This window comes from Lissotriton vulgaris, chromosome 10, assembly GCF_964263255.1.
Source record: "Lissotriton vulgaris chromosome 10, aLisVul1.2, whole genome shotgun sequence".
Classification (NCBI taxonomy): domain Eukaryota; kingdom Metazoa; phylum Chordata; class Amphibia; order Caudata; family Salamandridae; genus Lissotriton; species Lissotriton vulgaris.
Window position 1 is genome coordinate 191,799,323 of NC_141698.1, and position 72,089 is coordinate 191,871,411.

Genomic DNA, 72,089 nt, shown 5'->3' on the forward strand with positions numbered 1-72,089 from the left:
AAGTGATTTTACCTCACTCGAGGAATGCCTGTGACAGGGAGCCCGCTTCGGCCTGTGCACTGCAGCCGAGTCCATGTGAGGAGAGAGGTGTGCGGGGCTGAGACCAGGCTTACCTGTCACAAGGACAGACCTTCCTGGTACTGTGTGCGCTTCTCGTTGACGGGAGTGCTGTTTCTCCTACTCCTAAGTCTTCTCCCGGCCCTTCGCCACTTCATGGCACATCAGACTCCTCCTGGACTCCTTATCTTATCCTGGCCGCTGTCGTCACCTCCAAGTACCCCGAGATCTTCCCTTTCTATGGACTGCATCGATCCCAAAAGTTCTTTTGAAAAAAATATCCATTCTCTATGGAATTTGATGTCCCGGTGATGACGGGAGATATGGTTTCGAGCAGGAGAATTGAGGTCTGCCTTTTAAGACATAGGTCACTCTATGTGACCTTGGTGGGAAGCTCTCTACATTCAGGGCTTTGGGACCCTCCCAAATGACAGCATTGCTGGAGTGGTTGTTGCCCACTTCTCAGTGCAAGCACAAGACCTCTCCGGTTCTTCTCAGAACCAGGTGCTGACTCAACCCTCTGAGCACTGTATGATCTGAAGAAGTGACTCAGTTGATGCAGGCCCTGCAATGAAGCATCCCGCCAACTGACTGCACCTGAACGTAACAACTGAAGGTTCATCAACCCTGCTCTGCAGTCCAGCAGTATGTGCCTTGGCACTACAGACCTGGCTGCCAGGCGCCTAGAAGCAGACGATTTGAGCCATCAGAGTGCCCTCCCTCTACAGTTGATATTAGGGGTAAAAAGAGATTTTTCTTAAAACAATAATTCTATTTCCTTTGCTCCATGCACAAGAAGTTAGCAGTTGCCATCTTATCATAGTAGAAACAAAAGAGGACTAATGGGCAGGTCCTGTATGAAGGGGAACTGCATACGATGTGAAGACCGTGAGCTATGAGTCTACGCCACGAGAGTACTGCTTCTCCTCCCCCCAGGTTCTCTCCCGACCCTATGCCACCTCCAGGCACATAGGCCTCCTGCCGGGCTCCTCATCTTACCCCGGCTCTTGTCACCATCTCAAAGGATTTTTATCAGTGCCTGTCAGTCGCCTTTCCAGTTTCATTTACCACTGCCCGCCACTGTTAAATTCTTTACTGGTATGTGTTAAAATAAAGCAAGTAGAACAGGCAGAAAATGGTACACCTGACCTACACTCATGTACATTATAAAGGAGAACAACAAGAATGCACATTTATGTATTGACACCCACAAAATGTAGTCTAATATTCATCACATTTTACATGTCTCCTATGATCTAAAAAAGTGGCACACAAAATTCTTATTTTATCCACTTAGCAGGACTGAGCTGATAAAGCACCTTTATGAAGACCTTACATGTATTCATATAAAATACTTTATTTTGTATGATTCTTGTCTAAGGCAAAACCTGAGTCTTTCTAAGTTGACAATACTAAGACTGAGACACATTTTTTGCCTGTTGTTCTGGAGAGCCCATATTTATGTAGAAGGTATGTTATTAAGGGCCGCAAGTAAAGATGTTGCGCTGCATTGTGTGAACAGATGAGAGCTGCAGTGTACTGGCTTATAGGGCAATAAGATATCCCCCGATGGGCTAGTCTGACACAGCGTGGGGGCCTGTTTTTTAGGTCTTGCCTAGCGACGCAGCGCATGCGCTGCTCACCTTGGTGAGATCTATTGTTGTCGGTTTGGTGGGTGAAGAGGGACAGGACATGTGCACGCGTGTTAAAGACAGGACATGTGCACGCGTACGTCTAACAGCTTAGCTAAGGACACAGCAGATGTGCGCGTACGGGTGACAGGAGATGTGCAAGCGTACGGCTCTGCTCGGTTGCTCCCTCTTTCCTTGCGTGTCTGCAGGACAAAACATATGCACGCGCTCTGCTTCCGTTATTAAGGACAAAACATATGCATGTGCTCTGCTTTCGTTGTTATGGACAAAACATATGCATGAACTCTTTCTGTAGCTTGTTTTTACAGTCACTGTTACTTTTAATGACGGAGTGCCTGTTTGTAGGCCCAACTTGGCCCTAAATAAAAGCTTTGCAAATAACAGCCTGTGCGCCGCCACTGTGCGCCCTGTCCACGGTCCCCAGCGTGCGATGGCAGCCTTCAGATTAGCAAGGCTCCCCTTGACGCAGGCGAGGCATAACATCCTCCAGTTTGAGACACTTTAGTCTTTTTCAGTGAGCGGTCAAAATGCACGCATCCCCCCTCCGAAGCCCCTTGCTCAGCTGACCAAATGGCCCGGACAACACACTTAAAAGCCTCACTTGTTGCTCGTGTTCAGCTTGACCCCTCGGGACGTCCATATTGATGAGGTGTTTCCCTGCGCGGGCAGGCCATTAAACCCCGCTGAGGTGTCAGGATGGCTCACTGTCATGAGTCCCTCTCGTCCCCCTTGTTTTTAGTGGCGTCCAACACTGCAGCATGACGACATCGGGGCCTGGTACATAAGTGGTATTACACAAGTCAGCCTCCACCTTTGAAAAATGAAAAGCGGACTCGAGCCCTTTGGGAGTTTAACTTAAGTACTGAAAGTTACAGAGAGTGCACTAACTCACCATGCTATTGCACCACAAATATATGAACGTTTAGTCTGTAAGTCACCAAAATCTGCAGTATATGTATTAGCTCACTAAGCGATACCTCACGTATTTTAACATTTAACCTGCAGGTTATATTCTGATGTTTCCAATGTGCTCTTTAACTGACTAACCTATGTCACCAGTATGTTAACAGGGTGTGGATTAACGGCTAGGGCAGCCGACTTTGAAGCTGGGGAACCAGGTTTGAGTCCGGGAGGCTCAAGCATCCTGTGCTTTTGTGCAAATCACTTGATCTCCCCGTGCCTAGAAATCAATGTGTCCCTCTGTATAACACCTGGTGCAGTTCTCTCATACCTCCGGGTCGAGCTCGCAATATAAAACTACCAAAAAACATAACCTTTGGGTTATACACTTGTCGCTCCAGCAGGTGCACTAACCCACGGCGCAGATTTGTAGCGCGGCGCACAGGCATTCCGAGGGCGCCTGTTCCCAGCATATCCCCCTCCTCTCCCACTTGTTTCGGCTTTGCGTACCTAAGACTACTCAAACCTACAAACTCCTGATGCTGTCACATAAGAGATCTGTTTATTCTCTAAAATGGGTGCTGTCTGGATGTCCCAGTTACTGAGAGGACATTTTAGAGCCAAGGGTCACACGGCAGCTATCAACGCAATGATTTACGCCACGCCACAGGGAAGACAAACGGGTTATTTGACTTGAGGGGGGAAGGAAAACAGCTCAGAAGATGTGTAACGCATATTTCATGGCGGAGTCTTGATGTCTCTACGACCAATTGTTTGTATATGTAGATTTTATGTACTGTTCATTTTCTCTTTACTTACCTCTACCCTCCCTTTCTTTAAGTAGGCGAATGAGGGAACACCTCTTTTCTACACTTGCCTCCACAAAATGGGACAGTCAGTGTAAGAACGAACAAGTCAGCTTTTGGGTCGTTCATCTCCAAATGGGGGCAGTTGGGAGGGGTGCCCTATTTGATGGAAAACTGTCAAATCCGTCCCAGTGATCTTTAGTTTGCCTCTTATTATTCAGTGCGTCAGACAGTCACCATTTTAATTCAAGCGATGGGCGTTTTTGTGTTTCCATAAAAATGCTTGTTTTCCATGTGTCAATGCTCGACGCAGCCCACAGGGTCCATAGTTCCGGAGCTGGCCACTAACCCACATCTCTCTTTCTATTCCTAGCACTCTCTCCATTGCTTTTTGCTGCACTCCACAGCACCTGGCACTCTGTCCATCTCTCCCGTCTCCTTTACATCCGTCCTCCCCTCCCTGTCTCCTCGATCCCAGTGTCTTTGTTCCCTTTGGAGTCTTATTGCCTCAGTGCTATTCCCCCCCTCTCTATCTTCCTCTCTGTCCCCCATTCCCTCCTCCCACTTGCTCTCTCTTCTTCCTTCATCTCTCCCTACTTCTCGGTCTCTTTCCCCACTGGTTCTCTCTCTCTTACGTCTCTCTCTCCCCCCTCTTTCTTCACTCTCACTTCCCACTGTATCTGTCTACCCGCCCCCCACCAAATCTTCCTCTGTCTCTTCTCTCTCTTCTTCCTCCTCCTCATCCTGGGGCTGTAATAGGGAGCCCGAGGCCCTCTCTGAAAATGCGAGCTGGAGGTGACGTTAAGTGTGAAAGCACCAATGTGTGAACCGAGAGAAGAGGCGGGGCGGGCAGCAGGTAGAGGGTCAAAGGGGGCACTGGCTCTCAGAGAGGTGAGAAGGGGCGGGTAGCAGTCTGAGCACAAAAACAACCCCAGAGCAACAGGCAGGCACTCTGCGGGGAGCCTGGTGTAAAGAGAAGAAACATACTCTTAGCACTAAAAAGCAGCCGAAGTTCGCCTTTCACTAGAGCCAACAAGCGGCTGCCATTGCCGGCTTAACAGTCGGGGATTCAAGAAATAAATCATTGTCACTTTAATTTGTTCGCTAGATCTGAAGGCTTTCCTTCCTCTTCTGTTTGTCCCGAATCTGGAGCATGTGTGCATTGCTATGTCCTTACAATGCTCACTTTTTCATGTGTTCTTTTTCCCCATTCTCTTTGTGTTGCCTTCTCGCTCATGTGCTTTCTCACTACCAGCTCTACTTTCCTCTCTTTAGCACCTTTCATCCCCACGCCCGACGTTCCTTCCACCCCTCGTCCCCAAGTTGTTTCCCCCACCCAGCCCCTTGTAACTTCCCTGCCACCCTCTATAAAGATAAAAGAGAGCTTTCAAGCTTTTTTCCCCAACTCGGATTGGTAACTAAAAAGAACAAGCATTTGCAATGCAATAGGTCTCGCATTTACATGAGTTTGAGCTACCGACATTGCAAATAACAATGCCTTTTACATTTGTTTTCATTTTAAAAACATAAATAAAAGGCATTGTCATTTACAATTCCAATAGCTTTAACTTGTGTAACTGCAAGACCTATTGCATTGCAAATGCTTGTTGACTGTGTGCCCCTTTTATGGTCTGCTGGGCTAGCTTTTACTGATGATTTCCCTGATATTAAAACAAACATTCCCTGCATAAAGCTCAAATTCATACCATCTCCCTTACCTTGTGAAACACTTTTATACACTATTGCCCACATGCATCAAAGTTAATTGCATTCGCAAACGGTGCGAATCCCAATTTTCGTCCGTTTGCGAATGCAATTGACTAATTTGGAATGCATCATGCATTTAGCAATTTTAGGAATCGCAACCATGTTGCGATTTCTAAAATTGCGATTGCATTTAAGAAATCGCAATTTCAAGATTTCTTAAATGCAATGCATGATCATTTTTTAATTGCTAATTCACAATTTGGAAGTGGTAAATTAGCATGAAGTTCAACTTCATGCTAATTTACCGAAAACTTTCAAATATGCACAAATTGCATTTTTTAAAGTTTTAATTTACACTGTGTGTGAGTAAATTGCATTTAAAGTTACATTTCAGGGGTGCAGGGAGGGGTTCTTTGGACCCCACCCTGCATCCTTGAAATTGCATTCACATTTTGCGATTCGCAATTTGAAATTTGCAAAATGTGAATGCCTTCCCATTCATTTCTATGGGCCTTTTGGCCCATAGGAATCAATGGGAAGGGTTTTCCTTAATTGCGATTCGCAAATTGTGAATCGCAATTAAGGAAAAATACCGAATCGCAAAAATAAATGCGAATTGTTCATGCATTGCAGTTTGCGATTTCTAAATTGCAATTCCTTAATTTTCGCAATTTAGGAATTGCAAACGGGTGCAATGATGCATGTGGCCGTAAAGGCCCAATTCACAAAGGTAAACTGAGACGAAAGTCTAACTTTATGAATTTCGGTATTCACAAAGGGCATTTACGAGTAGTAAAGATAGATTTTTCTCTCAGTTAAACTTTAGTTTTGGTTTTAAGTTTAACTAAGACCAAAACTGAGACAAAAGTCTAACTTTACTACTAAATGCACTTTGTGAATACCGAATGTGGTAAAGTTAGACTTTCGTCTCAATTTACCTTTGTGAATCATGCCAGTGTCTTTACAAGTTCAAAACTGCCCTAATTTGCAAACATGGGCCACTTTTTTAGCTATCTGATTTGCTAATTTGGGCACTTTTGTTTTGATCCCCGGGCGCATTTTCTGCCCCATTCTGACCCTGGATTGTAGAACAGCACCATACCTGGTAGCTCTGTTCAGCTCCCTCCCTGCGCAGGCTCACTTTTGGCTGTCATGTGCCAACGCACACTGCCATGAACCATAGTGCAAGTGTGTCTGCATTGTAGGAGGAATAGGTTTGGTATTGCAGGGGTCCCATAACAGTACAAAAACTATGATTTAAGGCACTTCCCACTTTGTATGTGTGCTGTACAATGCAGCACAGATGCAAAGTGGGAACATTTTGAGAAATTAAAACATTTCTCAACATTATGCCTGCTTCGAGGGCGTGTATGATTGTGCCGCAAATCCTTGTCTACAATTCCTTGCAGATAGTGATTTGTGTCAAAATCCATGGGTGGTTGTGTGGGAGCGTCCATGTACCACCAATGAAACGCCCCGTCACACAAGGTAACGCATTGCAGCACACTGGGTTAATGTGGGTTAAAATCCAACGCAAATTGTCATTTTCGTTGGATTGTAAAACGCAGCACGACACTTTGCGTGAAAAAAGTAACACAAACCCAACGCAAAGTGCTTGTAAATCTGGGTCTAGATATGCGAGGCAAATGTAGACAAGACGGAATTCGTCCTCATACCGCATCAAATGTGAATATGATAGCTATGGGCATGCTATTTATTTGACTGTATAATACAACCTCTCCTTTCTACCCTCATTGGACCAGGGCACCACAGCGCTTTGCATGGGGAAACATTTCCATACGAGCTGAAGGAAATTCAGGCAGAATTAGAAACAATAAAAGCTGAAAGAGCAGGGAGACGGCTTAACTGGCTGAACAGCCTGCCACGCAGACACCTTCTGCTGAGGAGCAGTTCTGACCGACGTTCTGCACACTCTTTCTTGCTCGTGAGCTGACAGAAGGTACAGCAGGTTGCTAGCTGAGCTGGTAATTTAATTCATGTTTTTTTCAGCTAAACCGAGAATTATCGCCTGAGGAGTCTCTGCTTTTTTAAACAGATACTTAACTAACAAGTGGCAGTTTTGACAGTTAATGAGGTGTTCAGGACGTGGTAGATTCGGTGTTCTGGCTTTGTAAACAAGCTTTTACCCCGTGGCCTCATGAATAAACGAACATGAGCTAAAAGGACTTTATTTGGGTGACGGGTCTCTAGTAGCATAGCTAAAGAGCCGTTGGTGTGCTACGTCACATGTGTGAGCCGCAAGATGGCGCCTGCACTTGATACTGCAATTCAATTCAATTTCAATTTACATTTCTCAATTTCAAAATGCTTTATTCGGTATATATATATATATAACCATATGGCAGCAAAAATAACTACACATAAAACATATTACATGTACAATAATATTTGGCCCAACAGTCCCTGCATGGACATTAAGTTAGATAGATTCTAGTCACCCTGCCAAAAAGAATTGTCCATAGATACATTTGTGCTGGATCAATTCCCTGATAATTGTGCCACTATCACCATGAATAGTAATAGAATGTAGCAGCGGCGTAGCGAAACTTGGTGGGGCCCCTTGCAAATTACATGTAGGGGGCCCCCACGCTTTGGACCATGTTCGGCGCTCACAGATCAGGGACCTGCCAGTGCCGGGGCGGGCCACCGGAGCTCGGGCCCCTCACCCCTGGGGCTTTTGTTACGCCATTAGTATGTAGGGCCCACTCCGTACCCCCAGAAAAGAAGCCCGTACGTAAATAGTTTGACTAACCCATCTGCACCTTTGTGTAGTGGGTGGATCAATGCTCAGTTAAAATAAACACTGTTCTTCTTAAGTGTCTGCCTTCTGTTACAAGGATTTGTTTAGCCGTGGGTATTTACACATCTCTTCATTAACCCCTTAAGTGCTGAAGACGGAACCGCTCCGTCATCAGCTGCGGGTGCGCTGTGCTGATGACGGAGCGGTTCCGTCATGGCCCGCTCGCTGCTCATGCGCGGCGCGAATTCCGCGCCTGCGCTGAGCGTTCTATTGAGCGGGGCGGGCCATGACAGAACCGCTCCGTCATAAGCACAGCGCCACCGACGCTGGTGACGGAGCGGTTCCGTCACCAGCATGCGGCCGCCCCGCCCCCTTAGCACTGCGGCGGAATAGCCGCCGCAGTGAAGGGGTTAAGGTATCAAGTGGACAGCTAAATTGAAGTTTATGGATACAAAATTAAACTTCCAGAAATATTGTTGCAATATCGTTTTTATTGTAGCTCTTGTAGTTTGTTGTTTGTTTACGTCACAATTGCTTCTAGACACTTGAAGAAGGCATCTTCCAGGGCAACAGTCTTGGTTACTACTAGGCCTATTGTGGCGAGTGGAACAGCAGTTACAGTTGTCATTGGTTACACAAACAACATGAAATGGGTGGGCTGATTTGCAGCAACGCAGCAGTTACAGGCATGGACAGAGTTAGAAGTTCCACAGTTTCAGCTATGTCAGAGGACACATTGCTACTGTGTAGGACACATGTGGGCTTGTGGAGGTTGGATGCCTGTCCATTAAGAGACTGGTTGTGGTAGAGAAGGGAAGCCTGCTAGGGCTAGAATAGGTGTGTTTCATTGCAGATGTCTGAGGGAAGGCTGTTCCAGAGGCAGGTTGCCACCACTGTGAATTTCTTGTCATCTCTGCTGTGGTTTTAGGTTCTTGGTAGTGTTAATAGGTTGTCTCATGTGGAGAAAAGATTTAGGGGGATGGATAGTATTTTCTTTTTTTACAAGGTAATTGAGGGCTGAGCTTCTCAGCCTATTGTAGTTCAGGCAGAGGACTCTGAGGGGCTTATTTTCAAGCCCCTTGCGTCACCGGTACGTGACTTTTTCTCATTTTAAAAGTAACGCACCAGCGGCACACAGAGCTTTTAACTAAGCCCCTGAATGTGAATCTGCCCTGAATCGTGAGCTGGTGGTGACTTTGAAGTCTGCCACAGATGTTTATATTTCTGCCCAAAGATATGGCAGCCAGTTACATTCTGGGATTTTTGCAATCTGTTATTTTGGTATTGGGGATGCCAGCACATAAGGCATTGCTATAATCGAGACAGGAGTTGACTTCGTGGCAGTCTGCATGGGTGACTTCAGTAAAGAATGATATGGTTTTTTTAATAGTTTGATTTGGGGAAACATGTACCTTTATTCCAACACCCCTCTCAGAGTTAAGACTCAAGTCAGTATTCCATATTCCCAGGTTTCTTATGTCAGATTTAATGGCTGAAGTCAGGTGGGGGTAACAACAAAGGAGGGCATAGTGAGTTAAACTGTGTGGGTGGGTGATCCATTACATTTTAGGTTATTGTGGGACATCCATAATTCAATGGCCTTCAATCCATTCAATATGGTTGTAAATTCGTCCTGCTGATCTGAAACACTTAGATAGATTTTAGTGTTGTCTGCATAGCAGTGGAAGGAAGGGGTTTGGGAATGTCTACTAGTGGCTATGTAGATCTTTCATATTAACCCCTTCCACGCTGATGACGAGCTGGGCTCGTCATGGCGTAGCCTCCTCGCACGCTGATGACGAGCCCAGCTCGTCACGTAACATGCGCTTTTAAAAATCTCAGCATACGAGCGGAATTCCGCTAGCGCGCATGAGGTTAAAGGAGGCAGTGGGAGCACCATGGTTGTCTGAGCTAGTTGGAAAGAAGATGTTTCTGAGTCTTACATTATGGTCCAAGTTGCATAGAAAATACATTATGTATTTGGATCATTCTCAGAGATATTGGCTACCCATAGTAGTCTATTGCCTTCATTCACAGAAGCCCAGTAATTACATGGGGGGGGGGGGGGCAGTTACTGAAGTTACAACCCCAGTGGGATTACAGATTCTCAAATTTCACCCACAAACTAAAAGAAGTCAAAATCTGAGGTTGAAAATCTAGAGAATATTTTTTTTTTTGCAGCCTGCCAGGGCTGTTCTGGCCATAGCGGGCATCGGGTGTTTCCCTGGGTGGCTGGAAGGGTGGGATCCGGTTCTGCAGCTTTAGGAGCTGGTTATGCAGCAGTGCTGCCATATGAGCCTCCAGTAATAAAAGCAGCAAAAGAAGCTTGTCCAGCCTCCCGGGCCAGGCAGTGCTACACTAGGGGCTAGTCCGAGAAAATTTCCAGGGCAGCTTTGGGTTCCCAGTCTGGCCCTGCAGCCCGCAGACCTTCCTCTGGAAACATGGCAAGTTGCAGCTGAGAAATAAAGTGGCTCGAGTTCTGATTTTTATTCTGTTGCTTCTAACCATGCAACATTGTTTTGTGAATCTGGGCTTGTTCTATGTAGTCAGTCGAGCTTGTTTTACGAGCAGGACTTCCCTACTTCTAGAACAAGCTGAAGTGAGTATAGAAACGAAGGCCATAATTAGAAATCTAAGAAAAAGATGTAACAAGGTTATATTTTTTGTTATCATCATCTACAGGATATGGACTTTGTTTCTACATCTAGTTCAGCTTGTACTATCAGCAAGGCAAACCTGCTCCTAGGTGACAGCTTAGCTGAGCAGACTTGAAGTGCATAGGTAAAGTATGTCAACTGCAAAAGGTGTAGAATAGGGCAAGGTTAGTGAGTGTGAGGAGTTGGCCAACGGGTAGCTAAAAAGAACAAACTGTTATGTTAACATTTTCCTGTTCTTTAACCTATAGGTAACTGCATATAAATTGTAATGCACACACTTTAAATGCAAAATTAACACAAGTTAAACTAATATCTGGAAATAATTTGTTTTGGGAGGAAAGGGAAGTTTGATCACTACAGAGTTCAGTGTAAATGGAGGGTCATTGACTTGAATCCTGGTTAGTGCCCTGGGGAAAAGCAATGGTGTGTTTTTAGTGCTGTTGGGTACCTCCTATGATAGTAAACACTGTGAATATACAAGTAATTTCAATAAAAATATATTACATACAATATAACATAGACTACAAAACCGAGAAAATGTATAGAATTCATACAGTACGAGACAGACTGCTGCAATATGTGCAATAAGACTTCAAAAAAACCTTTTTCTATTAATCTATTGAAAAGCAGCCCCTCCCCCGTCCCCACCGCTCTTACCTGCACAGGCTGCATCTCGCTCCTCCCGTTTCCAGCCAAAGTCATCGAGAAGACCGTCAACAAGCAGCTGGCCGCCTTCCTCGAGACGAATGGATCCCTCGACCCCTCACAGTCTGGCTTCCGAGCCAACCACAGCACAGAGACCGCCCTCATCGCTGCCACCGATGACATCCGAGCCCTGATGGACAACGGAGAAACAGCGGCCCTCATCCTCCTAGACCTCTCCGCGGCATTCGACACTGTCTGCCACCGCACCCTAGTGCAGCGCCTCAGCAACGTCGGAATCCAGGAGAGGGCACTGGAGTGGATCATCTCCTTCCTCGACGGAAGAACACAGAGAGTCCGACTACCACCGTACAAGTCAGAGGCCACCGAAGTCATCTGCGGCGTCCCTCAACGATCCTCGCTGAGCCCCACCCTCTTCAACGTCTACATGAGCCCCCTCGCGGCCATCGCACGCCAGCACAACCTCAACATCATCTCCTACGCTGACGACACCCAGCTGATCCTCTCCCTGACCAACGACCCCGCCGCCGCCAGAGCCGACCTTCACGAAGGGATGAAAGACGTAGCCGAGTGGATGACGACCAGCCGCCTGAAACTGAACTCAGACAAGACGGAAGTCCTCATCCTGGGCTCCTCGCCCTCCGCCTGGGACGACTCCTGGTGGCCCCCCACCCTGGGCACCGCACCCAAACCGACAGACCACGCACGCAACCTGGGCGTCATCCTGGACTCCTCCCTCTCCATGACCAGACAAGTCAACGCCGTCTCCTCGTCGTGCTTCAACATCCTGCGCATGCTACGGAAGATCTTCCGGTGGATCCCCACCGAGACCAGGAAGACGGTCACCCAGGCCCTCGTCACCAGCCGACTGGACTACGGCAACGCCCTCTACGCCGGAACCACCGCCAAGCTCCAGAAGAGACTCCAGCGGATCCAGAACACCTCAGCCAGACTCATCCTCGACATCCCACGACACAGCCACATCTCCGGACATCTGAGAGACCTGCATTGGCTCCCCGTCAACAAAAGAATCACCTTCCGTCTCCTCACCCACGCACACAAAGCCCTACACGATCAAGGCCCGAGCTACCTCAACAACCGCATCAACTTCTACGCTCCCAAACGCCATCTCCGATCAGCCAGTCACGCCCTCGCCGCCGTCCCCCGCATCCGAAGAACGACAACAGGAGGAAGGTCCTTCTCCTACCTGGCCGCCAAGACCTGGAACTCCCTCCCTCCCGACCTGCGCCTGACCCAAGACCACCTCTCCTTCAGGAAGAAGCTCAAGACCTGGCTGTTCGAGCAGTAGCAGCACCCCCCCCCCCCCCCCCCCAAGCGCCTTGAGACCCTCCGGGTAAGTAGTGCGCTCTACAAATGTCTTTTATTGATTGATTGATTGAAAAGGTGTGTGTTTCTTTTCTGTCCCCACAAACCCCCACCTCAGCCTGTCTCACTGAGCTTTCACCATCATGAATGTGAACGTTGGGCACACTCCTAACTGTACTTTTAGGCCCCCCTGAAAATGTTTGTGAGTACCCATGCTCTAAACAGTGAAGAAAATAAATCACATAGTGAAGTATACAAGAAAGGTATACAAAGATCAGACAACTGGTAATGCATTTGTGGCTTCTGATAGCCAGCAAGGATGTTACATAGCTAACATTGCACAGTAGTTATGCACTAGCACAAGTAACTAGTATACACAGTTGTACCCTCTGAGTCTATCCAGGGCAAATGCTTAATTGAATCATGCAGAAAAGGACTTGCACTTAATAATTTCACTAACGCGTGTAAAGAGCATACCTCAACCCACCATGGCTGACACTCTACGAGAAAAACTTCAGCAGATCCTTCTCTCTAATACAGATTATATGATTTTCATGAAGGCATGAGCACACTAACGCTGGCCTAGCGGCTAGAGCGGTTGAACTCGAAGCTGGGTAACCAGGTTCGGGTCTGGTCAAGGATACTCAACATCCTTTGATTCTGGGCAAATCACGTAACCTCCCCGTGCCTAACAAAATGAATGGCCTGTATGTAACGCAACTGGTGTCCATGTAAAGCACTCTGATACCTTGGGGTCCAGTTTCCGTTCTACAAAACTCTCCCCCGAAAAGCTATGGCCACAACAGGTGTCTACCCAGCCTGCAAGCAGCTGTTAACGCTATTTTCTACATAAATATATGTCCATGAGTTACCGACCTACAATTCTTCTCATATCCAGGCATAACCGGTGTTTTGCTGTTTACCCTTAACACCTCGAAAAGTGGCATTCTATCATGGGTATTCCAGACTATTGTCCCGATAACTGGCTCCTCTCATTTCCATCACTAAGTTATACTTGAACATTCTATATAATCTCTCCAACACTCCTTCTTTGATCTCTGGGAGGTATAATGGAGATAGTTTGTGTACTAACACACTGCTCATCATATATTCTTCTGTTTCCTTTCAGACCATTTGTACTCCCATTGTCGGTCAGTAATGCATTTGGATACCTTTCACTCTTAAACACTTCTTCCAGAACCTTGATCACTGTAGTCTTCAGTATTTCTCTCACAAGATCGATATCAATGCCTGACCACCAATGATCCCCTATGAACCTCTGTTCAATTGTAGTAATCCCTATTTGCCCACTTTTTGCTTCACCTGTCAATCTTCCAACAAGTGTCTTCTGGAGAACAACCCTAAACCCTTTCATCCAACTCTCGCCTTTGTCCATAGTACATCCTTTACAACCAGAATGAGTTGTTCTTAGCCTTCCCTAAAAGGTGAGACATATTCTTATAGGTTTGATTGAAGCCATTGAAATGGAGCTATGCAGTTTGCAAGAAGAAGGTATCATAGAGCAAATAGAAGCCAGTCACCGGTTTAAGCGTACTCTTGTCACCAATCTTGCAAACAAAGAAGTCTGCAATGGCAGGAGAAAGCAGGTAATGATATAGTGATAAAAATACCTGTAAATCCAGCTACCGCTTGTGGTGGCCTATCTACAGAGATTTCCAAAGTTTGCAGATAAAAATCCCACTGTAAGCATTGTATGTTCCACAACCTAACCACTATATACAGAGGGCTGCAGAAGGAGATGCCATAATCTCCCAATCTTATTTTGGTGAATAAATATATTTCAGATGTTTGTGCATCCCTGCTGACCCATTCTTTTGCTGTCGGAAGGGGCTTTTAAGACAGAATAATTCCAATGTGACCGTTAGAATATAACTCGAGAACACACTCTTGGTTGGTGAAGAAGAAGCTTTGTCAAAGCACTTTGCAGGCCCTATGATCAACACAGATATGCAGAATTATTATTACGGATCATCTAACTTTTGAGGCGATTCATCGGATCTGCTCAATATGTTTTTTTAAATCACAAAATTCTGTATGATCTAACCGTATCTGTAAAAGTTCAAACTCCACAGAGTAGAAAAAGAACATCTACATTACTTTCATATGTGTGCAACGTTTTTTCAATTAAAGAAATACATATGAAGGCTTGGGTTTTACACTTGCCAGGATTTGGCAGACGCAGCATACCTGGAGGTGAAATTCTAACTTGGTAAAGAGTGAAAGTATTAAGACAAACTCACCGCAGCTAAGGACAGAAAATCGACCCAAGGAATGACCGGGTCCATCCAGTGACAATGGCAACCAAGCACCATCTCATGTCATAAGTGGCATTGGCTATGAGAAGACGGCAAACTAATCTCAGCAACAAAAAAGTAAGCAAACTTCTTTAGATGTTGGCGGGGAAGTCGCCTGGCTACCAGTTGTAAGGCAGCATTCCAGGCAGGGATAGTGCCAAGCAGGATGGGATTCTCCTCGTCTTTGTCAATAACTTGCTAAACCAGGTAAAGATCAGGGGTGGCATTTATATCTTAATTCATATATGGCCTGGCAAAGATAAAGGATGAGGGTAGGGTTATTCTGCAGCCCACAATTTAATGATGGCAACAACCCATAAACTCCTTCTTAGGGCTCAGGAAATGCCAGTGGATTTCCCCACTGGCTTGCCCCATGTGTGGTAGGAATGTCAGTCAATTCCTTTAGCCAAGTGTTTGGTAGACAGCTCCTGTTACCTCAGGAAATTAGATAGCTTCTATTATTTTAGGAAATCAAAGCATATTGCAATTTCAAAGATTACCTCTGAAGCAGTGCATCTATCCCCCCTTTCAAGAGGGGGATCCGAGTGACTCCCTTACTGACACTGAGTGCATGCGAAGTAAACAAAAGAGGGCATACCTCGTATATGTGTAATTTGACCCCCAGGCACAAGGGAATGCAGAGATTCCTTTGCTAATACTGCATGCATATGTTTTTCTAGCGAGGGAATTCCTCAGGAATCCCAAGGCCCGGGTGGCTGTTCAAGGTGCCATTCCCGTCAGGCGGCCCTGAAGGGCTGCATAGGGAAGAGGGACAAGAGCATGGTGGTGAAGAAATCAATTAACCTTCTTAGGGGTCCCACTGATACTTGGTCCTTTTAAACCAACAAAGAAGAAATTGGCACAGAAGCTGAAATATAAAAGAGCATCTTTATTAACCTCAAATGAGTGAGACTACGTCACACAGAAGCTTTAGCAACTGAATGAGGAGGCAGTCTGAGGAGCGCAGAAAACAGAGGCCTTATATATGCTTAGGGTTGCATACTCAGCATAAGACCAAGGGGCAGTCCTGGCTCATGTAAACATGCAAAAATGACTAAGATGGACATACAAGATCTGCTTGCTCAACATAGTGGGAGGAGAGTTACTTCTCCATACAGCAGTAAAAATAGCCTGACAGGTATACTAGAGAAGCAGGTGCATTCTACTAGCTAGGTCCTTCTGGGCATGTGCGAAGGTGGAAGATGCTGAATATAGTTAGTCTCTAGGCAGATTTCAAGAGCAGTAGGACAGAGCACTTGGCAAACAAAATGGCTGCCAGAAATACAAAATGGCTTTCACAAAGCGGATACGATAACTTCTAAATACTAGATTGACAGACGTAATGCAAATTACAGTGAAGAGCTAAGGAGGACTCACATTCGGTGGTGTATGAGTTCAACTGGTTAGAAATGGAAGAGATAAAAGCATAGGGTGATGGTCCAAACTTCTGTGAAGTAAAAAGTTGCAGGATGAGATCAACTAATACCTTCTCATCTGTGCTTCAGCTCTATAAGAGGTCATGCATCCTCAAACTTCCTTGGGCCATACCCTCATCACCCTTTTATCCCTTCAGTGTTTTTTTGTAATGCATGCGTAATATTGTAGGAATGTTCACACCAGGATTGTTCTGTGGAATCCTGGCATTGTAAGTGGTTCTAGCTTCGACAGTTACCCGGTGGCTGGCGAAGGGAAGATCAGGCTTATTCTGGTGGTCATTAAATAAAGGTTTCTGCCTTACATCATGGTGTGGGTGTCACCTTTAACATTATGGTGACGATTGCCAGCTACATTTTGTGACATTGACCCCAGAATACGGCGTAAGGACGATCCGAGGCAGGGTCCGTGTCTTGTCGTGCCTGTGGGCCACAAGCGCCGCTCGTGTGCATGTCACACGCACAAAGTCTCTACAAGAGGTGGCTGTGTCTGGACGGCAAAGTGGGGGAAGCACAACCACTTTGTAAGTTGAGGCGCCACCATTTCAAGAGGCGAGGGGCCTACCCAGCATTGTTAAAGCCGGTCAGCACAAGCACCAACTGCGGCCTACTGAGCGTATTCGGCTTGCGTGCTGAATGCACACCTTCCAGTTGAACCTTACCAGTTGCCCCCACCATACTGCTAGTACTGAGCGTGGCTTGTGGGAACCCTTAAAGCACCCTATGAAATCCTCTGGATCTCCTTCTTCACTTGGCAGGGATGAGGAGCTTGACACAGCCCATGTGACTGTAAAATGAAAGGACCTTGGCAACAACCAGCTTTTCTTGCTGTTCATTTTGGATGTGATTACATGAAAGTACCTCTGTGACTACCAGTTAGGCGCCTTTCCCTGGGTGGCACCATGGCAGCCTCTTCTACTGTAATCCCTCCACCATTTTCAGTCCAGCACGGCCAATCATTTATCCAGTGGGAGGAGTGGATGGATATATATTTTTTTAAATTTTTTTATTTTTGGTGCAAAACAGAGATAGCATCGACATCATCATCAGTCACCTATTCATATACATTCGTAGGGTCTTTTGAAACTACATAGTAAACGTAAAAGGATATAAGATGTAACAGCCCTCTGAGGTCCTGGCGTGAGTCCAGCCATCTTGGTGACATGATGAAAAGGAATATACATGTATCGTAAAAATACAGTTTGCATTTTTTTTTTCTCCTTTTGTCTGTGTTTTGCCTTTAAGAAACTTAAACAGTAAAAAGAGCACACATAGTTCGGCACGTACATGAGGTAGTTTCATCAATATCTCGCATCACAGTCCATCTACAAAGGGACCAATCAGTTGTTCCTAAACCCCCTGCCCTTTTCCACCCCCCATACCATCTTCTTAATCGAGGTCCCGCCCACATCCGTGTATATCACCCAGCAATCATTCACACACCCAATCAGAGGTCCTCGTCACTCTCAGATCCCTCGAGATCGTCCTCTTCCAGTGGTTCACATATATCCCCCCTATAGGAGTTCCAGGGCCGCCATACCCCGTTCCATTTGCGTGGATTATCCCTCAGTTTGTACACCGCCCTCTCAGTCAGCATGAGCATGTCCATGTTGCGGATCCATTGGGCTAGTGTGGGGAGATCAGCCGACCCCCACTTCTGGGCTATATCTCGTTTCGCTGTCACCATCCCCACCGTAACCCAAGTTCTTGCATAAAAGGTGAGGTCGGTCGGCCCCCAGATATTCAGCAGGCACAGTCGTGAGTCTAGAGTGAGGGAGGTGTGTAGTGCTTGGGCCATGGTGCGTAATACCCGTTGCCAGTAACTCACAATCAGTGGACATTCCCAAACCGTGTGTAGGAAAGAGCCTTCTGCTCCGCAACCTCTAAGACAGTACGGATGATCAGCCCTGTGCAGTTTGTGTAGCGTCGTGCGAGTGTAGTAAATCCTGTGCAGAATTTTTAACTGCACCAGGCGGAATTTGGAAGATATGCCTGCTTCACGTGGGGACGCCATGGCTGCGTTCCACTCGGTTTCGTCTAGATCACCCACCTCCAGCATCCATTTGTCTTTCAGTTTCCCCAGTGGATCAGGCATATTGTTAACCAATTTGCGGTATGTCATCGATGTCGCCCCTTCCTGCAAGTAGTCAGTGAGTAGACGGTCCTCCAGCGGGGAGGATTCGGGTGGGGATGTGTCGGGCGGGATCGCAGCTTGTAGTGCATGTCTGACCTGGATGTACCTGTACAGCTCTGTGTCCCCCAGCTCATATTGCTCCTGCAGAGTCGCAAAGGAGATTACTCCCTCCCTCGTCCACATGTCCCCCACTGTGGAGATGCCGATGTTGTCCCACTGCGTGAAGCCCTTGGAGCGCCGCAGGTGGCCCAACGCCTTCGCGTCCCACAGAGGTGTGAGTTTCGTGACGATCCCATCCCATTTCAACTTTGCCTGTGCCTTGTACCATACTCGAACTGTGTGTTTCGTAGGCCCAGTAAGTTTTGCCGCCACACCACGGTGGTACAGTGGGGCCAGTAAACTGTTCGTACCCAGTTGCGCCCTGTCTGCCTTGAACGCTGGATCCTCTTGCGGGGCGTGTATCCACTGATTAAGGATTTTGAGCTGAGCCGCCCAGTAGTACAGCTGTATGTTGGGTAGCGCAATGCCCCCGTCATACCACCCCCTGTTCAATTTTGCGTGTGAGATTCGGGCTGGTTGGTTGCCCCATAGCAGGCCTGAGATCTGTGCCGTTATTTTCTGGAGGAAGCTATCCGGCACCAAATGCGGAGCGTTTTCAAGGACGTACAGGAAGCGTGGCAGAGCCATCATTTTAAAGAGCGCTGCCCGTCCTAGTAGCGTTAGGGGGAGTTCTTTCCAATGTTGTACATCACCACGGAGACGGACTAAGGGAGGCTGCAAGTTCAGTCGTGCGAACTCTGCCTCGTCCCGGGTGATATGAATCCCCAGATATTTGAAGGACGTGCGTGCTAGTTCTAACGGACAGGAGTCCGGGAGTGGCGGAAGTGGTCCCCGTAGCTCAAAAATTATGGACTTAGCCCAATTAATGGTGTAGCCCGAGATTCGCCCATGTGCCTTACAGAGAGCCAGGAGGTTAGGGAGGCTCTCTCCCAGGTCTGTAAGATAAATCAGCATGTCGTCCGCGTAGAGGGACACTCTGTCCTCCCATTGCGGGGTCCATTGAATTCCTTTCAGGAGTTGCGTGGTGCGAATCGTAACCGCCAGCGGTTCCAAAACCAAAGCGAAGAGAAGGGGTGAAAGCGGGCACCCCTGTCGCGTGCCTCGGCCTAAGGATATGGTTCTAGAAATGTGGCCATTGGCCACCACTTTGGCTACGGGGTCTCTGTATAGCATGCGTATCCATGAAATGAACACCGGGCCAAAACCCATACGTGCGAGCACTGCAAAGAGATAGTTCCATTCCACCATGTCGAACGCCATCTTGGCGTCCAGTGAAAGGATCGCGGCCGGTTCCCGCAGCAGTGGGACTCGCGCCACTACACCATGCACCCTGCGGAGATTTAAAGCAGTGCTACGATGTGGCATGAAGCCGGATTGGTCCGGGTGGATCAATTGGGGTAAACACGGCAGGAGCCTGCTCGCCAACACCTTAGCGATAATCTTGGCCTCTGGGTTCAGCAGGGAAATGGGTCTATAAGACGAGCATTCGCTGGGGGGTTTACCAGGTTTCGGTATTGCTACAATAGTTGCCATCCGTTGATCCGGCGGCAGCGTACCCTTCACTCTAGATTCTTCGTACATGTTAAGTAGGGGTGTGCTCAGGGACTCCGACATAATTTTAAGCCATTCAATGGGGATCCCGTTGGGGCCCATAGCCTTGCCCGGATGAAGGGCGCCGATAGCCAACTGAATCTCCTCCGCCGTCAGGGGCGCATCTATGTCTTTTGACGCCTCTGCCGTCAATTCCGGCAGGGGGACGTGCTCAAGGGCAATCTGGACCTCATCTTCTCCCACCACCGTCTCTGGGGTATACACTTCGGTAAAATAATCCGCGAGGACTTCCACTATCTCGTCGGGACGGGTGTGGTTGTTGCCCTGTGGGTCAGTAAGTTGTAGGATGTTCTTCCCTCCCCCCTGCCTCTTGTCCAACCATGCCAACAGTTTACTGGCCTTGTCCCCAATGTCATAGACCCTATGTTGCGTTGCCGCAATGTCCGACACCGTGATCCTTCGCAGGTGGTCAGTGAGGCGACGCTGATGGACTTGGAGATCATGGAGAGTGTCATCCGAGGGATTTGCCATATGGGCTGTGTTGGCCCTCTCGAGGCCCAATTCTATGTCCAAGGCCTCTCGTCTGTGTGCCTTTTTATGATTCGCAATTACGGCTATGGCCTGACCCCTGAACACTGTCTTGTACGCTTCCCATAATGTAGAGGGGGAGTCCACCGATGACCGGTTTTCCTCAAAGTAGAGCCGCGTTGCCTTCTTCAGGTCTTTATTGATCTGGGGAACTTTTAGATAGCCAGGGAAGATCGGAAATAACCTTTGTCGTTTCGTGGACGTGGTGGTGATCGTCAAAGTGAGTGGTGAGTGATCTGAGACACCCCGTGGCTGTATACTTGTTTCGGCTACAGTAAGATGTCCGTTAATCAAAGCGAAAAAATAATCTATCCTAGAGAGGCTGTTGTATGTGGCCGAGTAGTACGTGTATTGCTGCTGGTTAGGGTGTAGTGTACGCCATATGTCCACCAACCCCTGTGCATTCAGAAATGTCTGGAGCCTGTTGGGCCCTTCTATGTGTGTGCGTGGGGGAAAACGGTCTAAAGTGGTCGTGAGTGCCATGTTAAAATCCCCACCTATGAGCAGGTCTCCATCAGGGAGGGTCAGCAAGAATTTGCCAAGATCTGGCAAAGCCTCAGAATGTAGTGCTGGTGGTATGTAGACAGAAACTACGTTTAGAAGTTTCCCTTCCCACTGGCCATGAACTGCCGCAAATCGGCCATGAGCATCGGTTGCCGTAGACTTTACAATAAATTGGGACGATTTCTTCTGCAGGATACCCGTGCCACGGGACCCCGAAGTAAACTCAGCGTGTACTATCATGTGATAGCCTCTCCTATCTAGGGCCTTCGTGGCCGCCCCCGTCAAGTGTGTCTCCTGTAGGAGAACGAGAGCCGGCCCCCGTCTCCTTATCCCCTGCAGCACCAGCCCCCGCTTAATCTTATCCCCTAGACCTCTGACGTTCCAGGACATGACAAGCAGTGGGTTCGCTGTGGTGTGACTATCCGTTGCAGCCATAAGAGAAACAGTGATCCGCCATGAAGCCCCCTCGCCGTTGGCGAGGTGGCAAGTAGAGGCAGATGTAGGGCAGGCGTGACTGTATCTCACAGTCCATTCCCCCAGTGCCCCGAATAGACCAGATGCTCTCAGTTACGTAAAACATGTGCTTAGAACATGAACCTGCAGGACCAAAAAGTCCCGTAGTGCAAACTTACCCAACTCCTGTTCCCCCCCCCCTCCCTGTCCCCCTGCTGCACGGACTCAAAACTGCCCGCCCCCCCAACTGAGCAGAGTGCATACCCCATCCCCCAAACAGTGTACTTGCGCGTTGGGGTGAGGGACTCTCCGCAGCCGGCAGTCTCTCATTCACACCCTCGGAGGCCCTTCACCCAGTGTCCAATGGCGGGAAGCGCGTATGCAGCATTAAAGTCTCATTACCAACACAAATATGAAAGTTGTCCAGATGGTCATTGTTCCTCGGACTCTTCCCTGCCACCTTCTGCTCCCAAAGAGTCACTGTTGTCCGGTCCCCCTCCCGAAGCCTGGGAGTCCTGGCGTTGGCCTCCAGTTCGATCTTTCTTGGAACGATTTGTCCGTCTGTGGTTCTGACCCGGTCTCCATCCCTCGAGCCAATCCTGTACGTTTTCAGGGTTGTCGAAGAACCACGTTTTGTTCTCCGCCACCACCCGCAGTCTCGCTGGAAAGAGCATTGAATATGGCAGTTCTCTGGACCTCAGTTCTTTTTTCACCTCAAAGAACGTTCGCCGCCGACGGGCGACTTCCGCTGTGTAGTCGGGGAAAATGGCAACGGTAGCGTTTTGGATCTTGACAGGAGGGGAGGTTCTGGCTGCCTGCAAGACTGCGTCCCGGTCACGGAAATTAAACAAGCGTGCCACTATGGGTCGTGGGGTAGCCCCCGGTTTCGGTTGACCTCCCGGGACTCGGTGGGCCCTTTCCACTGAAAAAAAGTTGGACAGTCCTTTCGGCTTTAGTTCATTCGTTATCAGGCTCTCTACGAAGAGATCCATAGCTTTTATGCCTTCTGATTCCGGCACCCCTATAATGCGGATGTTGTTTCGCCTAGAATGCCCCTCTTGCTCATCCAGCTTCTCCCGGAGCATTCTATTGTCCTGCGCCATCTTCCCCATTTCTCGTTGAAGTTCTGAAACGTCCTCTACAAGGGATTTTGTGACCACCTCCATGCTCTTAACTTTCTCCGACATTTTGTGGAGGTCCGCTCTAAGTAGGGTGACATCCGTGGAGATTCCGCCGACGGTCGTTTGCAGTTGTGCCAGTGCGAGCATGACGTCGTCTAGTGTCGCTTTCTTTCCTCCCGGAGAGTCGGCCGCCCTGCCACCTTGCTCCTTCCCCGCTGGGGAGACGGTCGGCTTGTCGGAGGTAAATCGGTCAATACGGGTCTGTGTGACGCCGCCCTTGGGGCCTTTCCCCGCCATGCCGCTAAATGTCGTGCTCCTCGTGCCCCCACGCTCCAGGATGTGAGAAGCGGTGTGGACCCCCTGTCCAGTCCGGTTTGGCAAAGATTAGGTCTCAGCGGTGTCCTCCGGGAGGCGAGAAGCATCGATTGTCGCCAGATGCGTAGCGACGACTCCGATCAAGAAGATGGCGGACTCCCACTTCGATCCCGTCTCCTGGACTCTCGGTGCTGCTGGTGACGACCGCAGAGTCGGTCGGGGCGCCAGAGACCACTTCGCTAATCGCCACTCCCTTGGTCCGCGCGGATCTCTGCATCCAACTCTCCAGGACGTACTCGGTCTATCGGCTCCTCCGCCTCATGGGCACTTCCGGTCTAGATCTCCCGGTCAGCATGCACTTCCTGCTGGGTCGACAGCCAGGGGAGGTCCCGGCTCAGGAGGTTGGGGCAGGCCGATCCGAGGCTTCGATGTATCTCGGGCAGCGGACGTCGGATCTTGTCGCCGCTTGTCGCTGCTCCCTCCACCCGGTCCTGGGTTCTGGTACCTGCCTGTAGGGCTTGTAGAAGTGACGGATTTTGTGTCGGATCGACGAAGAGGCCGCTTCAGCCGCGGAGCTCGTCCCTTATGCTGCCGCCATGATCGGCTGCTAGCCACGCCCCGTGGATGGATATTTTCGATAATTACCTCATTGCATTAGATGGGCTACCTTTTACACCTGAAAAGCAAAAAAGCAGTGTTGTTAGGCACCATTGGCAAAGAAGCTCAGCTCATTTTTAAATACTTACCTCAAGAGTTAGGTAGTGACAATCAGCCTGTGGACAAAGTTTTCAAAGAGGTTAAGTTGCAGTTGGAGAAAAGATTCGCTAAAGAAGGGAACATTGTAATGTCCCGTTACAAGTTTAATACTAGGCCACAAAAAACTGTTGAATCATTGGAAGACTTCGTATCAGGGTTACATGAGTTATCCAATAGGTTTAAGTTTGGTCATATGGTGGAGAGTTAACAGGGACCAAGTTATTGTTCAGTAGCACAGTAAAAAAACACAAGAAAGCCTCCGGGCGACAAAAAACACTTCCTTGAAGGATGCTATCTCTATTGCCATGGTAGGGGGAGAGTCAGTGCATTGCATGAGGGAAATGGGTAAAAAACAGAGTCTGCGAGCCCGGAAGGAGAAGTTGCGGCTGTCAGTAAGAAAGGGGAGGCCATTAAAGGAGCAACCAACAAGTACAATGGTAAGGCACAGCGAGGTGCTGAGCCAAAAGGCTGCTGGAGGTGTGGTAACATGTATCATTCCAGTGATTCCAAGTGGTGCTTTGCATCTAACAAAGAGTGCAGGAGGTGTGGGTGCAAAGACATTTAGCCTGATTCATCATTCTCCCGTTTTGCGAGCCCCTAATAGCGATTCATAGCGAATCGCTATTAAGGACTCGCAAAACGGGATTCATGTAGAAATTGCATTAAGAAATGCGATTCCTACAAATTCGTTATTTGCGATTAGCAAATTGCTAATCGCAAATAAGGAATAACTCGCCATTCATTCCCATGGGCCAAAAGGCCCATAGGAATGAATGGGGAGTATTCCTTATTTGTGATTAGCAATTTGCTAATCGCAAATAAGATAGCGATTTGAAGGGTGCCAGGGGTGTCCAAAGGACACCCTGTAGCACCCCTCAAATTAAATTTTACACAGGTGTTGCACACACACATGTCCAAAGGACATGTGTGTGTGTAACATGCAACTCAGAAAAATGCATTTAAATGCATTTTTCTGAGTTTTCGCAATTTACCACGAGGTCTGACCTCACGGTAAATTGCGGGCAGAAATTGCGAATTCGCAAATAAAAATTGCATGATGAATTGCATTTAAGGAATCTCAAATAGAGATTCCTTAAATGTAAATCCTCGCAAAATTGCGAGATCGCAATTAGCGATTTTTGCATTTGGGATGATGAATCCCAAATGCAAAAATCGCACTCGCAAAGGGCCAGATTCTCAGAATCTGGCCCTTTGCGAGCGCAATTTTGGTTGATGAATCGGGCGGATAATGCTTGCATGTACAAAAAACTTTGACAAATCCTGAGTGGCGGTTATGGAGGGCATGATGTGGGAAGATGAAAATGAGGATTGCGTCGAACCTCCAGGCTAATGGCCTGGTGGAGCTTGCCAATAGGTTGGCGATGGGGTAGATATCCATGGCCCCTCAGAGCGGAAGAGATGTTGAGGTGTTGGTGAGTGACATGTTGTGGCTCATTGCACCACAGCACATTGTGTGACCCATGTTTCTCCATTTGAGAAAATGTGTGGGAGGAAACCGGGTACAATGTTGGCCCCTGTGCAGCTAAACTATACATGCTACAAGGAGGATGTAGTTGAGGACCTTGTGGTGGGTGATAAAGGATTGAGAGCAGGTGACGGGGTCAAAATGAGGCATGGGAGAGTGCGCAAAGGTAAGTGAAAGTCGCTCCGCTAGACACCATAGACCGCCCCATTATTTGGAAGATTATCTACAAACTGGGCGAGGGTGTTTGACTATCCTCATTTGCCTTTATTTTCCCCTGATGCTTACGTGCTCATCGTTTATATTGTCATCAAAGCTTTATTTCTATATACAAAATATCATAAAAGCACATAGAAGTATAAAACCACAGTTCATTGACATTACATTTTCTAAAAAAGATTGTGATAAAAACCATTCATATTTCAATAAATATTTTAAAATACATATTAAACTTTTACCAGCATCGTTTATATTATAATGCACTACCTGTTTGTTTTCATATTTTGTGCTGTCTTCTTTCTGTTCGTTGCATTTCTTTTGTTTAACAAGTTTTATTCAGTTGGGTAAAAGGGTGGAGGATGTGTAGTAATGCGTGCTTTAGATGTCCTGGTGTTGTAAGGGGTTCTAGCTTCGACAGTTACCCGGTGGCTGGCGAAGGGAGGATAAAGCTTATTCTGGTGTTTGGTAAATAAAGGTTTCTGCCTTTCATCACAGTGTGGGTGTCACCTTTAACATGTTGCAACATGGTTAATACTGAGAAATATAGGACATGGGCTGGGTCAAGTTGTAAACTGATGGAGCTAGAAGTAAATAATCAATGAAAAATGCTCGAAATGCATAGTGAGTTAATGTGGCAAAACGTGTCATTGGGTCACATCTCTCATAAAGTCCAGCATAATTAGGAAATTGAACAAGACATAACTTACAGCACAGCATAACTTATGTCCATCCATCATTTGCTGCCTTGATGGTACTTTAGGAGAGTCGGGAATGGGAGCATGGGGGATTTCTGCAACTGACGTATGACCATTGTGTGGAGAGTCTAGAGGCGGCTTTGAAATTGCTGCAGTAGAAGATCCCTGGGACCAGAGTAGCCTTTGGGTGGATTGGCAGAGCTGTTATCGGTCGCCTGCAACTTCGGCTGCTGATTTATTGAGCAGACTGACAGGCATAATTAATATTCCGGCAATTCGAGCTATGTTGACACAATATTGAATATTTGGGCTCTCAGTCATTGGAGTGCTCCAAACTTGCAATTTCTAAAGGTTGAAATCTCGTCCACTTGCAAATTTCATTTCGATTGGTTGGCTGTTTAAAAAGACACTGTACGCTCATAATTCTTGTCCTGAAGATGACCGCGTAGTTTTCATGCGGTTGAAACGTCGTCGACGCAATTTGTGGCTGTAATTGTTCTTGTAACAATAATGTTTGTCTGTTAGCCACTAGTTTAGCATGTGATTTGTATGTTTTTGTTCTGTCAACTTCTTCTTGAGCGTTATTGTCCCTTATGAACTTTTTTATGACAAATATGTATATAATAAATTATAATGATTTGTGAAAACTTCTTAATGTGTGTATATATAGGCTTCTTCTTTTTCATCTTCATTTTGTGTATAACTCTAATATTTAGTGTATAAATGTTAATTGTGATTTTTTTTTCACCTGAACCTTTTGTTAGGGGTAATAACTTACAGCATAACTTATGTCCATCCATCATTTGCTGCCTTGATGGTACTTTAGGAGACAGTCGGGAATGGGAGCATGGAGGGATTTCTGCAACTGACGTATGACCATTGTGTGGAGAGTCTAGAGGCGGCTTTGAAATTGCTGCAGTAGAAGATCCCTGGGACCTAGTGGTCGGTGAACAAAACAGTCTTACAATTCACACACACATAGATCTCTTTTGTTGACACTGCAAGCACCAGCAGGATACAGCCGTCCTTTGGAATCCAGTGGATGTTTAAACAACAGAAAAGAAAAGAAAGGCGTGGGTGGAGAGGGTTGGAGTCATTTCTAATTCAGTCATCGTCATCAGGCTCTCAAGGGTGGATTGTACTTATATCCTTAGTATACAGTCCAGGGCTACAAGCACACAGCCGTCATTGATAGCAGCACTGACTAATTAAAGGTCTCAACAGGAGTTATGAACTATTAGCTGATATAGTTGAGCACGGTTGATCACTGCTAGAGATTTTATAATGTGAGTGAAATCGTTCCACTACAATCAAGCAAAAGCATAATTTCGCCCAATCCACGGGGGTAACAGAAGTGACATCACTTGTCCCCGATGTTGTTACAGAAAGTGACATCTAAGGATTAAAGATTCTGAAAACGACCTTTTTTTAAATCTCATTTTAACTAATTACTCCGAAAGTCAGTGTTGTAGTAAATCTTGCTTGAGGACAGGCACAAACACATCTACTAAGCTAACTAAAGCTAAAGGCACGTTCTTTTAAAACATCAATAGTGAGGCTGGGAAAATAATGCAAGTGACAAAGCAGTTCACAAGAAGTACAAGGGGCAACATGGCTGGAGCACTTACCGCCCCTTAGGGCAAAGCCTTTAAATACCCCTCATTCATGATGAGGGCAGTTTAACCTAAACTGAGCTTACCTTGCTGATGAGGACAGTTTAACCTAAACTGAGCTTACCTTGCTGATGAGGACAGTTTAGCCTAAACTGAGCTTATCTTCCTGATGAGGACAGTTTAGCCTAAACTGAGCTTACTTGCTGATGAGGACAGTTTAGCCTAAACTGAGCTTACCTTGCTGATGAGGACAGTTTAACCTAAACTGAGCTTACTTGCTGATGAGGACAGTTTAGCCTAAACTGAGCTTACCTTGCTGACGAGGGCAATTTAGCCTACATTGATCTTACTTGCTGACGAGGACAGTTTAGCCTAAACTGAGCTTACCTTGCTGATGATGAGGACAGTTTAGCCTAAACTGAGCTTACCTTGCTGATGAGGACAGTTTAACCTAAACTTAGCTTACTTGCTGATGAGGACAGTTTAACCTAAACTGAGCTTACTTGCTGATGAGGACAGTTTAGCCTAAACTGAGCTTACCTTGATGATGAGGACAGTTTAACCTAAACTGAGCTTACTTGCTGATGAGGACAGTTTAACCTAAACTTAGCTTACTTGCTGATGAGGACAGTTTAACCTAAACTGAGCTTACTTGCTGATGAGGACAGTTTAGCCTAAACTGAGCTTACCTTGATGATGAGGACAGTTTAGCCTAAACTGAGCTTACCTTGCTGATGAGGACAGTTTAACCTAAACTGAGCTTACTTGCTGATGAGGACAGTTTAGCCTAAACTGAGCTTACCTTGCTGATGATGAGGACAGTTCAACCTAAACTGAGCTTACTTGCTGATGAGGACAGTTTAACCTAAACTTAGCTTACTTGCTGATGAGGACAGTTTAACCTAAACTGAGCTTACTTGCTGATGAGGACAGTTTAGCCTAAACTGAGCTTACCTTGATGATGAGGACAGTTTAGCCTAAACTGAGCTTACCTTGCTGATGAGGACAGTTTAACCTAAACTGAGCTTATCTTGCTGATGAGGACAGTTTAACCTAAACTGAGCTTACCTTGCTGATAAGGACAGTTTAACCTAAACTGAGCTTACTTGCTGATGAGGACAGTTTAGCCTAAACTGAGCTTACCTTGATGATGAGGACAGTTAAGCCTAAACTGAGCTTACCTTGCTGACGAGGGCAATTTAGCCTAAATTGATCTTACTTTACTGCGCTACAATGAGTCACGTTAGGAACAGGTGTATTTCTTGGTGATTGTAGCAAAAGGGGGGTGGTCCACGAAAGGGAGAGCGCGGGAAACGACGGGAGAGACGAGCTGTTTAGAGAGACACGCCGGGGATTCGATCCCTTAATACGTTAACAAACCGGAATTTATGGTGAAACTTAACATGCACAGATTGCGGCAATATGCAAAATTGTAAATAGCCTTGAGAAAGCCCTGGCGCAATTCGCCACAGGGGCGAAACACGTGTCGGCTGTCCACGTTTGTATCATCATTAATAAAGAACTATTTTTCTACAAAGAATTGGCCACTTTGATCTTCTTCATTTAAAAAAGGATTGAGCCTAAGGATTTTAAAATGTAACACTGCACACACTCATCATCCCCTCTAAAGTATTTCTTGGTGATACTCATTTAAGAATATTCTTTCTCCGATTCTAAAGCCTTTGTTATCTGCCATCCATCGCCATGACCGATTTGCTTGTAAAACAGGCCTACGTGAAATGGTTGTGAACTTTGGGAATTTTCACAATGTGAAATGTCCACGTTTATCACCGCTTTGCATAACATTCGTTTTTGCAAGCTTTTTGCCTGCTGTAAACTAATTTGAAAATAAAATGTCTCACTGAGGGGCAATAAAGTAGAGATTATCACATCGAGACAGTTTTCTGGTATCTTGCATGATTTTTTGTGCAAGGTGTTTCTTTGTAGGGAAAACATACTCAAGACACCTGTAAAATATACTTTGCGTGATACACATCATTTTGCAAAAATTACACATTTTTTTGCATCACAAAGACAGCAAAATTCATACACCTGCAAAGGTTCTCCATACATTTTCCTTCTTGTATCACCAGTTGTCCCCATCGTCTGTTAAAAAGAATACTCATTTGTTCACTTTATACATTTGAATTAATATTTCTTTTGTTTATTGTATTTGACTTTTATTTTGGAGATTTGTGAGACGCAACAGGTAACTGAAGCCTTAATGCTGCTTCGTAAAGATAAAAAATATATTTAAAATAACATAGCATTGCCATTCAGGACATGCACATAATATTTTAGGAACGGAGCGCATGATGCACTTGTAATTAAAAAAATAAATTACGAATAAATATTCGTATAGTGATTCTCTTTTCTAAGTTGAAATGAGGCAGAGTGCAGCACGCGCTAAAGCCTTCTATAATTGTAAAAGACCTCTTTGTATGTAGCTGAACTTCGCCTGTGCCCAAGGGCGGGTATGGTATTGACTAATACGTTTGCTTGTTCATCAGTGTTTGCTGTAGAGCAATTTAGAATCTGATGATGAAATAGCAAACATGCAACCTATTGATCGATTTGTATCACCAAAACCATAACATTTAATACGAAACTGCAACTGACACGGTTCATCTTGTTTTATCTCGGTCTTTCCTTTAGTAGAATTTAAGGGCATCTTCTAAATTTGTTATAGCACAAACGTTTTTCACTCGTATTCCACATTGCATGGAACAGTATACAGTTTTAAAAATTAGGTATTTAAAAATAAGGAATGTGGCTAGATTTTCAGCAAAGGAACTGCAGAATCTTAGTGGCTAATTGGATTTTTCTTTACTCAATGCGCACCCGTATTTCGGATCGAGTATAGCTCACAAGGCTACGACAGCAGGCTTGATATGGCCTTTGCGACTTCATAGCATCTTTTTCTATGGTGTGCGTCCCTTGCTCACTTTGCCACTGGAATTAAGTTAGCCTTGCTGATGAGTGGTGTTACCCCGAAACCGGTCCCAGGATGCTTGTTTCCGGTCCAGGGAAGACCTGGCTTGGCAGTTCGGGCTGGACTGTTCCCATGGGGAGAAGGGTCAGGACTGATTTGCATAAGGCTAGGTCTGAACTGGGGTGACAAAGTGAGCTAAAGAATGAAGATGGATTTAACCCAAATCTGTGATTGGGGTGAGTGTCTGAAAAGTGTCATCTCCTTGTGTGTGCATCAAACAAGATCTTATGATTTTTCTAAATATATATGTAACATACTTATGGGGATTTTCGGTCAGCCCTCTTCCTCCATTGGTCTGTTTTTGTGTTATTTATATTTTTCTTCCACCTAGTACAGCACACAGATTGGGACATGGAGCATGACCACTTTAGCCTTTGGCTACCTTTACTGAAAGTGTTGGTATCATGCTTGTCACAAAGGGTACGTCCACTCACAAAGTAGTTGTCTTGAGAAATTGGGCCTCGTAGGGCAATTTGTGCTTTTAGAGATCAAAACCATTTTGCTTTTAGAATTTATTTATACATTGACATGGGTCTGGCAGCTCTCCAACAATAAAGTTTTAGAAAAAAACATGAAAACAAAACAAGCATCAACAAACCCAAAAGACTGGCAACCAACGCCACACCTATTGGCTTTGCCAGCACTTGTTTAACTTTCAGCCCAGTGGTTCTTACTGAGGAATGTAAATATCTGTGTGTAAGATTCCACACCTGGAAATGGTCAACATTCCTTCATTTTATGACTCATCATGCACCAGTATAACATGTTAACAGTCCTGCACACATCATGGGCAGTATGTTGGGCCTGGTAATTAGTGTTTAGTTCCCATGTGATACTGTGATCATGTAACCTTGAAAAATCTCATTGGTGTTGTTAGACCTGTCTGCTCTTTGGGTGGTCCCTCCTACTTATTTATTTATTTTCGTCCCCTTTTCGACCTCCAATTCCTTCATTTTTATTTTTATGTCCACTGGAAATTTTTGACATTGTCTTGGGGGATAGGTGCTCCTTTGGCCCTCTAATTTTCCTAATCAAGCTGCCCCCATAAAATGGTGAAAAACAGAGTCACAAAATGGTGTCCTGCCAACTGCCAAGTGCTACCTCAGGGCTTGGGCCATTGGGTAAACAGAGGGGTTCCAGAACTTTCTGGTCCACTCTAGACCCACTGGTCCTGGGCTATAAATACTGGAATGTTGTGCGGCCATTTTGGTGAGAAGAGTGAGTTGAGGGACGTGGTCTGGAGGTCAAGGGCGAGCTGGAGTCCAGGCTGAGGAGCGAGGAGGAGGGTGCGCGGTAGAGGATCTGACAGCCTCTGGGGGTTGCTACCTCTCTACTGACTGATATCCCCTCTCATCCATAGATCTGACCCGTCGGACCTGTCTCCTCACGAGATTCTGGAGGAGAGTGACCACTTTGCCCCCAGTAAAATTCGTTAGAAAAGATCCACGGAGAACTCACAAGTAAGCGTGGCTAGGACTGAATTATAGTGGGGATTACGAAAATAAGAACCCCCCCGTGGAGTCAACGTACTCTTTGACGCTTTTTAGCGTCAGGCAAAGAAATCCCACATAGCGACTGCAAGAGGGGAGATGGTGCAGGCAGATGGGGAGATGGTGCAGGCAGATAGAGAGATGGTGCAGGCAGAGGGGGAGATGGTGCAGGCAGAGGGGAGATGGTGCAGGCAGAGGGAGGGATGGTGCAGGCAGAGGGGGAGATGGTGCAGGCAGAGGGGGAGATGATGCAGGCAGAGGGGAGATGGTGCAGGCAGGGGGGAGATGGCGGAGGCAGAGGTAGAGATGGCGCAGGCAGAGGGAGAGATGGTGCAGGCGCAGGGAGAGATGGCGGAGGCAGAGGGAGAGATGGTGCAGGTGGAGGGGAGATGGTGCAGGCGGAGGGAGAGATGGTGCAAGCGGAGGGAGAGATGGTGCAGGCGGAGGGGAGATGGTGCGGACAAAGGGAGAGATGATGCAGGCAGAGGGGAGATGGTGCAGGCAGAGGGGAGATGTTGCAGGCAGAGGGTGAGATGGTGCAGGCTAAGGAGAGATGGTGCAGGCAGGGGGTGAGATGGTGTAGGTATAGGGGAGATGGTGCAGGCAGAGGGGACATGGTGCAGGCAGAGAGTGAGATGGTCCATCCGGTAAGTCGTGAGGGGGTGACACCATTAGTTACCCGCACCGGGTGACACCAGCCCTAGTGACGCCACTGAGCCAGATAGACACCAGGGTGGCTGAAGAGAGAGACTAACACAGTCTCAGCAAGACAGGCATTACAAGAGCTTACGGCAAAGGCAGGTCTGGGGAAGGGAAGCTTCCGGAGAGCTAAGACGAGAGAGAAGCCGAAGAGAGCTTTTGCGAGACAATCACACTCTAGGCAGTGAAGAAAGAGGTGAAATAGAAACAAAGTATTTTGAATGTGTTTTCTGTTCTCTGATTGTGGTAAGGCCAGTGTGCTGATCTTCTCTGTTCTGAGGATGACCTGTTTCTCTCGCCAACTTCTGTTTATACACCTGTACTCTGCACTTTTTCTTGCCTTTACATCTATTAAGACCAACTTGGCACTATCTTAAAATGTGTCTGTTATGTCAGCTCAAATAAATGGTTGATCAATGTTTATGGCTTGTTCTTTCGCACCGTTCAGGCACTCCGAAGCCAGGCTGGGTGGCGTTAGCGCTATAGAACACAACAAATAAATACATACATTGACCGGTCTCTGTCTTACCTGAGCAGAGCCCCAGCATTGGCAGAAGACACTGACTGCAGCAGGCACGAGTCACGAGGTTTACTACACATTGTACACTCTCCGACTCCTTGTGACTCTGACTCGCGTTGTTGTGGCACTGGTGCGCCAGGCGCGGTGACATGCTGACGATTGTATGGCATTACAACGCGGGCTTTTACCACGCGTGCCATTACAATGCTGTTTTTACAACGCAAGTCGTTACAACGACTTGCGCTGTAAGCGCTGGATAGTGGAATAGTTAAATTTTCTATTCCAACTCCAGCCCACGTTACAGTAGGGAAGGTGTTGGAATAGAAAATTAAACTATTCCCTATCCAACAGCGCCCTCCAGCGCAAGTCGTTGTAACGACTTGCGTTGTAATAGCAGCATTGTAATGGTAGCGCATGGTAATACCCGCGTTGTAAAGGCTGTTCTCCCATGCTGACAGCGTAGGGAAATGGCCAATCACCACTGCATGGCTTGACATAAGACACAGTGTGATTGGCCATACAGTGCGGCACTCAGCACAGGCACCACCCACGCGCGGCACCATACTGCTGCAGTCTGCGCGTTGCCTACTCAGCCAATCCTGGAGCAGCATTAACAGCGCCACTGCGCCAGAATTGGCTAAGAGCAGGATTAATACTGCCCGTAATGAGGCCCGGGTCTCTGCCTGTCTGAGTGCTATAGGAGGGAGGAGGAGGGAGGGTACTACTGTGTGTGCGCATACGCAAGCCAGTCCTAAAAATGACTAGTCCAAAATTTGACATGCGCACACACTGCTACTGCCTGCTGAGCTATTTCTGCTGGCTGAACTGTCACTCACTGCCGCAGCCCTGCCCCCACACCCTTCCGCGATGTCCAATTCTGTCGGGCTTGTCCCGGTAGAGCTCAGTCTGAGCTACAGTATTGCCGAAGACTGTGCGCTCAGAATAATTTAGTTCCTACTATTCTGCCTAATTGAATGCGTGAGGTGACGGGCGTCCATGGCTAGTGGGGCAACGCCCCAGCGCCCCTAATGAATTCACCGCCACTGATTCAGATGCAGGTGACAACTCTTGCCAGCACTCTAAATGCAGACCAGGCCTATTCAGCCCAACTATGAGTCACCCAGGAAAGGCAGTGCCCACCTCAACCTCCCTTCCATTGCTGCTTGTATCAGTACATCGCTGGCCTGTGCTCTTTAAGGAGACCTCCTTGCTCTGGGGAAAGCACAGACTTTTTATTCACTTCCCAGATGTTTTTAACCACATTGCTGCTGCACATATTCCCCTCCGGTGCTGAGGGACAATGATAATGGGTGTGGTCATGACGGAACGGTTCCGTCATCAGCACAGCTCCACTGTTCCTCATGACGGAACCGTTCCGTCATGAGCATCGAAGGGGTTAAACCCCAAAAAAGAATCAAATGCATCGCTGCCCCAGTTACAGCGTGTGCACCAACAGAGATGTGCCCTGCAGGGTAGAACGCAAGTTACAGAAAACAACAACAAGCAATTCTGCCATAGAAATAAAACAAAACGGGTGTTGCTTCACCTCCCCCACCAGATGCTGTTTTGTCATCCCCCTGTTGCTTCGCCTAACACTCACCCTCCTTCATGTTGCTCCTGTCCCAACCGTTGCTTGCCATCCCCCATCCTTGTTTCCAAACCAGCCCACCCCAATTAAATAGGATCGGTAACGAAAAATAAAAGGCACCAGCGCACCTGAGGTGAATGTCTGCTTCTCTCATCACATCAGGTCAATATAGCAGTTGTTTGTACATAAAAGAAACACACACACATTACAGAGTTCTTTATGTTATTAAGGTGGTGGGGGGCATAGCTATTGCATAGGCAAAAACCATTGGCATTTACAATGCCAATAGCTCCAACTCCCAGACCTATTGCAATTATGCTGGATTGGACCTCTCCTCTCTTTGTTTGTGTGTTCTACCTAGCTCTTCAAATTATGCTTACAAATAGGTGGTTTTCTAAGACATGTGGCTCTTAAGCAGTACTTGGGCTTTTGGTGGTTGCTCCCCAATTGTCTTTCACAGTTGTCATCCCATCAGTCGTTTGACACTGGCACTGAGTAGCTCTCCTTTATGATCTTTTAGAGCGACCAAAGTGTTGTCAACTTTGCAGTCAGTTTGACACTAAGCCGTCTGTAGTGGTGTCTCTAAGATCTGGGATACATAGAAGCCATCTTTAAGTGATGTGGAACACATTTCTTTAATGGTTCCAGGCATTAAAGGAATCTGGCAGGGTGACAGATGAAGGTAAAGTTCTGGGTGTATTGAACCTCTTTTATATGACCCCCTTCTCTGCTCCTGACTATCCACCTTAGTTATTTTTACAGAATTATGTGGAACCTCAGGAAAATTATGCTAAATTATGCAAAAAGGAAAGCCTGGCATATAATGCTCTATTTTAGTGTGCTATGTGTATGGGCACAAGAACGCATGTTGCACTAAGCAAATGGCGCAACTAGCACAAGTGCCATGAACAAAAGCCACTCTTTGTTCTGGATGTTCACGTTCCCTCTCTTTCATTTTGCCACGAGTGTGGCGTAATTACGCAACATGGCATCATTTCGGGTATTTTGTGTAATAAGGTCAATGGAAAATTCCAGAAATTACACCAGCATAATTTAAATTTCAGCCAGGCCTACTTGTGACCAGCCTGACTGCTTTCACACCACTGAGTCCCTCGCTGTCTCAATGATGCTCACAGTCATATCCTCTGCCCTACTTAGTCCAACCTTCGTTCCTCCCACTCACTATGTCCTGGAGTTGGCTTTTTTGTTAATTTCAATGTTTGCTTCTTATTTCATGTCCTTGATTGCTCTTCTCCTTGTATTTGTCCCTCACCTGGGGCGGAATATGCAAACACAACAGGTGATGGACCGAATGTGGATCAATGTCACACACTCAACCCAGTCCAAAGATCTGGGCCCAAATCCATCGTTATTTTGCACTCCACACCACCCTGGGTTAGACAATGGCGATATGCAAATCATCTCTGACCCTGTGCCCCATGGGAACAGTCCAGTCCGAACTACAAAAGCCATGTCCTTCCCAGAACGGAATCAAGCATCCGAGGACCAGACCGGTTTCGAGGTAACACCTCTCATCAGCCCGGCTAGCTTGACTCCAGTGGTGTGGAGTGCCCGGGACCCACGTCTGGGCATCCCCAGGGCACTTAGGGCGGAATATGCAAACACAACAGGTGATGGACCGAATGTTGATCAATGTCACACACTCAACCCAGTCCAAAGATCTGGGCCCAAATCCATCGTTATTTTGCACTCCACACCACCCTGGGTTAGACAATGGCGATATGCAAATCAGCTCTGACCCTGTGCCCCATGGGAACAGTCCAGTCCGAACTACAAAAGCCATGTCCTTCCCAGAACGGAATCAAGCATCCGAGGACCGGACCGGTTTCGAGGTAACACCTCTCATCAGCCCGGCTAGCTTGACTCCAGTGGTGTGGAGTGCCCGGGACCCACGTCTGGGCATCCCCAGGGCACTTAGGGCGGAATATGCAAACACAACAGGTGATGGACCGAATGTGGATCAATGTCACACACTCAACCCAGTCCAAAGATCTGGGCCCAAATCATTCGTTATTTTGCACTCCACACCACCCTGGGTTAGACAATGGCGATATGCAAATCAGCTCTGACCCTGTGCCCCATGGGAACAGTCCAGTCCGAACTACAAAAGCCATGTCCTTTCCAGAACGGAATCAAGCATCCGAGGACCGGACCGGTTTCGAGGTAACACCTCCCATCAGCCCGGCTAGCTTGACTCCAGTGGTGTGGAGTGCCCGGGACCCACGTCTGGGCATCCCCAGGGCACTTAGGGCGGAATATGCAAACACAACAGGTGATGGACCGAATGTGGATCAATGTCACACACTCAACCCAGTCCAAAGATCTGGGCCCAAATCCATCGTTATTTTGCACTCCACACCACCCTGGGTTAGACAATGGCGATATGCAAATCAGCTCTGACCCTGTGCCCCATGGCAACAGTCCAGTCCGAACTACAAAAGCCATGTCCTTCCCAGAACGGAATCAAGCATCCGAGGACCGGACCGGTTTCGAGGTAACACCTCTCATCAGCCCGGCTAGCTTGACTCCAGTGGTGTGGAGTGCCCGGGACCCACGTCTGGGCATCCCCAGGGCACTTAGGGCGGAATATGCAAACACAACAGGTGATGGACCAAATGTGGATCAATGTCACACACTCAACCCAGTCCAAAGATCTGGGCCCAAATCCATCGTTATTTTGCACTCCACACCACCCTGGGTTAGACAATGGCGATATGCAAATCAGCTCTGACCCTGTGCCCCATGGGAACAGTCCAGTCCGAATGGGGCACAGGGTCAGAGCTGATTTGCATATCGCCATTGTCTAACCCAGGGTGGTGTGGAGTGCAAAAAAACGATGGATATGGGCCCAGATCTTTGGACTAGGGCAAATGTGTGACATTGATCCACATTCTGTCCATCACCTGTTTTGTTTGCAAATTCCGCCATAAGTGCGCTGGGGATGCTCAGACGTGGGTCCCAGGCACTCCACACCACTGGAGTCAAGCTAGCCGGGCTGATGAGAGGTGTTACCTCGAAACCGGTCCGGTCCTCGGATGCTTGATTCCGTTCTGGGAAGGACATGGCTTTTGTAGTTCGGACTGGACTGTTCCCATGGGGCACAGGGTCAGAGCTGATTTGCATATCGCCATTGTCTAACCCAGGGTGGTGTGGAGTGCAAAAAAATGATGGACATGGGCCCAGATCTTTGGACTGGGGCGAATGTGTGACATTGATCCACATTCTGTCCATCACCTGTTTTGTTTGCAAATTCCGCCATAAGTGCGCTGGGGATGCTCAGACGTGGGTCCCAGGCACTCCACACCACTGGAGTCAAGCTAGCCGGGCTGATGAGAGGTGTTACCTCGAAACCGGTCCGGTCCTCGGATGCTTGATTCCGTTCTGGGAAGGACATGGCTTTTGTAGTTCGTACTGGACTGTTCCCATGGGGCACAGGGTCAGAGCTGATTTGCATATCGCCATTGTCTAACCCAGGGTGGTGTGGAGTGCAAAAAAACGATGGATATGGGCCCAGATCTTTGGACTGGGGCGAATGTGTGACATTGATCCACATTCTGTCCATCACCTGTTTTGTTTGCAAATGTCCCTCACCTGGAGCATAGCTTCCTTTCCATAATTTTGTTTGTATTACGTGCATCTTTCAATTGCTTGCGTTTAACCCCTTCACTGCGGCGACTATTCCGCCGCAGTGCTAAGGGGGCGGGGCGGAAGAGCGGCGGGCGCATGCTGGTGATGGAACCGCTCCGTCACCAGCGTCGGTAGCGCTGTGCTTATGACGGAGCGGTTCCGTCATGGCCCCGCCCACTCAATAGAACGCTCAGCGCAGGCGCGGAATTCGCGCCGCGCATGAGCGGCGGGCGGGCCATGACGGAACCGCTCCGTCATCATTACAGCGCCACCGCAGCTGATGACGGAGCGGTTCCGTCATCAGCATACAAAGGGTTAAGGAACTCATTTTCTGTTTTCGTTTTGTCTTGTGTTTTCTGCTTAGCCAATTGTAATTTTCCCAGTGTTGGCCTAGCTGTGTACTTTGTAGGCCTCATTTTCCTTTGCACACGTTATTTTATAAACATGCTTGCTTTTGTGCCACAATGTACTTTCACATGGAAACTGCATATGTTTTTGCGTTCTGTTCTTATCCTGGGATTTAGTCGGAGCACCACAGACAAGGTCAAACAACAATGTTTCTTGTTATTCCTTCTGGCCAGGCACTAGCACCTAGACATAACACAAGAACGCAGCTGTTGTTTATGAATATACATGTCCTAGCATATAGATGAGTACATGAGCCATAAACAGACACATGGAATGAGAGTTCTGAGACAAGAGCACTGCGTCTGCGGAGATGTAGAGCATTCAGCTGTGTATGCTAAGGTACGGGGTCTGCTGTTAGTCCCAGAGATCTTTCATATAATCATTAAGCTTTACTCACAGGGGAGGGGGGGTTAGGTTACTCTGTCATATAAAATGTCAGCACTTTTATGGTATATGGATTATTGACCATGCTAACAGTATTTTTATTATGTATTAGTTTTCTAATTATGGCACATATACTGCATTTCAAAGCACAATAGTTTGAATAAATATTCAAAACTTCTTTCATGTCTCTTTGCTATTTTATTGTGGACAAGTACGAGTGAGAGATCGAAAGGGTGTGTCCTGTTGCCGCTTCTCCTGAGAGGGTCAAGAGTTTTGTGTACTAGGGGTGCCAATTCACTTGTTTCTCTGGTAGTGTTAGGAAGGCAAGTGAGGTGCTTTGGCTAGTCGGACTTTGGCTCATGGATACTGAGGTGGTATGATGACTCAGTCCCTATATGCTGATGTTCCATAGTCCCAAGCATAGTTCCGTTCCACAGCAGAATCCCTGTAACAGTTTCAGCACTCCGTATGAGTGCAAGTTTCTTTCTCATTCCCTCATGTGCTGTTTCCCTACTGAAATCCCCAACTTCCCACATTCTCCCTAGTGGTCTCGCTTCCCCATGTTCAACCATGACTACCTCTGCCCCTCCCTGTCCTGCTCAGTTTTGTCTTTCTTTTTAAAAATGTTACACGCCTCACCTAGCTCCTTCATTGATCCCCCTGTTGCACGTCAGTGCTTACTCCACCCCAAGCTGCTCTACCGTTCCCCTCTCTCTCAGCCTTTCCACAAACTATTTTTTTTTAACATCTTTTTTGGAGGTCTGGCAGCACAATTTGTTGCTGGGCTGCTCCTATCTGTTTGCCCTTTTGTAGCAGTAAATTAAAAGTAATTTAAAGCTGCCAAATGTTACGATGCAATTGTGTACATGCGTAGTAAGGGTTGCGTGTTTGCGCATCATCGCTTTTAGTTGAATGAGTGTGCAGAGGCAAAGTCAAAAGGCAGGGCCTATTGAATTTGCCAGTGCTTGTAACAGTGTAAAAACCAACGAAAGAATGAGAGGCCGGCTTAACACTTATCTGGACAGATTTGTGGCTAAATTTGTAGTAGGAGCTTCCTTTGTTCTTTGCGTCAAGGAAGCAGGTATCTTTGTGTTAATACTTATTTTAGTTGCTATTTGTCTTCATTTTACTTTTTTTTATTGTTTGGATCTCTGTGCTCATGAAATGATGCCCACCACTTTATGAAACACTCATAATGATTCATAAATACATGGATTTATTGGAACTTGGACAGCAAGGAACCTGGAAGGTAAACGGCGGAGCCCAGTGCATAGCTAGGAGCGAGCAGGGGGATTCAATCAGGGGAGTTGTTCTTTTTGGTTGTTCTTTTTTTTGGTTCAGGTTGGGGGCAGGTGGAGTCATCAGTCTCCTTGTAAATAGCGCTGAATCTAGGGGCCTGTAAGAACAAACAGACACTTGATTCTCTATCTTTAGATCAAATGTCCATGTCAAAGAGAGAGGCACAAAAAAACCCTGAAGGAAAATCTATGTGTAGTCATAGACTTCCTGAAATGTGTGCATGCTGAAATTCCACCAAGTGAACACAGCATACATAATCATGCTGCAAATGTACTTTGGTACATTTAACTTTTGTATTTATTTTTTTACCCTCAAAATATTTCTGCCTTGGAGGAACTGCCTTCCTAATACCCCTATCACATATAGGAGTGTAGGCTCCCCATGCTCAACCAGCGGTAGAAAACTATCAGCAAGGAATATGTAACTACCCAACATCTACATTTGCAGTCTACCCTATCCAGGAGCACCAAGAATTGGATAAACTTGCAAATCCATCGTTCTGGCGCAATTAGCTGCATTCAGAAGTGCCCTGTGCCAAAGCAAAATCCCACCCCTTGTGAGGGGATTTTGAGATTCAGGATTCACTATTTGTGAAGGGCAGAAACTAAGGGGCACCTTGCTGCTCTACCCTGCGTCAAAGGGAAAGTGTAGGAATTCACCGTATCCATGGTATACAGCTCATTCCTATCCTTTCCCCCTGATCTGGCACCTTTTCGGCAACCCAAAGCAGGCCCAAGGCTCAAGGGTATCTGTGTTGCATTCAGGATTATTTTTGTGCAGGAAGGGGAAGCTTCCTGCACTAAAACAATCCTGGAAGGCTTTGTCCTCTTTCTATGTGTGCTGCAGAATGCAGTGATATTTCTCCTCTTTGCATCTCCCCTGGGGAGGCTTATGGTTTTGGCACATCCCCAGTTTTACAAGGTCTTGTAAATCTGGGGATGTGTCAAAATGCATGGGTGTAGCATGGAAACACCCACCGCAACGACCACGGCATGCCTCCCTAGCACAAAGTAAGGCAGCGCAGCGATTTGCGCTTCCTTGCCTTACTCCATATTTATGAGGCCATTCAAGCCGGGTAAATTGGCTTTCCGTGGCTTCATAAATACGATTTAGTAGTGCTTTGCGCCACTGTTGCGTCACAAAAAAATCACCCAACAGCAGTGCAAGGGCCTCGTAAATATGGGCATAAGAGTCAAAGATCTAGAGGATACCAAGCAAAACATATTGCAAATCTCTGAACAGTACGTATAATGCGGAAACATGTTACAATCTCCAGACAAAACAACACATTGCAGTGTGTTTTCGACCCAGCTTTCCAAAACTGAGACTTTTTGTTGATTCCCAATAACGAATCCCGAGGCAATGTGCAACATAAAGAATTAATATACTTTAATAAAAAATAAAAAAACTAACAATATTATTTCTCGAAATCCTAACGTTTGATTTTAGTACTAAATAATGTCTCAGAGGGATAAACATGCGGCTTTCTGGATTGCTCAGCGGTTCCGCAACTTTAAAGAGGAAATGAGTCACGAATGCCGTCTGCAGGGGGCTCTGACTTGCACATTCTGTGGTACGTTTCTCAAGAGCCCAACTTCCGCCCAAGCTCCCACCACACTATGACATCAGTTCCGAAAAGATACAATATAAAACAAGCAAGTCATTTCCAACTGTGAACCCAAAATGGAGTAAGACGAGAATGTTTCCGGGAGATAGCAATGTTTAATTAGTTCCGACTTCTTTTTTTATCCGTGAAAATAAACGTACGGCTACGAAGACTGATTTTTGAAGCAGTCTCGTGTGGTAACCTCCAATATCCATTTCAGGATATCTGGAAAAACATGTACGAACCAGGGAGGGATTCAGTTGGCTTTATTCTCACGGCTCTCTCATGGACGAAAGCCCTAGCTCTGAACAGAAACTATTTCGGGTTGCGTGAGATAATAAGGCCTTGATGCTATATTAAGAAGGCACGCTGGACTAGTTCCAAAACTAATGTTGAGATCTTAGAAACAGAACGATTGTGGGAAGCCGGAAGTCACAAGGCAACAAACGGCTGCTCCCTGCCCCATCAAAATAACCGTGCAGTATACTCCCTCAGGCTATGTACCTCGACAGCTGATGATTAATTCTAGCAAATATACCGATAGCAGTGAATATTTTAAGTATGTATCACACATTGAATTGTTGCTTTGCATGGATAACGATATTACCCTGAATAGTGGTTGGTGGTCGTTGTATAAATCACAAAAGGGTGAAATGGCAATTTATTTCACCATACTTTCTCATTTTTTAAATTTAGTAAATAGGGAAATTAGAACATTTGTACAAGCAATGCTGTGTATAGTAGCAATCTAGCTGTACTCACAGATTGGCGTCTGAATGGCTGGAGACTAAGGTAGCAGGAATGGGGATTGATACAATAACGAGCTAATACATACAGACGGTATGCATTTTTTTGCATATGTTTCACATTTACAGTTATGGGTTTGCTGGTATGGGAATAGACTAGGAAGGATGGACTAGGGCCAGTTTAAATTTTTTCAACAGTTCATTATTATTTTGGCCCTTCTTTTTGGAGGAGCTTTTTTTTAGAATGTTTATACAAATTATTATTACAATTATTATTATTACTGTAGTTCTTGGGACAATATGGGGCTTTCCGAATACCAATCTGACTGCTCGATTTAAAATTATTTGCAACTGATCCTGCAAAGCGGCTGGAATTGCCAGGTAGAGTGAGTTCCTGTATTCTCGCCTCAACGTAATGAGAGCTTAGTAACTAATTGCCGCAGTTCAACCAAGAGAATCCATAAGATCTTTTCATAACTTTCAAACTGGCTGAGTCATAGATAGTCCTTGGTCCAGGATGATTCTCAGAGTCCTGACCAAATTCACCGGTCTAGGAGATGTTCCTAGTTCATGTGGCCACCACACATTGGACCACAATAGGCTTGGTTCCCGAGCAAGAGGCCTTTTGTTGTCTCAGAATTCAGCAGGTGGCTGTTTGACTGCATCCATGGTGCAACCGATCTCAGACAGATTTAGGAGTTGGCTTGGGGTTCCTTCACATTATCAAAAATAGTGACAATACTTTGTGTGTCTTCTGCATATGAAATAGCATTGCATCCAAAAAAGCACATATCTCCTGATTTAGGGTGTATATACACATTAAGCAAAGTGGGGTTCAGGGAAGACTCACGAGACACTCCATCCAATGTGGGTATAGCTGCAAAACTAAAAGGGGAAATTAACTTTTTTTTTGACCTCATTTGCCGCATCCTCGTTCCAAGAAATAGCCAACCACCTTATTGTCCTTAAGAAAGAGATCAGAAAATGATCCCATCCTACACCCGGACAGACGTACCGAATTGGCGGGAGGTACTTTCAGGAAGATCTTACTCCATCAAGGCCTATTTCAGCCTGTTGGCCCAGGATTAGTCATGGTCCGGCAGACCCCCATCTGGACCATGGAGTGAAGGGCATAAAAAAGGGCAATTTACATTGGAAAAAATGATGCAAGCCATCTAAGGGCCCATTGGCAGATACCAGTCTCAAATAATCATGCAAGTAGATTATTGAGGGAAGCAATGTCAAATGCTGCAAAGAGGTAAAGTGGTAAAGCCTCTCTGGTGCAGCATCATTCTTAAGTTAACAGTAGTCACCACAAGCTCAGTTTACATATGGTGGTTAGCATGGAAACCAGATTGAGCAGACTATAATAGTGGGTTAGCTTCCAGATAGCTATGTAGTTGTGTGTTGAGTGTTTTTCCCCCAACATTTAGAAGACAATGGGAGCAGTGAAATTGAACAATAATTCAACATTACCTTAGAGTCTACCTTAGGTTTTTTTCAGTAAAGGAAGAACCCTAGCCTGATTCCACAGTGATGGAATGATGCCAGAGTTGAAGGAGGAATTGCACAGAGTGGTCACAATTGGAATCATGATCTTAGCCTCAAGGGAGAAGCTCAGAGAAGGACACAGATGCAAGGAGAACCAGAATTAATCATAGGAAGGATGATTTGCATTTCACTTTCCAACAGAGGAACAAAAGCTGGCAAAGAGTCTCTATTTGAGGCAAATGAGTCCGTTTCCCAGCGGCTGACAAGGATAAGGGCATCCAGTTGTGTGAATTGCTATAAATATTGACAATATTCTCATTGAAGAAAGATGCAAGAGTATTACATAGTTCTTGCGAGGTTATATTAAGCTGAGAGCTAGCTAAAGGATGTAGGTAGTTTTTGAGAATTCTGCAGATTTCCAGAGCAGAATTGTCAGCTGAGGTTTTTGATCAACTAAGAAAGATTGAAATGTTGAGTGACAATTTGTACAGTTCCACAAAGGTTCCATCCCGAGCATGTGCTTTAACACTTTCTAAATTCTCAAACTCATCTCTAAACACTCTCCATGTTATACCCTGGTATGTCTACAAATATGTGTGACGTAATTTGAATTAAGGTTACTCTAAATGCACTATGGTATTTTTGTATTTCGTCTTGCTGCTTGCTCATGTCTCATCTATACTAAGCTAAATAGTATTCAGTAAAGATCTGGCTGATGTTCTACTGAGTACCTGTTGTAGTTTCACAAGAGGGTTAAATGATTGCTTTGCTGGTCCTTTTCCTCAGAGTATTAATTGGCACTGTATAAGACATCAATTTCCTTCCGTAGGAATCAATGTTTTTTTATTATTTAATTTATGTTACTTACTCTTATGCATTTGAACCCTTTGAACCAGTTCTCATATAAACAGTAGGGGCAGAGAGCATACCGCTGGCCTGCAGCAGTTCTCCCAATGCATTTTGGTAAATGCAGTCCTCATTAGTGTTCATACTCACACTCAATCAAGTGCTTGCCACTCACAGTTGGCACAACAAGTGCTATATATCCATGGAAATATTTTTTGTGCAAATTGGCAATCATCAAGGATCAATGCTGTGTTTTGGGTGTGCTTTGCAAGCTGCCATTAGGATAACAGGTTCTCTACCATGCCATACACATACATCCACTTACTTACCCATAAAGCCTCTCATACACCCACTCCCTCACTGATACAACCACTGACATATCCACTCATACACCCATACAGCCACTCACACACTGAGCCAGTCACCCATAGAACCATCACACACCTACTCACTCACTCATAGAGTCAATCACACAGCCACGTTCTCAAACATAAGCCTACACACACACCCACTCCCTTACTCATACAGATACTAATAAATACTTGCTTACCTTAACAGTCACTGACACAACAACACACTCACCCATGCAGCCACTCTCACAAATACTCACTCACTCATACAGTCACACATATACCTCAACACTCACCTATACTGCCTTTCATATGTGCAGTTACTCACCCATATACCACTGACACATCCACTCCTTCACTTACACAGACATACACATACTCACTCACCCATACAGCCCTTCATACATGCACTCACTAACCCATACAGCCACTAACTCACCCACTCACTCATCCATACAGGAAGCCACACATACCATCACCCACACAGACACTCACACATCCATACAGGTACTCAGACAACCAATCACTCACACATACAGGCACTCATGCACCCGTGCACACCCATACAGCCATTTAAACAACAACTGACACACTGGTACAGACATTCACACAACAAGTCACTCACCCATACATTCACTGAGATCACTCACTTATAATTTCAGTCATGCACCGACTGAATCATCCATACAGGGACTCATCCCACTGATTCACCAATACACCTTGGTATGTATATTTAACACTAAAAAAATAAAAAATAAAATACTCACACTCACTGTATGTATCCCCAGGGTTCATCAACGCAACATCCTTTAGGGAATCTAAACAGATGCACCAGTTTTCCCAATGCATTCTGGTAGATGCAGTCCTATGTAGTGGCCATACTCACACTCAGCTTATGTCAGTCAGTCAGTCAAATTAACTTTATTCGATTTAGTTAAAAATCATACAAAGGACATAAAAACAATTTTATTTACAAGTAAAATAGAATTAAACAGTTTCAGCTTATGATTATGTTTAATGATTGATCTATAAACATTTTCATACTCCAAACAATAGGAGCATTCAATTTTTGTTGTAACCATTGCATTCTATTTTAACCTTCCTCAGGTTCTACTGAGAAACGGGAACCAGATGATCTTCTGTTGCACAATAAGCATGTCTTCTGCAGGGAGCCTGGCATAACAAGATGGCCGGGTAAAAGTTTTTCATAAGGGCTACCTTCAGCGGACTGCTAATCCGACTACATCCTGCAAAAATCCTAGTGCCTTCACTAGATAACCTATGCAGAATACCAACGCCCACTCTCACTGATGAAGGAACCTGAGGACTGACACTAATAATCCAGAGATCGGCAAGACAAACGAGCACGCATGGGGAGGACGAGGGCGCCATTTTCAAAATCTCTATGCTCTGAAAAAGGCGGGCAGTCAAGACAGAATCCAAAACCTGGCCAGAAGCAGCAAGAGTAAGCGGAGAAAGGAGCGGCAGCTTTTGCAGGAACCCTAACGCCACCCACGGAGGAGTGTGCTGAAGCGTGATCTAGGAGACCAAGGCTGGGCACGTTTTGACCCGGGCCTGGGGTGTGGAAGCTGGGGGAAATAACGCCGTGGCCCGGTACAGCTGGGGTGGTCCTGCAGGTCCCTGGGTCTGGCCTCTACCTCGAGTGGCAGACTCAAGTGTTGTGCGGGCTGAGTGTGTCACGTTTGGAAAAGCCCCGACGTGAGAAATTGAAAGTTGGGCCGGCTGATCGTAGGGGCAAGGCAAGCCGACTGAATAACAAGACGACTGGAGTGGCAGCAAATTGAACCTACCATACAACTATGTAGCCAGAGAAAGGCCGCTACAACAGTGTACGTCTGGCGACAATCCCTACAGTGAAGCACACACATCTACAAACAATGCTGAGTGGCAGATGTCATCCTGAGGGAACAAGACGAATTGTGAAGGGTGCAGATACATGCCAGAACTCTGAAATCGGCCATGGAGGTGGGGGCTTGAAAAAATAAGAATTCAGGGGAGATACGGAAGGCCATCAGGTAGCCTCTGTAGCGAATCTAGAAAACCAACAAAAAGAGGCACCACCTTGGGAGGAATACAGTGCACATCGGAGAGAGGGAGCAGAGATAGTACATTGGGAACTTATGGATATGGTGGAAGGAAGTACCTACCATAATGGTGAAAGACAAAGTGCCCAAAACATAGGCAATTACCCCAGGGCATAGAAGCCTGGGAAGAGGCGACCTGAAGGGGATGGAGGCACAACTGACCCAAGAGGTGGAGACCCCCCCATGCTGGCAGCTGTGATGCAAGCCATTCAATTGACAAGAGATGACATGGCTCATAGAATAGATGCAGTCGTCATCGATGTGAACCTACTGAGGTGCAATCTTTGGAAAGTGGCATATAGAGTAACCACTACAGAGCACTGCAGAAGGTAGTACGTAGCCTTAACGCCACTGTCAATGAGCTCAAAAACAAAGTCATACAGCTAGAAGAGAGTGCGGAAGACTCTGAAGGGTGATCACGTCAGAATAATTTGCGCTTCGTGGGTTTTCCAGAAAGAGCAGAGGGCTCCTCTACAGAAGTATTTCTGGAAGACTGGATCAAAAAGGAGATAACCCTGAAGAGACTTTCTAAGTTATTCAGCATAGAAAGAGAACTTAGAGGTCTTGCCCCTCTGCCCTCACTGGGCACAGTAAACATCCTTTACATCGAGGTGATTACACCGCGATGCATTTAGAACACAGCCTTTTCAACGCATGTCATTAGAACGACTTGCGCTGGATGGTGCTATAACCTAAAGAATAGTAAGATTTACTATTCCAACACCTCCCTACTGTATGTAGACTGGTGTTGGAATAGTAAATCTTACTACTCCTAAGTCCAGCCCCCTCCAGCGCAAGTCGTTGTAATGACTTGCGTTGTAAAAACTGTGATGTTACATATGGCGATCATTTAGATCACATTGTAACATCACATATTCACTGGGCACACTTACCCGGGCCATCATCGCTAGGTTCTTTAATTATAGGGACCACAATGCAATCCTGCAAGCCACCAGCACTGGAGCTCAGTCGATGTTCGAGGGCCATCATATCTCCATATACCCGTATTATACCCAACGAGTCCAGAATCAAAGAAAAACGTTTGTAATAGTCAAATGGAGGCTCTTGGACATGAACTTAAAATATAGTCTCATATTTCCACCAAAGTTACGAATGGAATGTGAGGGATGCATTTTGTTCTTCTTCTCTACAGTTGAAGCAAGTGCATGGCTGGACGCTAAAGGTAATTCAAGGATCAGTTTGGCCCCATCCACGGGCTCCACCAGAATATTGGCGACCTGAGAATGAATAAAAGAACAAAATTCCAATCAAAAAGACAGTACCAGCAAAGGAGACTCGATAGTTGGGGGAGGATCAGGGTTAGCCTTGATGAGACACTACAGGCTTCGGACTCAGAGATGGTGCCGGAATCCAAAGAAATGTCACAGGAAGACACAACAGGCCCTGAAGGCTCAGGGGTGGACATAGCTGAACTGGAAGAGGGAAGACAAAGTGACTAAGTACAGATATGTGAACAAGGGTTATAATTTCTTGGGAGTGGGACAACACTCTAAGGACATAAAATGATATTCCAGATTGGATTGGGCCATCGAGGAGAGGCACTCTCCCCAACAGAGGCTGGGCTTCGCAGGGGGGGCTTGAGGATTATCTTGCCCCCCAGCAAATACAAGACCACTTCCACAGCACTTACTTCTAAAAATATGGACAGGGAAACTAAGGTTAGACAAATGTGATGACCATATGACTCAACACCTACCAATGTGGAGTCAAGATGGAACAGATTGTTGGGGAGTTGGGTAATGGGGCTGTATGTGTTAGCTTTTGTTCTGGTTATAATAGCAGGAGCGAGACTCGCACGCCTGCCCAGAGGGAGGGTGGTGGGAGGGAAGGTTTGATTGGTTATGTTTTACAGTGTTGGGAACAGTTTATGTCGTCGTGTCTAAGGTCCCGGTCTCAAACTCAAACTCAGAGGGTATGGAGGGAGGAAATATGCATTGTGAAAGGGGACAGGGAGGGGTTGAGTTGGAAGATATACAACACATGGCTGCCCAGATAATGAGATAATTACATGGAACATAAGAGGAATAGCGGGGCTAGAAAAACGACGTCGGATACACGCTTTCCTGAAACGCTATATGGTAGCGATAGCCGGCTTACAAGAGACACATATTTAGGCTGGAACGATCTACAGTGTGCGTAAGAGATAGAGGGGGCAGCTCTTTGCCACCTTTTATTCCGGTTTTGCACAGGGGCCCTTATTTGGGTGGTACCGGTACCCCCTTTCGACATTTAAATCATGTCTTGGACCCAGAGGGGAGAATTGTCATCTTACATGGCACTTGGGAGGGTAGGGAATTATGCATTATGAATGTCTGTGCTCCTAACTCAGATTGCCCTGATTACTTTCCGACATTTATAAAAGCTGTGACACCATACATAGGCGTTGAGGTTATCTTTTTCTTGGATTTTAATTGAATGTTTTATGCAGTATTGGACAGGGAACCTATAAGAATTAATACAAAACCTCGAATGTCATCATCTCTGTTATCTAATCTGGAGGGCATGCAGCTAAGAGATGAATGGAGGCCCCGAAACCCACTCAAAAGAGTATTCTCATGTCATACCCCAGCGACTAACAAGTTTAGTCGTATAGACCACTGTTGCCTTTCACCCGAGCTATCGGCTGGGGTGGATGGTGTATCATACCTGCCCCGGTACCTATCCGACCATTCGCCACTCCTGTTGACCCTGAAAAATGGAGAGGGCCACCCAGCGATTCCACTATGGCGCCTTAGAGCTGAGGCGCTTACAGACCCTCTCTTTGATGAGGTAGTCTCAGATGCCATAAAACATTACTTCGAGGACAATTGGGAATCGACAACTAACAGATCAATGGAGTGGGAAGCCATGAAGGTGGTTCTACGGGGGTTTGTATGAAGACCGTGTACGGGGTACGACAACAATTAGAAAGGGACATTCAAACTCAAGAAAGGCAACTGAAGAGACTGGAGGAGATAATCAATAACACACCCCAGTCTGTGTCTAACTGGAATACAGCATGAGAGCAACTCTTAGAATCATGTTCTAGGTAAGAAAAATTTACATACACAACATACAGCCAATGGTTACATATGGAAGGGGATCGGACGAGCGCACACCTTGCAAGGTTAATAAGAACAGAAAGGGAGGTTACACATATATTTCAATTAAAGAACAAAGACGGAGACACAGTGTGCACACAAAAGGCAGTCCTTGGAGAACTAGCTAGGCACTTTGGGACGATATGCAAAAATAACCTCTCCCCACCCAAACAAATACTTTGGGACTTTTTCAATAACACAGACCTGCCCAGATTCGAGGGAGAAGCTTTCGACAGCCCTCGAGGCACCAATTACTAAAGAAGACATACTTACAAAACTCGAAATGGGGAAATGTCCTGGAAGCGATGGAATTCCAGCAGAATTCTATGAGTTTTGTTCTGCTATTGACTGATCGCCTATTGGAGGTGTATAATGAGGCGTTAACAGCAGGGTCCCTACCTGCGACTATGCGAGAGGCATTGGTGACAATGATCCTGAAACCAGAAAGAAATCCTTTGCTGCCAAACTCATTATTGCCCTGGTCTCTTTAGGATTTATGGCTACCTCTTGTAGTCTGTTACTGCCAAATTCATATAGGCCGACATCCCTCTTATATATAGACACCAAGATAATCAGTGGTATTTTTTTTTTCCAAAAACCTTTATTGCACCTTTAAATGTACACAGTTGCTGGCCTACAACCCGTGGGGCTGGCCGCCATCACAGTATGGTAAACACAACGCATTAGTATCATGATGTAGTCAAACGTCATTCTTCCATAAATCTTATCACTTTATCAAAAAAAAGGTACAGTTCAGTCATAATTTGCAGATTAGGTCACGTTTTTGTTTTTTTTGTTTTTCCCCCACAAAACCATAACAAAAACACAAATAGTGTAAGGAATCACAGTGCAGTCTTTCCATTTGGCCGTTGGTCACCTTGATTGGGTGACTACATATCCCCTCTGTGTAGCTCCAATCTAGCTCCTACCTAAGTACACCATGTCGTGGAAGTGTGAGTGTTCAGGCCCACCCATTCATGGTCCCCCTGACAGCCCCTCCAGTGCTCCCCCCGGGTCTACCCCTACTATTGGTCTACCTCATGTTATAGCTATCTTGTCTTGCGGGACCTGCGGAGTCTACTAATCCTCCTCCCCTTCCTCATCCGACACATCTTGATCATTTTCTGTCAAGGGTTCACAGATCTCCCCCCTGTATATGTTCCATTTGGTCCATATTTTATTCCATTTCCCCGGGCACGCTCGGTTAGAGTATACTGCCCTTTCAGTCACCATTATTTTGTCCATGTTGAGGCACCATTGTGTATTCGTTGGCACTTCCACCACTCCCCAACGCTGCGCGATGTCGCGTTTGGCAACTATCATGCCCAGTGTGACCCATAGCTGATCATGTCTGGACAAATCAGTAGCTTTCCACACATTTAAGAGGCACCTCTGTGGGTCAGGTAGCAGAGAGATCTCTAGTGTCTGTGATATTGTTCGTAATATTTTTTTCCAGTATTCCTGGATACGGAGGCAGTCCCATATAGTGTGGAAGAATGTGCCTTCTTCCCCACACCCACGCAGGCAGTAAGGGTGTTGTGCTCTGTTAATGCGGTGTAGTGTAGTCCTAGTGTAATAAACCCTATGCAAAATTTTCAATTGGACGAGCCTTAGTCTGGCGGAGATGCCGACTTCCTTAGGCGACGCCATCGCCTCGTTCCATTCTTGCTCATCCATTTCATGAGTGTCGCTCTCCCATTTTTCCTTCAATGGAGCCATTGGGTCCGGCAAGTTGTGTAGTAGTTAATGGTATATGAGTGACGTCGCCCGTTCTACCATAAAGTCTGTAAGAAGGCAGTCTTCAAGCGGGGTCGATTCCGGCAGTTCAGTGTCGGGGGGTATGGTGGCGAGCAATGCATGCCGGATCTGTAGATATCTATATAGCTCCCTCTCCCCCAGATCATACAGTTCTCTAAGCCTGTCAAAAGGCACCACGCCTCCCCGTTCCCATAGGTCCCCTACTGTGGATATCCCTATAGCATCCCAGTGCGAGAAGCCTCTACTGTTCCTCATGTTACCTAGGGCTCTTGAGTCCCATAATGGTGTAAGCTTGGTTATTTTACCCTGCCATCCTAGTGCCATTGTCGCTGTATGCCATATCGTATAAGTGAGTTTAGTGGGTCCCTCCAGTTTACGCGCTTTCCGTTTATCGTACAACGGAGCCAGTAGGCTGTTCGTGCCCAGCTGCGCCCTGTCTGCTTGGAACGCAGGATCATTGTGCGGAGTGTGTAGCCAGTGGTTGATGGGTTTCAGTTGTGTCGCCCAATAATACAATTTCAGGTTTGGCAGTGCGATTCCTCCATCGTACCAGCCCCTGTGTAGTTTGGATTGCGCAATGCGTGCCGGTAGGTTCCCCCAAAGAAGATTTGACACCAGCGCTGCTACTTTTTTGAAGAAACTCGGGGCCACCGGGTATGGAGTGTTTTCAAGTACATATAAAAATCGAGGCAAACACATCATTTTGTATAATGCTGCTTTCCCCAGTAGCGTCAGAGGCAGTCCCGCCCAGAACTTGACATCTTGTTTAAGCCGGGCCATAGGCAGCCCCAGATTTTTATCCATAAATTCAATTGGGTCCCTCGTGACATGTATTCCCAAGTATTTAAAGGAAGATCCAGCTGTCCTTAGGGGGCAGTCTACACTTAGTGTCGGGATCTGACCCTTCAGGACATACATCTCAGATTTGTTCCAGTTTAGTGTGTACCCTGAAATTTTACAGTGGCTACCACATAGCTCCAAGAGTGCTGGTACCCCGTGTTCTGGGTCTGTTAGATATACCAGCATATCATCTGCATACAGGGAAAGTCGGTCTTCCCTTCCCTCTGCCCAGCGTATTCCTGCCAGTAGTGGTGTGGTTCTAATTAATGTAGCCAGTGGCTCTAGTGAGATTGCGAACAGTGGAGAAGTGTGGCTCACTGGTTAGAGCAGGCAGACCCTGAAGCAGAGGTCAGACCCGGGACCAGGGTTCAATTCCCGACGCGGCAGGGTCTTGAGCTCAAATGTCCACGGACTCGATAATTCTCACTTCGGTGCCTGACCTAATCTTGGGTTCACACTCTGCAACTCTGGGCATTAAGCTTGCTTAATCTCCACAACGGCCGCCGCGGCGGGATGCCTGGCTTTCACCTTGGGGATGCCCTGTAGAGGCTATCTCACAGGGAAAAGCCAGGACGGGTTCCCAAGGTAAGCGCTTAGAGACCCCTGGGTGATAAGCGCTATATAAATCCAATATACAATACAATACAATACAACAGCAATGGCGAGAGTGGGCACCCCTGACGAGTGCCTCTTCCCAGAGGGAACGGTCGCGAGATGTGGCCGTTAGCCACCACCTGCGCCATAGGTTCGGCGTATAACAATTTAATCCATGTCGTGACCCAGCCGATTCAGAGCCTCGAACAAGTAGTTCCACTCTAAAAGGTCAAAGGCCATTTTGGCATCCAAAGCCAATATTACTGCCTGCGTACGGATCGAGTCCGCCTGAGCCAACACCCCGTGTAGTCTACGCAGATTGAGTTCCTATGTGGCATAAATCCCGACTTGTCCGGACTTATGAGGGTGTGCAGGTGAGGTAGAAGACGGGTCGCCAGGAGTTTGGCTAGGATTTTGACTTCTGCATTAAGCAGAGAGATAGGGCGGTATGAGAAGCATTCCTCCTGTGGTTTCCCCGGCTTAGGGATTGCTACTATACTGGCCAGTCTCTGATCTGGTGGAAGTTTTCCCTTCCCTAAACATTCCTTAAACATTGCTAGTAGGTGTTTGCCTAGTCTCTCTGGCGTCGATTGGTACCACTCTATAGGTATGCCGTTCGGCCCAGTGGCTTTACCCGGGTGCAGCGCCTTGATTGCCAATTGTATCTCTTCTGTGGATATGTCCGCCTCTAGCTCTGCCGCCGCCTCTGACGGAAGTGTCTGTACCTCAATCTGCTCTAGTGCTGCTCTGGCCATTTCAGGTGTCACAACTCGTTCAGGGGTGTATACCTCTTCAAAGTGGGTAGCAAGCGTCTTGACCATTTGCTCCGGGTTCGTGTGTATCACCCCCGACCTGTTCCTCACCTGTTGAATACCCCTCGAGCTACCTCCCCTCTTATCGAGCCATGCCAGCATCTTACCCGCCTTATCTCCCACTTCGTAAATCCTATTTTGTGTATCCGTTATGTGTCCCTTAACCTGAGTCCGCATATGGTCTGTGTAAAGCTGCTGTTGAAGGTGAAGTGCGTGTGCCGTGTCTGGGGTGGGGTGTGAGTCGTGCGCTGTCGACAGTTCTCGCAATAGCAATTCCATTTTGTTCAGTTCTTGAGCTTTCTCCCTTTTATAACCTGTAATTGAGTTCATGGCCTGACCCCTAAGCAGCGTCTTGTACACCTCCCAGACAACCTCTGAGGAGCGTACTGAGCCCACATTCTCTGCGAAATACTGTGTCGTCGCCTGTTTAAGAGCCTTGCGAACCTGGGGGATCTTAAGATATGTAGCTTGTATAGGGTATATTCGCTTGCGCGATTTCTCCTGGGTGGACATCGTCAGGGTGATCGGGGAGTGGTCTGAAATTCCCCTCGGGTGGATTTAGATGGTGTCTGTGTGTTGGATACCATTGCCTAGTGCTAAGAAGTGGCCTATTCTGGACATGCTGCCGTGCACAGCGGAATGGAAGGTGTACTGTTTATCCTGAGGGTGCATATGCCTCCATATATCTATGAGGCCCATTGCTGTAAAAAAACGTTAGAAGCGGGAGGGCCCCCCAACGGGAGCCATCGTCGGGAACCTATCTAGTTGGGTATCGACAATGGCATTGAAGTCGCCCCCCAGAATAACATCCCCTTCGGGGAGGGTCGGCAAAAAGTCTGCAAGTTTTGGGAGCTGCACCGAGTGTAGCGCCGGGGGGATGTATACCGAGACCAGGTTAAGGAGCCTACCCTCCCACTGTCCCTGCAGAGCAGCGAAGCACCCCTGCCCATCAGTCTTAGTGTGTAGTGGAATAAAGTGTGAGGATTTCTGGAGTAGGATGCCGGTCCCCTACCATTTTGTACCCCCTCCTATCCATGGCCCTAGCTGCCCCCTCTGTTAAATGTGTCTCCTGTAGGAGTGCTATGGCGGGTTTCAGCCTTTTCAGTGCGGTCAGCACCAATCCACGTTTAACCTTATCTCCCAGTCCTCTCACATTCCATGACAGTATGCGCAGAGAAGCGCCGCGAAAGTGGGTCAATCCCTTCTGTTCTCGATATCGGGTTTGCTGACATGTATAGTTATGAGGACGGTGGTGCGCCTAGCATGTTTCATATCCAGATTGTTAATTCTCCTCCTGTGCATGAGACTGAGTAATGTCGTAACATAGGAGCCTGACCGGTTGTACATATACCGAACAATAGGTAAACCGCTTGTAATCATTACATTATTCCTTGACCATACCAGTGTACTCCGAACAGAACCAAAACAGCCCCCCCCCTCAACCCCCTCCCTGCCCCCCTGCTTAACGGACTTTCAACTGCCCGCCTCCCCAACTGAGCAGAGTGCTTAACCCATCCCAAAACCAGAGTACTTGCGTGTAGGGGGAGAGTGTCTCCCCAAGCAGGCGGCATCCCTGCTCACAGCCGGGGTCAAACAGACCAGATTCCATCTGCCACAACAAAATATTAGTTCCAATCACAATAGGCAGCGTTCATTCCTGTGTCTACCGTTCCGGATCATTCTTCTCCATCAGCCTCCGTGAGCTCAAGTGTCGGGGATCTTCCCGCTCCTCTTCCGCCCGATGGCTGTGACCCGGCCCGGCTGTCTTCTCGGTGTCCGTGGTTAGTTCTATTTGTCTTTCGTGGTTGGCCCACACTGCGCCAACCCTCGAACCTGTCCCTAGATGCATCAGGAGAGTCAAAGAACCAGACCTTTTTATCAGCAACTACTCGGAGTCGGGCCGGGAAGAGCATTGAGTAAGGCAGTTCTCTCTCTCTTAACGTTTTCTTTACCTCAAGAAAGGTTCTCCTTTTCTGTGAGACTTCCACCGTGTAGTCCGGGAAGAAGGACACCCTAGAGTTTTGAATCTGAATGGCTGACGCCACTCTAGCCGCTTGTAGAATAGCGTCCCGGTCTCTAAAGTTGAAGAGCCTCGCCAGTATTGGTCTCGGCGGGCCCCCTGTCCTTGGCTTCCCCCCTGGCACCCTATGGGCCCGTTCCACAGAGAAGAAATGCGACAGGCCCTTGGGCTGGAGTTGATTCTTGATCATGTCCTCCACGTAGAGGTCCATAGCGCCTGTTGGTTCAGATTCTGGCACACCTAAAATTCTGACGTTGTTTCTCCGAGAGCGCCCCTCCTGGTCATCCAGCTTTTCTCTCAGCGTTTTGTTGTCTGCTTGCAATTTACCCATTTTGATCTGTAACTCGGAGACATCTTCAACTAAGGATTTGGTGACCACTTCAACTTGTTTCACTCTTTCGTTCATCTTCTGGAGGTCTGCTCGTATCAGGGTAACTTCGTTTGCTGTCGCCCCCACCGTCTCCTGCACCTGGGCCAATGCCGCCAGAATATCGTCCAATGTCGCTTTCTTTGACCCCTCAGCTTCTGTCGCCTTCCCCGTGGGTTTACGTAGTTCTTGTGGGGGTGTCTGTTTGTCAAAGGCGAATTTCTCCAGTCAGGACTGGTTGGAGTTGTGCCTGGGGCCTCTGTTCGCCATGATGTACACCTCAGGATCAATATAATCACCAACAGGAGCGTGCGTAAATTCAGGGCAGAGGGCACTGCTCGCGTCTCTCGGGTGCTATCTGCGCGCCAGTGTTGTAAGCCCCCCTGTATGGAGCGGTACCGGTCGTTGCCCTTGTGGGCTGAGCTACGGAGTAGTCCACTGTGAGTGGTGTGGGTTTGAATAGGGTCCTCTGCAGCTTTTTTGCAGCCGTGGTATTTCCACCGCCCCTCTCCTGGTGGAAGGTGTGATGCACTTGGGTCACGTCTTGGAGCGCTAAGCCTCCTGGCCACACTGGTGCATGCAGTTTACTATTCGTGCCCCTGTGCACACAGGGTGTCTGCCCTCACGGTCCCTCGGCATATTTGTAACTTGCCGTCCAGAGCGCACCCAGCCAAGTCCGCCGGCAAACCCGCCACTTGCTCGGCGTATTTTCTTCCCATGTAAAAAAAGGGGGGGTTTCCCCGCGGCCCACCGATCTGCCGTTAATTGTGCTTTGCGGAGGTTTTGTCTCTGAGGCACTGCGGGGCTGGCAGATCTCCCTCCTCACTCCCGGCACCCCCCCCTCGGCCGCCGCTCCTCAGGGGTGTCAGCTCCGGGGTCCAGCACTGACCTAATCCCGTTGCTGCAGTCGGGGCCGATCCGCCCTCCAAGATGGCGGATCCGCCCTCGAGCCGCGCCGTCTCTTATGAAGGTTCGTCCTCTGTGGTTGGGGCCACGCCAGGCACGCCGGCCCTTCGCAAGCCCTGATCTTAAATTTGGAGCCCTGGGACAGTTTTCTGGTGGTCCCGCCGGGGGGCCGGCACTTCCGGCGAGCGTCGTCCGCCGATGTAGGACTTCCGCCGGGGTTCCTTCTGCCGGCCAGTCCGCTGCTCCAACGAGGACAGCGGGCCCCTCCTCTCCTCTCACCGCCTCATCGACTACCAGGACGCCGCTGCCCCAAATCCGCACAAAGTGATGGCGCACGGTCTCCAGACCCAGTCCGCCCCGACTGGATAATAAATTTAGCGGATTTCACATACGGATTAGAGTGGGATGCCGCCTTTCCGTGGGAGCTTCGCTACAGTGCTGCCGCCATCGGTGGCTGCTAGCCACGCGCCCCCCTCAGTGGTATTTTGGCGGTCCGACTGATGCCATACATGTCCCAACTTATACACCATGATCAAGCCAGGTTTATACCATGGCAGAATACCACTTACAACCTACGAAGATTGGTGCATGTGTGGTACGCCCCCTGCCTGGAGACTGAGAGCTGTACATTTGCACTGCTAGATATCGACCAGGCTTTTGACTCCGTGGAGTGGGAGTACATATGAGCGACTCTAAAACAGATGGGAGTACGACAGAGGTTTATCCAATGGATAAAAATAATATATAACAACCCTACGGCTCAGGTGAGACTACACGGGCAGGTATCGGAGCACTTTACATTAACAAGGGACACTCGACAAGGCTGTCCGCTGTGCCCACACATATTTGCAATCACATTGCAGCCTTTGGTGGCCACACTGAGAAGAAAACTGGGGCGGTGAGGAATCCAAATTGGAAACACCAACCATGTGGTCTCATTATATGCCGATGACACTCTGGTGTACATGCGTCAGCCTGATAGTGTAGTTCCATCTCTTCTGAGAGAGCTAAAGGAATTTGGGACACTCTCTGGCCTTAATCTCAACCCATGGAAATCAAAACTCTTCCCCATGGGAAGGCTGTCGGGGAAATTAAAAAATGAATTTCCCAATGTAGGCCTAACATAGATTCCAGATGGTGTCAGATACCTGGGAATCCATTTGACACATACACCTGTCGCTTACCTACAAAACAACATGGGAAAGGGAGTGGAGGGTATTGGCAACTCTAGAATTCTGGAAGGAACTTTCACTCTCCCAGATGGGGAAGATAACGTTATTAAAAATGGTCATCCTACCAAGGTGTCTATATGCCCTGCAGCACGCTTTATACAAGATCCCGGGTCACTACTTTACAAAGTTCGAAAGCTTACTAGTTGAGCTGCTATTTGGAACCAAGCGAAAGCGGGTTAAATTCAACACACTCCAATGAAAATGGGAAGTGGGAGGAATGGAGGTACCACAATTAGAATTATATTACATGGCCTCGCAGCTCGAGCATGCTGTATATTTTCTAGTTGAGAATAACAACTGGGAGAAACAACTATTTGACGGGTACACACAGAGAAGTCTCCTTCCCGGAGCTCCTCATGATGGGGCCGCGGGTACCTGACTCTTATCCATACATTATACAATACGTTGCAGTGGTTTGGGAAAAATCAATCAAGAAGGTCATTCGACACACGCCTAATGCCCCAGATATGCCATTGTGGGTGGTGAAACCCTTTAAGAAGAAAGCAGACTCAATGCCTATTAAGAAATGGGTGGACAAGGGATGTCATACAATGGGGTACTTGTATAGCAATGAACAATTTATAACACGACATGAGGCCGAACACACTTTTGCACTGGGGAGTGGGCACTTCTTATAATATGGGAAGATATCCGCTGTGGCCCGCACACTAGGACCCTCTTTCCCACGAGAACCACCGGCACATCAGTACTACAGATAATCCTTAATATGGCGGGGGACGCAGGTTGGTCTCACATAGATCTAGAGCACTGCGGGACGATGTCCTGAAGAAGTCCTTCTCAATTCAAACTAGATGGGATGAGATTTTAGATGAGCCCCTGACAGATCGGGAATTGACAAAGGTACATGAGGGAGTTAAAAGAGTGAGCTCTAACGCGAGATTTAAACTTACACAGTACAATATTATACATCAGACTTACTTGACTCCGCAGACCATAAGTAAAATCTACCTGGAACGCATCAGCACATGCCCCAGATGCGGCCAAACAGACGCTCATTTCATACACATGATATGGGAATGCCCAGTTTTGAAGTCGTACTGGGGGAATATAGTCAATCGATTGCAAACAGCCATAGGGTGGTACATCCTCAAAACAATATTTCGAAATGATACTGGGACTGCTCCATACGCCAAAAGCAAAAAACTTAGCAGAAGGTTTGTGCTATTAGGGCTGGTATTAGCAAAGAGGAGAATAGCGATTAGATGGCTAAGTTCTGACCTCCCCGACATTTGAAGAATGGCTGAGAGACCTTAATGAGTGGGCAACCGCGGAACTAATCAGAATGAAATGGATTAGGAAAGATGAAAAGATAGAAGAGGATGCCCGAGCATGGTCACCTATGCTGATGGATGCAAAAGGACCCTTTGCCCCCACTGCAGAAACAAATAGGGAGGGAGAAGGGGGGACTAGCAACGAAGGAGAGTGAGGTAAGGAGATAAAAAGAATGCAATGTGTAAATAAAAGACTGACCGACCTGATACAAGACCAATATGATATCTGAAACTGGACATGGCAGGGGGAGGGGGGGGGAGGGGGAGTATTGTTACATTTCAATTGTTCTAGACAGTATGGCAAACGGCAGAACGAGATTTATGTGGAGGTCTCTGGTAGAGGCACAGCATTGAAACACAGTTATGAGAATATGCATGGGTAGGGAAGGGGGAATAAGAAATTGGTGTACTCACTGTACTCTTGTCTTTCTATGCTACTGAAAATGCCAATAAAAATGTTTTGGGAAAAAAAGTATGTCTTCTGCGTGGCAACTGAATGAAACTCATTAATTATGCAAGAACAAAAATTAGATACTGCTTTGTTCACACCAATGTTACGGTCGAGGGACACAGTGGAAAAAGTATTGCATAAGTTAGTAAATTAACTTTAGACCATAAACTCTGATCAGTCATCCCACACCAGCGGGATGGGGTATCGCCTTTGCACCAAAAATGTTTACAGAAACTGGGTCCATTATACGTTCTGCGCCATGATTGGGTTGCGTGACAATAAAGAATACGCCCTACGTGGCAAGTTTTTTGCCTTAAGGATAAAGCATATGGACCTCAAGATGATAATTCAGATTGCCTACAAGAATGAACTTAGCTGCATTCAGGACGAATTGTGTCAAGAGATCCGATTGGGAAGGGGTGGATGAGCCACATGTCCTGGCAGTTGATAAACCAGACTGTCCACAAATGAACATTGTAGGCTTATTTGAAAGTTAAAAGTAAGGCAGTCAGCATCTCCAATTGGCAGAGGGTGCAAAACATGAGGAGTAAACAATGGCCAACCCCCCTCCCCCCCGAGTTTTATAATTATTACATTCAAATATATATATATTATATATATATATCTTTATTCACTGAAAAAAGCAAAGGTTAAAGTAACGTTATAGTTAGGTGCATCAACGTTTTGAACAAAAAAAAACACACAAATTTACCAGTTATAGTTAGCAGCGATAACTATAACTTGCACCCCCCTGCACTGCTTATGACCTCACAAGCGTCTTTTGTACACATTGCTCTATAAACAGGTATACCTTTAGAGCTATGAAACTAAGTGCAAAATAGTTAAGCGTCTTTTCTGCTATCATGCATACAACCACCATAGGTAGGGGAGCCCACCCCTGGGGCCGATTCTTTTAAGGGGGGGTCACGTAGCCCCTCTCCCTGAGCGATCCCCCAGGATAGCAATGTCCCAGCATATAGCAGCGCGAGAAGGGAAACCTGTGTTTGCTCTCACTTTACAGGAGCATTTTTAACTCTCCCGCCAAGCGGGCGCAAATACCAACTCCGCTTCCAGCTGGTGGGAGCTATAAAAATGCTCCCGCAGCTGGGAGTGGACTTTAGATCTGTTTCTCAGCTCACAGATTTAAATATTGCTCCCACCCGATTAGAGCAGCATTATTGGCTGTCCCCTGCTGGCAGGAACAATGCCGGCTCCTGCTGGATGTGGGGAGCCGGCTGAGGACTTGGGGGCCTTGGGGCTCACCCCAGGGCCCCTAACAAGAATATGGTGGGTGACCAGGGTAGGCACCAGGGCACCCACCTTTAAAGGGCTGGTCTCGATGGATGGGGTCCCGGGGGCTGAAATTGGCCTGGGGATGTAGGCCGAGTGCCCCTCCCTTTTATAATGTTACTGGGCCCTGGGCGATGGGGTCCCTGGGGCCAAAATCAGCCAAGAGAGGAGGGACATGTGCCCCCTTTCCCCTTTCAGTTGGTGAGGAGCACCAGGGGATGAGGTCCTCGGGCTGAAGGTGGCCTGGGCCATGCTCTGCCAAGCTATGACAGATTGTTTTGGACCATGTGCCCCTCTTCCCCTAATATTAACACAGGACACCAGGGGATTGGGTCCCCATGGCCAAAATGGGCCCAGGTAGGGGGACCACATGTTTTCCTCCTGCTTTAAAATTGGACCAGGCCCCAGGGAATTGGGTCGCCTAGACTACAATTGGCCTGTGAAAAGGGCCCACGTGCCCCCTCCCCCTTCTAAATGGTGCTGGGCACCAGGGGATGGCATCCCCTGGGCTGAAATCAGCCCAGGTAGGGGGGCTGTGTGCTCCCCTCCCACTTTATAATGGTACTGTGTGGAAATGGCCCTTGTGCTCCACTCTCTGTTCTAAAATGTGCCAGGCTCTGGGGATGGGGCCCCCCGGCCGAAATTGCCCCAATAAGGGAAGCTGCATGCCTCTCTCCCTATGAAAAGTGCACTGCGTCCCGGGTTTGGGATACCTGGGACCAGCAGCGTCTCAATGAGGAGGCTGCATGCCTCCCCTACCCATGAAAGTTTTGCTGGGCCCTGGAGTCCAAAATTGTCTAGGGGAGGGGTTGCAGCCTTTAATATATTTAATAGAGTAACCTTTGGTCCACAAGGCCTAAAAAAGGTTTGGGGAGGTGGGCCACACACCCCCATCACCTTTACCTAAATAAGTGACTCCAGGGGTTGGTGAAAGCACAATTTCTGAAAGGAAACAGTCAACACACGGATGTGGTATGAAATAAAGAACAAAGTTTATTTACCCAAGGCTCGAGCAAGAACACGCAGTTGACCAAACTGTCAAATTGTTCTGCCTCATTGGTTTGTGTTGTGCCTTTTATACATGAAACCATACAGTAAAAGGGCTGAGTCACATAGTGCATGCAGCTGCAGGGTTGCCCTTATCACAGCTGGAATGCACCAGTTTCAACAGTTAAGCGGCTTAGAAGGAAATCTGGTTTAATTAAATTTCTTAGTTCCCAAGGCCCCAATTAAGATAAAAACATTATTTCTGGGATAAGGCAGCTTTTCCATGCCTGCATATGCATTCTCACATTATGTGGTCACAGAGGGGAAATGTACACATTTCTGCTAAACCGAACATATTGCAAAAACAATCACCAGGCAAATGCACAACGAAGGGTCAGTCTCAAAATGTTTGAATGGTGGTTCACTCATATTTTATACCTCGACAGACTGACCTTTGAACCTTCATTCAAACATGTTTCAACCACTCCTCAGTCAACCTCTATTTTACTCAGTTCTGCTATGACAGTATCCTGCATTATCTTAGCATTAGTCACGGCCACTTTAACTAGTTTCGCCTGAAAGATGTCAGAGATTGAAGAACAGCATGTTCCAATCAGAGCAGGCAAGCATTGCACGCAACAGCACATCAGTAACAGTCTGGCTACAATTATTATTATTCATTTAATAATGGTCCAACTCCATGATCTGAACCACCTCAGTATGCCAATTTACCAGTCTGTTATGGGACCTTCATCATAATGTCCCAGTGAGTGTAGGTGCTGTAATCCCTTCATCAAAATCGGGTGGGTGTTGAGTATGTACATGCAGCATTCTGACAAGAAAATCTTACATACACCACCCATCTCAGCCAGTAATATATGTCTACAGCCATCCTATTTTGAAGGGATATGAGTCTTGTAGCCTGCATTTCTACAGACATGTTTGCTGACACAGCAGTCATTTCATTAACTACCTCTTCGAGAAATCTACCCAGCTTCCTTATTTAATTTATGTTTACTATAGGGTCCCAAAATGTTATCATGCCCTTTGCTATGTCTTTGCCTGATGTGCTTCCTGGTAATTGAACCTTTTCCACCTCTCTTTTACCCCTTATATGGTACTGGCTAATCTTGTACTGGTCTTAAACATTCTGCGTGTTCCTCAGGGAGACATGAGGCACCAGATATGCTAAACAGCAACTCCCAGCCCAATCATGTGGAAGCCAGTAATAGGCTGAGCCACCACATACATACACAGAATCTATGCTGAACCATGATAATGCCCCTGCTGCAGGGGTTTAATCCTGAAATTTACTATGGCCCATATCATAGGTACTATTCCGGAGCAGGCATAATGACTCTTCCCTGAGAGGTGTATATATTGATCATGGAAGGTCACGTGTCATAGTCATGTTTTTTCTTATTGATGTAAATCTAACATACTCCTTATGAAAGAACAATATGTCTTCACAAGTTATGTATGGTGGGCATTGTGAACGTGAGTTGTATGATGAAGTGTAGTACGTTTTAAATAGTGCAGCTGAAGAGACATTGAATTATTTATGGAAATACCCAAAGTTGAAGATGCCGTCTCGCACTACCATACAAGAGTCCTTTGCCGTTAATGGTACAATACGGAAAGCTTGCTTGTGCTAAGTTGCTGAAGGGAGCCTTCCACAAATATAGCAATCTGTCACATTGAAAACCTTATGTGTTTCATGGAATATTTTAACAAAATTATTGTGCTGAAAGAATTGGGCTTGATCTTCTCTTGATGCATCACTCATATCGTTACTACTCCAATTTGTCTGTTTTTAATACTATTCACACGTCCCTCTTCCCCCAGCATTATCTCTGCTATGTACAATGCACAAATAGCTAGCAAACAAATCAGGAATATGAAGATAGTAGCATGGTACCATTTACCACATATCATCCTAGACAACGTCTCTTAGCGGCCAGTACAGTTGCCCTTCCTGGTCCTTCAATAACTGAATTGGAGGGGTCAACAAGGGAATTAATTTTCTTCATCATCACGACAGCTGGCTGAGGTACCACACCATTGGTTGGACCATCAAGATGGATTTCCAAATATTAATTTATCTCTGTAGGTTGTAGCCCAAATACCTATAGCACATCTTACAGTCTTTCTTCTTCTGTTATATCAGTTGATGTAATATAGTCTTATTATTGAGGGGTAGTGTTTGTACTACTTGACCTTCATGATCATGGCAGACAACGATGGTGCTTCATTTTTTTTTCAGTCCTCAATGTTATAATATATTACATTCAGTCCTAGTCCAGCATCAGTGTCAATCTCCAAATCTCGTAATATGTCACATAGTGTTCTTTCATCGTTCTCCTCAAGTTGTATAATTTTCCTCCTGACCGGAGTTGATGTGGAGCTGGCATGCAGTTGCCCATTGTGGAGGTGGAAGTTGAGTTCTGAAACTGCAGTGCTGCTCCCTTCAGATGCCATGCATGTACCCATTTTTTGTGGTTAGTGCATTTAACGGTGGTCTGCATTTCCAGCAGGAGTTGCTCTGGACCCTTCCACCGGGGCTGAAGACAGTTAGATCTCTGGAAACTGCGTATCATAACCCAGTCGCCTGGCTGGAAGTTGTGCCTCTGACCTTGCAGTGGTTCCGATAATGTGGTCTTCACTTGCTGGTTAATAGTAGCAAGTCGTTTAGTCACTGGAAAATAATAGTCTCTCATCATTTGTCAGATGCATAGTCAGTTCTTGTTCTGGCACCCATCAACTTGTCATTGGGTGCCCAGTGACTTTTTCATGGGGGCTCAATCTTGCCTTTGTATCCTGGGTGATACTCATACTTATTAGTGCAATTGGCAAAGCTTCCAGCCATGCCAATTTAGTCTCTGCACCTATATTTGCTATCTCGTTTTTAAGCACACCATTCTTTCTTTCAACAGCGCCTACTGCTTCAGGATGATAGGTATAACCAACAAAAATCCTTTGGGTTGCTAATTACACATCAGATCAAAATAAATTAAAGGTCAACAAGAAGCATTAATTGACAGCAACTTGTGGAAACAGAAAACACTACCAGAGAAACCGGTTTTCCTGCCCGCATTTTGACATTTTTAACATGAGACCATCTCCCTTATTAATTTAAACATTTGGGCCCGATGTATGACGAGATTAGAATGCGCAAACGGGTATGCTAATTCTGACAGGACCATGAACATACACTATTTTGCGACTCTCAAAAATTTGCGACTCGCAAAATAGTGCTTTGCGACTCGCTATTAGGAAGGGGCATTCCCTTTCTAATAGCGACTCACAAGCCATGTACAAATGTTTTGCAACCGCAATTGCGGTCCAAAACACTCGAAATGATCGCCCTCTTCAAGAGGGTGGTAATGCAGTTGCAAATGGGAAGGGGTTCTCAGGGGACCCCTTCCCCTTTGCAAATGCAGGGGAAAACATTTTTTAGGGGCAGGCAGTGGTCATGCATCCTGTTTTCCTTTAAGGAAAACTGGCTGCATTTAAAAAAACTGCTTTATTTAAAAGCATTCCCAAACATCGAGGTCTGCTGAGCCCAGCAGGCCACCATCCCTGGGAGGGCCAGCCATTTCCAATGGGGTCACAAATTGTGAATGGCTCATTAATATTCATGAACCTCGCATTTTGCTATCCCATTGGGAATTGCATTCAGTGTCTCTGACACTGTTGTACATTTTAAATTGCGACTCACAATCGAGTGCAAATTGCGAATTGCAATTTAGAATGGTTGTACATGTGGCCCTTGGTAGTTTATCAAGCCTCACAATGGCTTTTTGTCTTTTCCAGCTTATTCCCCTAATTTGTTTTTAAAGGGCAAGCACATCCCTTACTGGCTCACTTCTCTGATGAGTGTGCTACAAACATTAGAGAGGATATGTTTATAGCTGTTTCTTTTGTTACTAAGTCTGCAAATGCATTCCCATGGCTTATTTTGTCCATTATTTTCTTGTGGGCACTGCATTTCACAACGGCTACCCTTTTAGCCAACGCCACACAGTTCAGTAAGCTTGTAATCAAAACTCCATGTTGTAATTTTTTTATCTTGGGACGTTATGACGCCTCTCTCCTCTGTGCTACACTAAAGAGGCATTGGCTATCGTGTATATATTACTGTCCTTCCTGTTGATGGTTCACAAGCTCTTGTTAGTGAAATTATTTGTGCTGCCTGTGCTGACTGTTCTAATATTCTACAGTTTTCTACAACATTTTACAGTGTGGTGACGGCATAGGCTGCTGATGTGGTGCCTTGATCTGTTCTGAATGAGGGTAAATGCTTGATTTGTTCAGCATTCCGCCCATCATCTGTTCTTTTTGATTTTGTTACCATAAGTGGGAAGGGTATGCCCAGAAGCGGGTCTGATGCTCGCTATGCCACTGGATTCAAGCTAGCCTGGCTGATTAGGGCACACTATTTATAAGTAACAACCTTAACTATTCAGCCCTATTTAAAAATGGTCTCAAAACTATTCCATCGTTGGTTATTAACAAGATTTCGTTTTAACCAGATTCATCCCATTCTGGGAGATTTTGTAGGGTGGTGCAAACCAGAGGACGCTGCTCTCTGTACCTGTGATTGTTATTCAATTTAGGATACTGTGAATTTTACATTTTTTTGTACATTTTTTATAGATATCCGAAAGAAGTACATATTCCCACTGTTAAAAGATAAAGGGTTTTTACAGGTTAAACCAGCCTTACTGTATCTATAATTATTGGATAACCCAAGGAACATCTTTTATATTGCAAATTTTTTAGTATCTGCTACTCCGATCAAGAAACTAAGAAACACAGGAATGATAGAATTATGAATTTTATTGTTTTTTTATTAAATTATAATGAATTTGTTTTTCTTTGAGAAATGTTGTATTGTATATAGGAGTTTTATAAGATTGTAATCATGGATGTATTTTAAAGTATACTTTTATGATTTTTATTAATCGAATAAAGTGCTATTGACTGACTGACTGGCTGATGGGGGTGATACCCTGAAACCAGTCCCAGAATGCTTGTTTCCGGTCCAGAGAGAACCTGGCTTGGCAACTGCTCCCATGGAGAACAGTGTCAAGACTGATTTGCATATTGCTGGGTCCAAACTGGGGTGGCACGGCGAGCAAAAAAGCATTGGATTTAACCTAGATCTGTGACTGGGGTTGAATGTTTGGTTTGTTCAGCATTTCGTCCATCACCTGTTCTTTTTGCTTTTGTTGCCCTGAGTGCTACTTTTTGACTAGCTTGCACATGGGGAGTTTTGCGGTGATCCATCAAGCGGGTCCGAGAAAAAAGGGGGGGGGGGTCAAAACGCGTTTTCCCCATTAATTTTTCCAAAGGAGACTACAAATTTGACAGAAAGCTTGATCTTGGCCTGAAAAGAGTACTTTTTGTAATTTGGTGTAAACCTGTTTTTTAGTTTTTGAGCAATTAATGCTCAAAAACGTTGTATATCTAGGTTTGCGGAGCCTATGCAGATCCAACAGATCTCCTGCTGAGATTTGATTGGTTGTCACCACACAAACAAGGAAGTGGTGGCAGGCATCTTAGGACTCAGGACTGAGTAAGAGTTCTAAAAAAACAAAAAAAGACATAAGGTGTCAGAGTAGGGACCCCATATGTCTGGTGGTGGGGTCCCATAGGGACCCTGCCTGCGGCCAAAAACATGTTTTTCCTTAAAACTTGGCTCAAATTTGACTGCTAATTACCCCACATATTAGATCGCTCATTACATCTTTTATGACATCATGGGTAATATCGTTACAGCATTTGAAATTAAATTATTGATGAGATAACTGTGCATGGCAGGGGCGGGAGGTTTAGTTATCTTAGAGCACAAATCAAAGTTACTTGAGAGACCTTTAACTATAATTTTTGAATTTCCTTTTTGTGTGGGTTTTAGAGTTTAAAAAATTACATTGTTACTGAATATTTCACCTGACTAATATGTTACTTCAACCTTTGTTTTTGTGTTAATAACATAAATAATTATGAATATATATATATATATATATATATATATATATATATATATATATATATATATATATATATATATATATATATATATATATATATATACCTATGCATGTGAACAAGGCTACATGTCTGGCGGCCTAAACGCGTCATTTGGACATCTGATGTGTGAATAAACAGCACTATCTTTTGAACTTTGCCCAAGGAGTCTGTATCCTGGTGTTGCGCCGTTCCTATGGATGGTCGTACATTTGGGATTTTGTTGTGAATGTATGTATATACATATAGACCAGGGCAGTTCTCACACAAGAAATAATTGTTGCGGCACTCCTCTTGGTTAGTACGATGTTCTTTATTTCAGATCATGTATTTCTCCTACGCGTTTCGAACCGAAGTTCCTGATCATGGCAGTGTTTTACAATTGTCCTTTTTCAATTTCCATAGTTATACCTATGCACCTAGATACCCCTCATGGTGCATTGTGGGCAAGGTAGTGTGTTATACCATTGCTTCAACAAACTTTGTTCGGCAACAAGCTGTCTTATTAAGCTCGCATGTCCATAAGCAGCGACGTCAAACTGCAGAGGATATTCAAATTATTACAATCTTATTGCGTCCATTCTAAGGTTAGAGATAATTGCGCATTTAGATTCATGACTTCGCCATGAGTCAAACAACCAACACTAAACTTTGTAAGCGTTGATCGAATATGGATTGTAATTATAGACTAAGTGTCTCTTTCAAGATGTAGGGCTGAGTGCCCCCGGCCTTAGCAGTGGCATCATTGTTTTCTGAACTGCGTGGTCATATTCATAGAACATTTTGGTCTCTTTTTTGTATGCACATTTCGACCATAGCCAATTGGTAACTCCAATCTATTATATACATGAGTGCACCCATACATTGAACTTATTGACCAGTTCGATATATCTCTCGATTATTGGAACATTATAGGTATCAGATTTGACCAGTATAGGAGGAATATTTACATGTTTTAAAAGTTCTCAGACAGTGGCAGTATCTCATTTGACCAGCAGGGGTAGAGTATTCACACGTTTTAAAAGTTCTCAGACATTGGCAGTGTCACTCATTCAGGTTGGTTAGTACCACTACAGGTGGACATACATCTCCTCGTCCTCATTCAGTCCCGATGGTTGCTTGGTTTTGAACCTCAATATCATCCTTGACTCCAGCCTTCGCAATTTCTGTGTTCGATTTCCACCTCGTAAATTTGGAAAAATTGTTGCCAGACCTGAATATTTAATATCCAGCCATGTTTTTCCTCTGTGTGTGTTCATATGTTTGGCAATAGTGTACGTATAATCCGCATTCTGTATGGCGCGAGTATGTTCCAATATACGCTTTTTAAATGGACACACAGTGCTTCCTATGTATTATTTTCCGTAGAAGCATTGTAGCATATAAACCACATAATTTGAATCGCATGTTATTGTTTCTCTGATTTTAAAGGTCTTCCCAGTGGGATCTTTCAGATTTTTCATGTTCCGGCCTATTTTACAGGCTTTGCACGTCGTGCATTTTGTGAAGCCCTTGGATCTTGTCTGGAGCCATGATTCTGTTTTTTTAGCTTCAAAGTGACTTCTCACCAGATGATCTGATAAATTTGGTGCTCTTCTGTAGGAGACCAGCGGACGATCTCCTATGCAGTTACCTATATCGGGGTCTTTCTTTAACACATTCCAATACTTTGTTAGTGTCTTCTGAATTTTGTAGCTTTCTTTGCTATAGGTGATTATTAATCGCGGCTGATCATCATAAGATTGTGTTGTCCTGTTCCTATTGCATGTGTCATGATTTTTTCCTTTTCCTTTTCTTTCTCTCTCTTCTCCCTCTTTTTGTTCACCAGTGTCTCTGCTCTTGTTTTCTGTCTTGCTTTGACTTCTCTTTTGATATCTACATATTTATATCCACGTTGTAGAAAGCGTGTTTTGGTGTCTGAAAATTTCTTTTCCATTTCCTGATCTTCTGAGCAGTTTCTTTTCCTCTGTAATAGTTCTCCATACGTTATGCTTTTTTTTAATGTTTGAGGATGGACGCTCAGTCCATGTAGTAGGCTGTTCGTAGCGGTCTTCTTTCTATGCACAGTTGTGTGCATGTGGTTGTCCTTAATATAAACCTTGGTGTCTAGAAACTCGACTTCCTTGTAACTCAGGTTATAAGTTCATTTCAGGCCAACATCATTTTCATTCAGGACTACAAAGGTTTGAAACTCTGTTTCGGCCCCCTTCCACAACAGAAACAGGTTATCGATGAAACGCAGTCAGAGGGCTACGTTCATCATGTGATGATCGTTTTCTTCTCTCCAAGCTATGTTCCTCTCCAACCATCCCATCATTAGATTCGCATAGCTTGTAGAGAAGGAAACTCCCATCGCAGTGCCACAGCATTGTGCTTAGATCTTTTTGTTAAAGAGGAAGATGTTATTATATAGGCACATGGTTACCATGTCGATCAGCATCTTGGAATGCTCCAACTCATTGATTGGT